The following is a 72,089-nucleotide window of genomic DNA, read 5'->3' on the forward strand; positions in this document are numbered from 1 at the left end:
ACCCAAACTCACACTAAGATACACCCATTCACTTGCACCCAAACATACACTCAGGCATACACATACACATGCATGACACACTCAGACGTATACGTTCACTGCATGCATGCACTCAGACATACACATACACTCTCATGCACGCACTCAGACACCCCCTTTCCCCCTCAGTATACATGCCGTTCTACACACACACAGACACCCCCTTGCCCCCCTCGGCATACATGCTCTTATACACACACACACAGACTACCCCCTTCCCCCCCTCGGCATACAGGCAATTACACACACAAACAGACCCCCCCTCTCCCCCCCACATTCATACACACATGCAGACACTACTCACATTCACACAACGCGCCCCCCCCCTCGAACGATCAACTTACCTGCTTCATTGAGGTGGTCGATAGGGAGGGGATGAGTCCCGGCACTTTCCACCACTGGCACCGCACTGCCATGCAGGAAACCGCCATGCTGTATTACGGATCGTAATACGGCAGGTGGAGTTCTGTTGGCAGAGTGGTGCTGGTGGTGGAAACCGCCTCTATCACGACGTCGGCCAGGCAAATCGGACAGAAATTGGCACAATTTCGTAATACGGCGGTCTTTTGACCGCCAGCACTAGCGGTCTTTTGTCGCCCCTAGGCTTCTGCGGTCTTCTGGTAATGAGGGCCATTGCGTTCTTTTTAATTATTGGCACATAGTGCTTTCTTTGATGATTCTCATTTTCTTCTATTGCAGGCTCCCAGGTTTAGGCAATTTTTTCATGTTTCTGCTTACAATGCCGGTATGGATTTCAATGAAAATGTTCTTCTGTCCAGATGTGAAGAATACAATGTGGATTTCACAGAGAGAGGGTCTGTCGGGCATTGTGAGACTGTCAGCAAGGACAAAACATCTCCAGCATAAAAAATTTAAAAGAACCCTCACTGGCTTTGCTATAAAATAAAATATAATAAAATGGGAAAATGGAATGTAGATATTGTCTCGCGATCTTTAGAAGCTGGAAAATTGAATTGCGGAAATACACAAACACGTCATAATGTCGTTCTGTGCCTCAACAGAGTTTAGCAGAAATCCTGAATACAAGAAACAAATCAATTCACCTTGCATGCCTCTGTGAAGCAACATCGTGATGGAGAAAGGATGTGTGGGGCTGGAGCCTTCAAAGCAATGGCAAGATGGGCAGGTGGGTACTTGTTGGACTCTAGAGGTGGTATTAGGGTGATCTGGTGATCTGTAAAACAGTCATGGGGTGACCTATGTGGGTGTCATTTGTATGCCCCTTGGGGTTGGCAGTGTGCTACGATGCACTTGAAAGACAGCTGTGCTCTGATATTGGCATTTGTATACTTCTATTTGGGTATTATAACTTGTTGTGGTGTTCTATTCGGAGTGGCAGAGTGAGGTGTGGACTTGGCAGAGCAGTTAGTTCTTCGATTGTAAGTTATGTAAGATAGATGTGTGTTGTCAGTGACGAAAGCTATAAAAGGCCCGGTGTACAAAGCACATTCACGAGCCAGAAAATTATTTCTGACAAGTAGAAGGTCTTTTGTAATCCTTTCTGAATCGCAAATTGGAGGGGGCGTAAAAGCCGCATCCCCCTCCTGTTTTGCGGTTTGAAAAGGGGTGTAGCAATGATTTGTGACTGCAACTATGAGTTACCAACCCCAAAGGTGGAGGTAGTAACTGAGTCGCACAGACAAAAATGTGAATTGTGCGGGAAGAAGGCAGTGTTCTAGAGGCCCGCTGCATTCTTCCACGATTGTGTTCCCAAACTGGAAACATTTTACTTTTAAAAGCAATACCCCTGCCTTGGACGGACAGGAGCTACTTCGAAGAAAGGATTTCCATTTCAGAATGCACATGTAGGGAAGAAGGTCTGTTGTCCCTTTCAGGCCTCCATCCCTGCATAGGCAGCCATTCACAGGAGGTTGCAAATTGCAACCTGACAAATTAATATTCATTAGGCAAGTTGCAAATGGGTATTAATCTTGGCAATGGATGAGGTGTTGGGAAGTCTGTAGGTTTAGCTGTAGGGTTGGCATGGATAGCAAAATGGTAATTTCACAATGCTGTAGGTTGTAGAACTGGACACTGAGTAGCCTTTATGATGGCTTGGGGACATATTTTCAAGCCCCTTATGCACCTTAGCACCGCTGTAGCATCATTGTTTTTTGCACTACGGCGGCGCTAAACAGGCCCTCACGCTTTGCCATATTTACAAAGTGGCACAGCGCTAGCATTGCACCAGTTTGTAAACTCTTGCTCCACTTTATAACTGTGGCAGCTATAATGTATGCAAGGGGGGTGTACCCGCACAGGGAGGCCCAAACAAATGACACAGTGAAATTTACAAGAATTCACTCTTCCATTCTAGCATAATGTTTTAACGCCCAGAGCAGGTGTTAAAGTGACACTAGGATATTTCCTATGGGTCTCCCTGTGCTTTGCTGCACTAGCTAGTCCAGCAAAGTGCCACAATAGTGTCGAGAGTTTTGACGCTATTGTGGCAATGTGCACCATGGTGTCCTGTATTATAAATACAGGGCTACCATTGTGTCATTACAGGGGCACAAGGTGATGCAAGGAAACTGGTGCATCAGAGCCCATGCTCCAGTTCCCTGTAAATATGCCCCTTAGTATGAGACTAATAATAATTAGTAGATTTAGCAGAGTGGGCATTATAAGGGATGCACTTTCAGGCTGGCAGTATGATGATACCAAAGTATGGCCGTGGCAGTTGTACTGAAAGTAGAGGTGTTCCTGCACGACCTCTAGTTAAACTCCACAGAGTTTGGTCAGAGAACCGGCAATAAAGAAGTCCACTTAAGGTATCTTGTAAAGGCAAGAATAGGTTGAATTTAATTAAGCCAGGGACCAACTGTTTTTACTACTGCTAATTCTTGTATCATTCTTATTGTTGTTTATATATATATATGTCAGCTTGCAAACTTCAGGGCTGATTTTGAGTTTAGGGGACAGTTAATCCTTAATCCATCAAAACTGATCATGGCAGGAATCCTCCACGCCTTATTACAAGTGTCATAGGATATAAGACACAGGAAATAACCCATGTGCTAAATTTTGTATTAGACCCTAAGGCCCTGATTACGAGTTACTCCTTAAATTCTGACCAATGCATAAACCCCTGCATGGGACAGAATTATCAGTTTGGTTTTATTTAACGTATCTGATAATTATTGGACGCATTGATTAATTCAACATTCTTTAAATTTCGGCAGGTCCAACCTGTCGAAAAGCGGTATTTACCAAATCACTGCAGATTTTGGTGGGTTAAACAGCAAAACCTGCATGTTTTTGTCAAGGAACTCGTACTAGGTGCTGTTTATCGCACCCAATGGGTAACAGACTCTGTGGTATTGTCGCGTGGGCTCTCATTATTCTAAATGAGACTACTGGATTTCTAGGTAGCAGGATCTATAACGGTGTGGGGGACTGAGTCTGACCCACGTGTAAAGAACTCTGTCACCCTAAATCCGGTTTTTGCTCCGGCTAACTAGCAGTGCCTCATTTCTCCCATGTGGAAGGAATGATTCGGCAGCCGAGCGCATGACATCTTTGGAACTTCTCAGGGAAGTCGTGGTTACTCAGATCCAAACCAACTCTCTTATTTCCAATATGATCTCATATACAAATGACAAAGACAGTATAAGTTTTATATAATGTTTTTTAATTAAACAACTGTATTTTAGATATTAAGGCGTGAGCCGCAATAACCAGAACGATACAACACAGTAGGATTGTAATAGTTACTAGGAGAGTAAAGCATAAGAACAAAGCTATCATATTGTCAAACAGTTTCTACTCTCCCTCTGCTTGTTCTATCTAGAGCACAGCATGTTAAGCTTCTAGCTTGCCTATTAGAATCACTGTGGAGACATCAGCCCTCATACCTGAGCAAAGACCTGTGATCTTGGTTCAGCATCTGCAACAAGGCAGTCAGCGTCTAGTTGTGGTGCCCTGGTCGGAATCTCCCTCTTGCGTGTATTGGGACAAGGAAGTGACTTTATAACTAACATGTCATCGTGATCACAAAATGTCCCTACGCAGGAATGCCAAGTCTAAACTCCTACCACGTCTATCGGCAATGTACCAGACTGTATCCTTGACTGAAGCACAGAGTAAATATGTTATGGAGAACTCCAGTGCTGAAGTAGGCAAAACAGTGTGATATGAATAAAAACAACACCGTAGAACTGGCTATTTGAAAAATAACAGTACGAAGCCTAATAAAAAGCATGTAGAGCAAAGTGCACAGAGGCTCTAAGCTGTCAGCAAATGAATAAAATATATTCAGGGCAAAGTGCACAAAGGCCTAAAGCCTGAAGCTAAAGCGCAATGAATACGTAAAACTAACCACACTACACCCTCCCCTTGTCGGTAGCAAGTGGTTCCAATAATATAAAATGATGCCTCAAATATAAACAATACCGAAAACAATTATTTCGACAAAGTGAGAAGACAACAAAGTCATAAATTTAGGTAACATGTGACCAGAAAGCCAAATTCAATATAGTGTAAATTTCGTAAAAATCCAAAAGTCAGATAGAAGCAATAGAACGCAGGAGTTCCTCCACTTCGATATACGTCAATATCGGAAGATCCACGCCACAAAGCACCATGGAGCAGGTGTGATCCAAAGCCCCAAAACCATTCAGGGCGGCACCCCGTGCAGGGCCTATGAAAGAGACAATACCATCTTCCTCCAGGAAGGGAATCTCATAAACTGCCTCACGAAGCAAGCGCATCCGTAGTGCACAAGTCTGGGAATGAGCCCTAATCGGGAACATCAACAGATCAGTATCGACCATTGGAGGGCGCTGCAATGAGAGACAGAGAGCCAGTGCATGTTCAAACGAGCACCAAAGGCATCGAAACACGGGTTGCACACAATCCAAAACCGGTCTGAATGACAGAGACCAGTCGCACTCCAAATGTCCCAGGAGTGTCGCTCCAAAATGCTGCATCATGCGTTCACGACACAGCTGCGCTGACGGGAGCAGCAATACAGGATCTCGTCGTGACGGGACAGCCATTGCGAAAAAATAGCAACAACAGCAAGACTCCAGCCAATAAAGCCAAAGTAATTGGGAAACCCCCAAAAATGCTTCCGAAAATTGAATGTATAGCCGAAGGTATCAAACCGAATATGGAAGAGAAGGTATGAGCAAAACCAACACCAACGACTTTGAAAAAATGTGCAATACCAGCAGTGCTGGATGCATTAAATATACGTCCCACTAGTTCACCGAAGTGATTCGGAAAGTTAGTATTCAAAAGGGACTGTATCTCTGCCGATGACCTTGCCACCTGAAGTGCGTAGGTCTCGCTAGCAGATGTAAGGGCCACATGCTTTTGAAACAATAAAGCTTTTAGCCGACTCAACTTGTCGAAATCAACCTTGGAGGTAGCAATATGAGGCCAGATGTCCGCTACCTCCCTAATTTGAGTGGGGGGAAACATCACATTCCCGCAGCACGTAACGGCCTTGTTGACAACGACGATGTAAACTATTCCGGCACGCATGCCACAGCAGCGTTCGCTGTTAAGAACAATGTAACTGCCGTTAGAAAGCACCTTGAAAGTGTTTTTAATAACCGGGACTGGAACTCCCTTCAGATAACAAGCTAAGTTAGCAATCGAAGCGTTACACGCCCCGTGCAAGGACAGCTGTTTACAAACCATTGAATGGCTGACAGAAGCTTCGCATTCGCTGCCGCTAAGAAAAACCTCCTTCAAACCATTAACACATCTGTACTGAAAGTGAAGGTCCCACACCTCGTGTATGTAACTGTCTCCCAATAGTTCATATCTACCCACCGGAATGTGCTTCAAACACGAAGTAAATTGCAAAGTAGAGATAGGCAAATTAATAACCCCATGAATCAACCATTCAGCTGACGGAATCTCAGCCACTGTGAAAGGCAGTTTCTCTAATTTCTCAATATTTAACATAACATATGTTGCTTCCTTTTTAGCCATCAGTTGTTGTTGACGAGTCAAATTAAAAGAGATAAAGATCTCTCTGGCACGAACGTGCTGCCATGGAACGCGACCCGCCTTCAAGGTCTGAAGAGTCCAACCCAGCTGCATGATGGACCGCGTCTGACTCTGCCCATGATATAAAGAAGACATATCCGATTTAATAATGTCAATGGCAAAGGAAACAATGCTGTCAATTGTGTAAACACGGTCAGAAAGGGTATGCATGCCATTATCAACAACAGACAAAGTCTGCATCAGATTTTCTTGATCAATCTGCCTCAACCGGGCTGCAGCCTCTTGTTGAGAAAGCTTCCAAATCTCATTATAAACCTCGTATAAGAACCTTTTCTTCCGTGGTACTTTGGGACCTGACAAAAAATCTTGTAAATCAGTATCATTAGACAGTAACGTGAGATGTGACTTAACTGCATCCAGCGTGGATGACTTCAACCATTGCTGACAAAGCTTCCCCACACTGTATGTAGTTATAATATCAGCATGTTCTGGTGATACGTAACGAGGGTCTGCCCTACTAGTCCTGAACCCCCCTGAAGAGGTGACAAAACGTTGATGACACACATTAGTGTCTACAGGCCATAATAACCACCCGCCTGGATGTAACGATGAAGTGTTAAGCATACCATTCTGGACCCAATGTGTAAAGTCACTAAAAGTAGCATTCACATAATGCTGCCAATTTTTTAATTTAGAAGGGACAGGTATACTAGGCAAAGTCAACTCCCTAATTGTCGCTAAGCCCAAACAGCTAGTCTGTTGTACTGTGTCATTGAGGAAAATCATTTGGACCGGGATAATACATGCTCTAAATAACGTGTCCCTGCCTCGCATATGCCAATTTTTCGAACCCCAAACACTTTTCAAGTCAACAGTTTTAAACCAGTATTCATATCCCTTGACCGAAAGTTTAGATACAAACAAATTGGAATACAGTAATTTAGTATCGGTCAATAACATTTGCTTATTAGAATACGGTGCAACTTTAAAATAGTAGGACTTAGCATTACGTTGATCATGCCCAGAAAAATATGCAAATTTATCATAATACGTTTTCGAACTTCCTTGTGGAGGAGTCGAGCAATGTTCCCATTGCACATAATTAAACATGGGCTTAGGGCTACTAGCTTTATGAATAAAGTGGTGTCCATAATAGTTGCAACAAAACATGTCACCATGATTATCTCTAAACTGGTAAGCATCTTCATCGTCATAGACAGTATAATATTGCAAATCCGTTAGCATAGAATCTACTGTCTTCACATCCCAATCATCAGAAACAATGCCAGGTATAACAATATCATTCATTGATAATTTGAGGACATACGGTATTTGAATCAATTCAGTGGAACCATATATATCAAACATTACTTTATCCCACACAATTCCATCCGGAACTGGTATAGCAGAAATGTTTACTGTGGACAAGTCTCTTCGAACCATATGAAACGAAAAATGCGGTTTCAACACAGTCTCTACGTGCTCAATGTCAGAGCGATCAGGAAGAAAATGACCATGTATTATCAGAAAAAAAGTAACCACAAATCCCAACCATAATAAAACAGTCATCACGGCCAAAAACAGCCAAAAATAGTTCCAAGGAAAAACAAAATATGTTTGTTTAAGCCAACCCAGCAGCCGTCGTGGACCGTGGACAGAAGACATCGAGGACGAGGAGCCGGACCCATCATTATCAGCGTCGTTGAAGCAGCCAGAAGCAGTTCTAGCAAAAGGTGCAACCGTGAACGAAGAAGCAGATGGAGGCTCTCGCCGTGGCACGCTATAAACCACATGTTCAGAAACGTCAGTAGAACGTACAGCAATTTGATCACAAGATTCCATATTAATCGCCGTTGGTGGAACAATCGCAAGATCACAGCAAAGAATGAAGGTGCTTTTCTGATCACATATTAAGATTTGTAATTTTATGCTTTAGTGACATCCATGCTGGAGTCAATTAAAAAAATGGGGAGACTCCTTCAGTGGCTTATTGTACCCAAAAGATGAAAAACATTTCCAAGTTTACTTTCTAGAATTGGATATATTTTAAAACCTAATATACATGTATGCATTATTTTAGCATTTCCATCTTGAAAATGAAACTTTTTTCAGTGCAAATCCAGGTTTGATGTTTTATTTATTTACTTTAGACATTTGATGTAGTTCAAGCCAAGTTTCAAGGAACAATGCAGTGCTTTACAGAAAACTATTGAAACTGGAACTTCTCAAACACGAGCTGTGCACATACACCAAGGTTGTGTGTGCAGGGGCTCTGGCTGAGATAAGGTTACAGGAACTAAGGTGTGATGCAAAGGTGGTGGGGTATATTCATGTTGGATACACTAGATGACGTTTTCTTATGTTATAAAGACAAATTAAGTAACTTTTTTACACAGAACCACACAGTTTGTGGTCACGTTTTGAACCTTGGATTAGAACTCAGAATTTAAGGTTGGAAACTAAGCAAGAAAGTCAATACACCAAAAGGCCTCACTTACTACATGCTATAATATGTTGTTTTAGCAGAAATTTGTGATTTAGGTCTCTTCCTGAACCACCATACAATAGATTTTCAAATTCTAGTAAGTTCTAGTAATGAGTCTGCTTTTTATCCTGTGAAGAAAACTAACTGACTGGAAGACAAACTATCTTTGTTTACATGCCACACACGTCACAAATAAGGGCATATTTAAGAGCCCCTTGTGCTGCCTTAGTGCCACCTGAGCGTTATTTTTTCGACACGAAGGTGGCCTTTTCCCCGTACCATATTTATAAAGTGGCGCAATGCATGCATTGCACCACTTTGCCACCCCTGTGCAACTTTATGCCTGCGCCAGGCACAATGTGTCCAAGGGGGGATGTTCTTGCACTTGGAGGCCCGCATAAATATTGCAGTGAAATGCAATAGATTTTTACTGCACCATTTTTGGCGTCATTTTTAACTCCTGCTCAGAGCAGCCGTTAACATGATGCACCCGCAGAAACATATGGGCCTACTTGCACTTTCCTACACTAGTGTCAACATTTTTGATGATAGTCTAGCAAAGTGCCACAATAGCATACAAAATTTGACACTGTTGTGCTAACGACCGCCATGGTGCACTGTATTATAAATATGGCCCAACCATGGTGTTGTTAGGTGACAGTAGCATGGTGCAGAAAAAATGTGGCGCATCATCTCTTATGCACCACATTTTCATAAATGTGGGCCATAGTCTCTTGCATTGTTTCGCTGCCTGCGGTTCATTTAAAGATAAGTAATGTAATACTTCTAATCTCAGCACACGTTTAGGAAATGTGATTATAAGCATTACTTAAATAAGTGCCGCTACTTATTTAGTGTTTAACAAAAGTTTGAGAGGCCTTTTAAAAAAAAATATTGTTCATTAAGAAGCACTCTCACAATACTACTTGAGTACACATTGCAATTTGTAATATAGATAAATAAAAAAGTACAAGTGGAAAAGTGGTGGCTCATAAAATATTACATACACAATGTTCATTCATGTATCGTAACTCACTTTATTTTGATTATGCAGATTAACTGAGCAAGATCTGAGATCTCTGCGGGTGAGCGAGGAGCTTTGTCCTACAGCAGGTAGCTTGCCCTTGATATTTAGAATTACCATGGCATTCACAGGTACCAACTGTGACAAGACAGCATCTTGTCATAATTGTTTGCTTTTTAAGGGCTCTCTTCCAATATGACTCTTCTGGGCAAGTGTTCATCCAAATGTGCACTGCATAGATCACCATATCCTCTCTCTCAACTACCAAGAGGAACAATCAAGGAAGTTATTCCAGGGTCAATCTGCCAACAATAATGCATGTTATAGAACCAATTACAAATCAAAAAGTCAATTTCTCTTTTTGTGAACTCCTAATGAAAAATTATTTCAGTAGCAAAACTATGAAATGGAACAAAACATAGTTCAGATACCTCATGGGATCACCAAAAAAAGAGAATATTTACATACCTTCTTAGACTTCCCATCATCTTTGTTCGCCCTAGAACAAACACAAGGTGTACACTGTACTAGGTGTAGGGAAAATCTAACGTGGCACAGGTACTGTGATGTAGTCTCTCACCTAAGCAGAAAGATATGACTGTCCATAATCACTAGGGTGTACAGCGATGTGCTGCCCCAAAATAAATCTCTCAAGTGGGAAGCCCTAGATTTGTGGTAATGTCTGGAAGTGCAAAAGAGTTTGAAGAAAAAGAAGTATCTGATCAACCCTAAAAATGATGATATCATACAGGCCATAACCAAAGTCTTACCAATATACTCTGACCCATAGCACTGGGAAGATGGAATATAAGTAAGTATAAGGATGGACATACTATGAGATTATTGTGAAGGCCAGTTTTATCAGTTTGTTGGAAGAAAATCCATATGCTGTCTTTGTCCAACAAGATTTTATCTGTCAATACTACATGATTCTTGTTACAAAAAATGTAAAAAAAAAAAGTCTGAGAGTTTGCATCGTTTTTTTTAAAGTGGGAGAACATTCTAGTCACCAGTGTTTATTTTCTAAAGTACTCATGTGATCCTGCATCTGGAACGTAATCTGTGTGTACTCGTGCCAATGTAGACAATGTACATTGCAGACCCTAATGTCAATCCAAGATTTCAGATCCAAATGTTAGCGCTCTTTATTATTTGCATGATTTTTTCAGCCTTTCTTATTTACACTTACTTAATAAATTAGTGATCCTGTTCATGCCACAAATCTTACAAACCGTCAGTCGCATCACAGTCATCTTTAAACAAATAAATCATATTTTAGAATATCGCTCTATTAACAACATTATATTGATGTAAATTTTGCTTATATTCCCAACTCACCTTCTTATTATTGCTAGTAGCATAGGGAAAAAATTGTTGCTCATACCCTTGGAAAAGGGACTCTTAGTTTGCAAAGCTTATGGGAAACGTGTCATTGATCTTGTTCACAGAAGTAAAATGAATAGATTTTGCTATAAAAATGATGACACCGGTTACCTAATTTGGATATCTTCAAATTTATGCCTTCAAATTTGCTATGTGATATGTTTATTCAGTCTGTAGTCTGAACTAGATAATTGCCCGCAATTGATCTAAGCTTAGCCCATAACCACACAGTATTTATTTCTAAAGCCCCAGTACACATACTAAAGGGTCTTGAATTGATCTATGGGTGAAAATTTAAAACATTAGTCTATACAGAAACTATATAGAGACTCTCACACAAGAACTAACTGCTGATCAGATAATTCACCTGAGGTACTAAAACAACCCACTACTGTTATCTACAATGAGTGATGGTTGAATCTGATTATGAAAGGATGCTAGACACCCCCCCCGAATTGGATCGGACTATAGATAACATTGCTACACAAATCTCTTTTCTCAAATACTCACAATATATTGTTAGTAGGACTAACTAGATATTGTGTCCAATTAAATTCGATAGAGTGTTCATCCCCATGGTAAAGGTATCTATTAAACTGAAACACAGAATTGTGGCTTAATACATAGCTTGCTCTATGTAATAAAACCTAACAATTATATAATTGTAAAATGTATTGTTAGTGGGGATAATTTGATAATTTCTCATATTGACTTCTATTTGATCTTCATCCCCATGATAAGGGTATCTGGAATTATGAATATATTAAAACAGAGCTTGCTCCCTTTAATTATAATTGGCACAATAGGATGCTATATCTTCTGAAAAAAAACAACAAGCCAAGCAAGAAGCCCTATCTTACTGATATTGATTGAGCGCGGTCACAATCTCAGCACTCAAAATATATTCAGCAAATGCGCGGCCAGGAAAAATCCCTCTAAATGGAAAATCATGCACTCCAACCTGGACCATGATCATTTCCTGTATATTAAAAAAGTATTCCCAGAATATTTGTTACATAAACTGGATGATTGATTCATTAGGGGCGGGTAAATAGGAATGGCAGCTAAAGTCATACAAATAATGGAAGCAAAACGATTTTAATCTTAAATCTTGGATTTAACTTAAGGCTAGGAAAGTAGAAAGTGATAGACTTGGCTTTTTTATTAATGAATACAGACATTGAGATACAGATAATTGATAGGACTTGGAATTAATTGAGCGTGGAATAAAATGGCTCAGTGGGAGGAATTGTGATAAAATGGGAATAAAATTATTCAACTGGAGGAACTTTGATGAAATGGGAAGCTGATTTAGTAACCTTAAATGTGGAGGCTGGGGAGGTAATGAAGGATGAAAGCACAAACCTCACAAATATTTACATAATGTGTACAATATGATATTATGGATTTAGTGAACAAACATGTTTGTAAAGACATGGATTCTTAGATGTTACAGAGGAAAGTTTAATATTTTTCTATCACTTTTAAGGAAAGTAGTTATTGTTTTATGCAGCTTTTATGCTCAATGGCCCTGAAGAAGTGACTGTTGCTGCAAAACCCATGTTGGTTGTTTGTTTGTCACAAGAACACATTGTTTTATGAAGTTATGAAAATCAAGATCAAGATTTTTGGATATTTGTGAATAAAAAGGACTTTTTATATAAAAAGATTCCAAGAATGACAATTATGTTGTTTTCACCTCTCGGAGAAGGATTGATGTACTGACTTAATTAAAGTCCTTTATTGTTTTGGCAATTCAGAACTAGGACTAACAGGCCCCTGGGGCTGTCATTTATGTGAAGATGCGATAATTGACCATTGTACAAATAATTGGCTATAACGTCCATAAATCGAACAATAGCAAGACAGGAAAAGATAGAACTAATGATGATTCTAAAACAAAGAACAAATCAAAACAACATTCTCTTGACATTCAGCAGGGGTGAAATACTTAACCCCGATAGCAAAAGTCAAGTCCCTGGGAGGTCTTCAGGTCAGGGCAGTGATTGGAATGATTGGCTTGGATGTCCAGTCCGGTTTTTATGCACTGTATCTCATAAGGAGTATTCTCTCATTTCTCCAAAGAGACCAGCATGCTGATGTTGTACCTTCATGTGTACTCTCGAAGCTAGCTTATTTTAACAGCCTGTACTGCGGCTTACTAGGTCAGGACCTAGCAGAATCTGGTTTACTCTGGATTTACAGTCAGAACCTTTACAGACCGTGTTTCAAGTTCACTTCACCTATGGGGTTGCATTGACTGGATATTGAGCAGAGAGCTTTGTTCAAGAGCCCTTGCATGTTTCACATGTGTTTTTATGGGACAAAAAACTCTTGCCTATATGAGAATTTTGCATAGTATACATCTAGATCCCCCCATTTTGAAATCGCTAGGATATTGCTGTGGGCAAATATTTAGGGCCTGATTACGACGTTGGCAGATGGAATAATCTGTCACAAACGTGTCGGATACACCACCAGCCGTATTAGAAGTTCCATTATATCCCATGGAACTTGTAAAACTGCGGGCGGGATATCTGTCACTTTTGTGATGGATTATCCCATCTGCCCAGGTCGTAATCAGGCCCTTAGATTCCATGAACTAAAGTTTAAAAATGAGCATCCTGCGCACCTACAAAGCTTTGAAAGGCATCTTTTTCCGTAGTTAGTCTTTAAAAATATACTTATGTTACATATGGTTTGGCCCTATCCTTTTTCTCCATCCTAATTCACCACTAGTATCTGTGGCAGCACATGAGAGTGGTCCCTAACACCAAGAATGATTTTTGTTAAAAGTATATTTATTAAATAAATAAATTAGTGCGCCTAGGTATGAAGAACATAATGTTCTTAACTCCGGATTTGGGTATTAATCTGGTGTATGGCTTCAACAGGCCAAGAATCCTCATAGCCTGCATTGGTAGATGTCTGGCTAATTTGCAAAATGTTGCTCTCTTTCGTGTAGGCAAAGTTTCCAGATCCCTTAGATAAAGTTACATTTTCCTACCCATAATCTTTTCCAAGATGACAGTGTTGACTTTTGGCTTGGCACTAATAGGTCATGTTGCTGAATTGGGTATCATAAAAGAAGCCCAGCACGTGGTTATGAGGGATTTCAGTTTTTATTGGCGCTAGGTGAAGGCGGTTTTATGGACTAATTGCAAATCTGAGCTGCCAGTGCTGAATGCTAGCCCCTGGTTGGCATCTGGGCACTGTTCCTTCCCCGTCTGCTGAAAGACCAGCCTTCTCAAAGGTTTCCTTGCTGTTACTCAGGGAGTAAGGAGCCTTAGAGGGCAATCTTCTTTCACCGGCCAGACTAATGCACTACAGCTAGATGATCCATCATTAAGCGTAGACCTCAGGCTACAGAGCATTGAAATCTGCATTAGTGGAAGGTAGGGCAAGGTAAGAAACTGCTGCCTGCGGGAAGGGTGAAGCTTCCTGACTTTTCAGTGCAAAGTTTAAACTTGATACACTTTTAGAGGCAGGTGTGAGTTGTGCTTAACTTTTCATTCATTATGGGATTAAATCTTAAATACATTGCATTTTTTCCTCGTAAAGAGTGTCAAACATGAAATATGGATATGAATTGTTTGATTACACTACTGAAAGGAATATTGTTCAGCCTTAGACCACAGATTAAGCAATATAGCTTCCATTGAGTTCGACTAGTCACACCTTTCATCATCAACCATATGTGTGAAAGCAAGGTTTAGTGCTACATAATATATAGTTACATAAAGAATTTCCGGTTTGCTGCAACATTAGATATAATAGGTCAATATTAGCTACATTTAACAGTCTTTTTCATTAGTATGTTATCGAGTTATTGAGTTAATAATAGCGATTATTTATTACATAGCACAACATTCATGAAAGATCATGGCTTGATATGTTAACATATCAATCATATTGTCCACCCATTTCCGAGCCATTGAGAATCCTTTTTGTCACTTTAATTTTTGTGGGATGCATAATTCCTACCCCAGCGCAAACCCTTTCTGGTGCTGGGTTCGGAAGAGTTCCTAATTACTGATTGCAATAAACTCTATACCCCTGAATTTTTCCGATGTACGTTCTAGCAGGGAAGACATGTCTTAACGCACTATAAGGTCAGTAAATAAAGAGACATGCACATTGTGGTGCAGGTAGCACTAAAGTCTATGTGCCCCATTTGGAAGGGCAAGAATCATAGTTAGGCCTAGATTTACTAACATTTTGTGTAGTGGATGCCACACTTTTTGGTGTGCCATGACGCAAAGTGTTGATTGTGATTTACAGAGCCACACAAATCAGATTTGTATGGCTTTGCATTTGATTTTTCCCAAACAGTAGCTCAAGGCAATGGGTTGCGCTGCCTTGTGGCTTAGCATCTGGCAGGTGTTCCATGGGTGGAGCACGGGCATTCCCATGCATCCACCCATGGATTTTGGCATATTCAAAGTTTTACTTGGGTCAGTCAACCTGGGATTGTGCCAAAGTACTACAACTCTCTGAACCAGGAGTAAGGAGGAGAAATATGTTTATTTTCCTTGTTATTTCCTCTTTCTATACTTGATGAATTCTGCAGCACACATAGAAAGAGGAAAATGCCTCTAAGGATTATCTTTGTGCAGGAAGGTGTCCCTTCCTGCACAAAAACAATCCTGACTGTAACGCATGCACTCTTGCACCATGGCCCAGGGGCGCCTGCATTGGTGCTAGGCAGCACACACTGTGACAGCACCAGTAGGAAGCAGAAATCTACTATACCCTAGCAGATATGTCACATTTCTGCTGTGTTATTTTCATGCAGCACACAACTTCACCTGCTGCACTGTATTGCCTGAAAAATTAGTACATAGCCCCCTCAATTCTGAGGGGTATCAGAATTCACCTGTTGCAATAATTATCCCATGGCACTCCACACATCTTATTTATGTTGTGACAGTTTCTCTTGTCATGTTGTCAGTACAGTAATACAGTCAAATTTATCTTCGAAAGTCCCAGAAACTGTTCTATGAAATCCCTCTTTTGCAAACACTCTCTTAATATCACTGACAATAAACAACAATAATTGTAAGAGAGGAAATACCATACTTTAAGAGTATAATTCACCCTGCACTTCGAGAACACCCAGATGTAGGAACTACAGGACTTCAGTCTCATGTGAAGCAAGTAGACTCATCCAGCACCTCACCGGGAGGACACCACACTGAACAATCCAGAAAAGGGCACCATTCTGGTTTACACTAGCCAGGAAGACTACCAGAGACTAACAATCAATAAAGATGTCTGGAAGAACCTCATACACCTAATATGTCTTATCTACAAGAAAAACACTCATGACAGGGCATTAGCAAACAGACTGCTGTTGGTTCAATGCTACTGTAACATAGGGTGCCAATGGTGTCTCACAAGAGACACAACCACATCTCACGAGCATCTTCGCAAGGCTGGACACCGTCACTAAAACTTTAAGGCACAGATTCTGGAAGGTGTCATGACTTTTTTTGTGTTTTCCCTCTCTTGCTCGAGGTACACGGCTGATGCAGAAAAACAACTGCAGTTCCCAAAAATGAGTGCCTCTGCTGTGGGCCTCACCAGCTCAAATCAAGCACTGTCCCAGACTCCCATTATCTGCTCGGAAAATTCCGCATAAGTAGGTAATGTAACAAATAAAACCATATTTTATTAAAACAAGAGCTTCTTCAATGTAGTTCTCGTGACAATGGCAACTTGTGCATGGTCTGTGGCTCTGCACAGTCAGTACTGAAAGCTGTATCACCCAAGTTTCATATGTACTAGAAACAGAATATTCCAGGCAATATAAATTGGATCCAAGTCTGCCAAAATAGAGTTGCATAGTGGTGCTGCTCAATGGCATTCCTCAATGGCCGTGACTAGTCCATCACCTCCATTTTTGGAATACAGCAAGGCAGACAGTGTGCATGCCTCTATTTACCAAGCAATGTGTGCCTTTCCTCACTAGATCAAAACTGTACACAGCAGACCACAGGAGAGTCAAGTTAGAAAAGAGAAGCCCAACATAGGGTGAGAAGGACAGGATGACTGCTACATTTCCAGGATAAATATAGGCTGTAAATGAGGTCCATCTAGATCCATTAAACGTACAGTAATCTAGTTAGCTTAACGTAAAACAATTGGTATGAATCTAGCCATCCTACGCCCATGTTGGACACCTCTGATATAGAACATTATGTAGAGGATGGCTGGCACCACTGGGTTTGAGATATATATGAAGATGGAATAAACTAATATACAATGTTTAGTACAGTGGGGAGACTGTCTAGTAATATCTGCATTATGGCTTGTATGTTGGAACCATGCATGCATCTACCACGCATGCCTTAACAATTCGGTTTGAACCACAAATGTGTCTTTACAATGAATTCCTTTATCATGCAAGTCGCTACAATCCCTTGCCTGAGGGAAAGCGCTGGACTTTGGAATAGTATAATTTACTATTCCAACTCCAGTTTGGTAACAGTAGGGAAAGTGCTGGACTTAAAGTCCAACCTCAGTCCAACAACGCTTTCCTTAAGGCAAATTGCTGTAACGACTTGTGTGGTAAAGGAATGCGTTGTAAAGATGCATTAGTGAATGGGACAGCATTGCTAAGGTACTGCGTGGTTCGTGTTGTTAAGGATGTTTCCTGCATCATGTGTGGATAAGGATCTTTATAGCACTGGGGAGTCGAATGCAGGTCCAGAAGGGCTGCATCCATTAATACAGGGGGGGCACTGCAAGTCCACAAGGCCTGCATTTATGAGAAATGTTCAGGATGTTCACATAAACAAAAGTTAATCTTGCATATAGGCAGTGAATATTTTGAAAATCTCACACAGACCCGGCTCTTCTGGTCTTATAATGAAAATTTGCAATAGGAAGAGATTTCAGTCTAGACACCGTAATAAGCTAACATAGTATTTTTCTCCAAAATGTGGAAAAGAAGGGGACAGATGGCTTAATGCCTGTCTGCAAATTTTAATCTTGAAGACATCACTGGATGAGAGTATTTTAATTTGAAGCTGAGGACCAGAATTGCAGTTTAATTTTATTGAAAACATGCAGGTGGGTAATGCTTCACCCCGGATTTTGCAGAGAGGTTGGGCATTCTCCAGTGTGAAACAGGCGCCCTTAACCCCATCGCTGCCAGGCCTTTTCCCCCTCCTGTGCCAGGCCTTTTTTTGCCTATTTGGAATAGTTCTCGCTTAGACCCTCATAACTTTTTGTTCACAAAAGCTACCCACGCCAAATTTGCGTCCTTTTTTTCCAACATCGTAGGGATTCTAGAGGTACCCAGACTTTGCGGGTTCCCCTGAAGGAGGCCAAGAAATTCGCCACAATACAGTGAAAATTTCGTTTTTTTCAAACAAATGGGAAAAAGGGGCTGCAGAAGAAGGCTTGTGGTTTTTCCCTGAAAAGGCATCAACAAAGAGTTTGTGGTGCTAAAATCACCAGCTTCCCAGCTTTCAGGAACAGGCAGACTTGAATCAGAAAACCACATTTTTCAACACAATTTTGGCATTTTACTGGGACATACCCCATGTTTACGATTGTTTGTGTTTTCAGCCTCCTTCCAGTCAGTGACAGAAATGGGTGTGAAACCATGGCTTAGTCCCAGAAACCTAAATATTTCTGAAAAGTAGACAAAAATTCTGAATTCAGCCAGGGGTAATTTGTGTAGATCCTACAAGGGTTTCCTACAGAAAATAACAACTGAAAAAAAAGAATATTGAAATTGAGGTAAAAAAACAGCAATATTTCTCTACGTTTTACTCTGTAACTTTTTCCTGCAATGTTAGATTTTTTAAAGCAATATACTGTTACGTCTGCTGGACTCTTCTGGTTGCGGAGATATATAGGGCTTGTAGGTTCATCAAGAACCCTAGGTACCCAGAGCCAATAAATGAGCTGCCCCCTGCATTGGGTTTTCATTCTATACCGGGTATACAGCTATTTAAATAGCTATCAAGAAAACCTTTGTATTTCCAAAATGGGCACAAGATAAGGTGTTGAGGAGCAGTGGGTATTTGCACATCTCTGAATTCCGGGTGCCCATACTAGCATGTGAATTACAGGGCATTTCTCAAATAGATGTCTTTTTTACACACCCTCTTATATTTGGAAGGAAAAAATGTAGAGAAAGATAAGGGGCAATAACACTTGTTTTGCTATTCTATGTTGCCCCAAGTCTCCCGATAAAAATGATACCTCACTTGTGTGGTTAGGCATAGCGCCCGCGACAGGAAATGCCCCAAAACACAACGTGGACAAATCCCATTTTTTGACAGAAAACACACGTGTTTTTTGCAAAGTGCCTACCTGTAGATTTTGGCCTCTAGCTCAGCCGGCACCTAGGGAAACCTACCAAACCTGTGCATTTTTGAAAACCAGAGACCTAGGGGAATCCAAGATGGGTGACCTGGGGGGCTCTGACCAGGTTCTGTTACCCAGAATCCTTTGCAAACCTCAAAATTTGGCTAGAAAAACATGTTTTCCTCACATTTCGGTGACAGAAAGTTCTGGAATCTGAGAGGAGCCACAAATTTTCTTCCACCCAGCGTTTCTTCAAGTCTCCCGATAAAAATGATACCTCACTTGTGTGTGCAGGCCTAGCGCCCGCAACAGGAAATGCCCCAAAACACAACGTGGACACATCCCATTTTTTGACAGAAAACAGAGGTGTTTTTTGCAAAGTGCCTACCTGTAGATTTTGGCCTCTAGCTCAGCCGGCACCTAGGGAAACCTATCAAACCTGTGCATTTGTTAAAACTAGAGATCTAGGGTAATCCAAGATGGGGTGACTTGTGGGGCTCTGACCAGGTTCTGTTACCCAGAATCCTTTGCAAACCTCAAAATGTGGCTAAAAAAACACGTTTTCCTCATATTTCGGTGACAGAAAGTTCTGGAATCTGAGAGGAGGCACAAATTTCCTTCCACCCAGCGTTCCCCCAAGTCTCCCGATAAAAATGATACCTCACTTGTGTGGGTGGGCCAGGTGCCTGCAACAGAAAAAGGCCACAAACTTGTAGAGATTATGGGGATAGCACAGCGAGTTGATAAGCACATATTCTTCTTTTATACATCTTTAGGCTGACTCTGCTTTGGGGACCCACACAAGTGAGGTGTAATTTTACTTGGGAGACTGAGGGGAACGCTGGGGAGTAGGAATTTTGTGCTGGAGCGGTGATCGTACAAACGAAAGTCCGGAAAATATGCTTTTTTAAGCAAATTTTGAGGTTTGCAGAGGAATCTGGGTAAGAAAATTTTTGGGGATCCACGCAAGCCACACCTCCCTGGACTCCTTGGGGTGTCTAGTTTAAAAAAATGTCTGGGTTTGGTAAGTTTCCCTAGATGAAGGCCGCACCCAGGACCAAAAACATAGGTGCCCCCTCCCCCCCAAACACAGGTAATTTTGGAATATATCAATTTGATGTGTCCATATACGTCTGATGTGCCAAATACTAAAATTGTGAAAAGAAACACACTTAGGTTATGTGAAAAAGACCCCTCACCCACCAACCAAGTTGGTGGTATGCTTCATCATCGGGGTCCCATCTGAGACACCTAGCGTGTCACAAGTGTGCTGCGACGCCTGATTACAGTGGAGCAGGTTTTTTCATTTGTACCACACATACTGGTTGGATTTGGCATGAGGGTGAGTGATGGTTCAGTAGATCAAATTTTATTAACAAGAGATTTCACAAAAGTGAAATGCACTGGTAATAACTGAAAGGCCAAAAAACTGAACCAATGACTCACAGCTCGTGAGCTGTAAAGCCACGGCAAGGTACCAACCGCTTTACAGTCCATTCACACACCTTTCATACATGACATGCACAAGACCATTCACGCCGCCAGCCACGGGCCCAGCACATTACAACACTCACATCGACAGACAGCGCCAGTCAAGGGCACATCACTTTCATACGCCCACTTGCCTGATACAGCAATCACACCAGCTAATGAGTGTGTGGACAGGCGTTTGGCTGGCACCGCCAGCCAAGCGCCACCCCACCCATACCCCCAGCCAAGCGCCACCCCAAGCACACCGCCAGCCAAGCGCCACCCCACCCATACTGCCAGCCAAGCACCACCCCAAGCACACCACCGGCCAAGCGCCACCCCACCCATTCTGCCAGCCAAGCACCACCCCAAGCACACCGCCAGCCAAGCGCCATACGGCCAGCCAAGCGCCATAACAAACACACCGCCAGCCAAGCGCCACCCCACCCATACCACCAGCCAAGCGCCACCCCAAGCACACGCCAGCCAAGCGCCACCCCACCAATACCGCCAGCCAAGCGCCACCCCACGCACACCGCCATCACTTTTTTAAAATGTTTATAAACAACAAAGAAACCACTAACTAATTATAAAATAAGTACAAAACTACAAACACAAAAGCTCTAACTAAATACATGACAGTAATGCCAACCGTGAAACTGAACATATGAAAATATAAAACAGGCAGTTTACACTCACGGTATTTCCCCCAAAAATGTCCTTGTGTGGTAACTTCTAAAACAGCTGGGCATACACAGCCCAGGTTTTGAAGGGCATTCGGGGCAGTACATCCGGCTCTCCCTCCGGATTGATCTCCGGGCACATACTCTACATTTCTTTGTGTGCAAGTCTTTTTTAGGAGTGGGAGGAATGTGATCTGGAAAGTGGTGATCTTTCATTCTAGCCACTTCCTCCACCACTTCTACTCTAGGAACTGTTGCCCATTCCACCACAATAAGGCTCTCTATCACGGACTCCTGAAATTTAACAAATGTCATCCTTGACTCAGGTGAACAATCCTTGAACACAATAAAAGCATTAAAAGTTGCCAAATGAAATAAATGTAGGGCCAACTTTTTATACCACACGTAAGACTTACGAAGAGCAGTGTAAGGTTCCATCCTCTGATCTACTCTATCAACTCCACCCATGTGCCTATTGTAGTCCAAAATGCACGCAGGTTTGCGCACTTCCTTAACCTGACCCCAAACAGTCACAGGGGAAGTACTCTCATCATAGATTTCAGAGCTACCAGCTCATTATTCCGCAAGGCACTGCACTGTCCCCTCACAAGTCTTTTACAGACAAGCTCCCTTGGATAGCCTTTCCTGTTAGAACGGATTGTACCACAAGCAACAGTGTCCACTCTAAACAACTCCTTGAACAACTGCACTCCAGTGTAGAAATTATCTACGTACAAATGGTGACCTTTGTTAAACAGTCATCTACCAAGTTCCCACACACTTTTTTCGCTAATTCCAAAAGTAGCCGGACAACGAGGAGGGTCAATACTAGTGTAGACCCGGAAATTATACACATATCCTGTACTGCTTTCTGACAGCAAATACAATTTAATCCCATACCGTGCCCTCTTACTGGGAATGTACTGCTTAAAAACTAAACGCCCCTTGAAAAGGACCAAAGACTCGTCCACACTTATCTCTTTGCCTGGAACATAGACCTCTGAAAACTGATCTACAAAATGATCAAGGACAGGCCTAATCTTAAAAAGACCGTCACAATCAGGGTGATCTCGTGGCAAGGCTAAAGCATTGTGTACAAAATGCAGCATACGAAGAAGAAGCAAATAGCGATTACGTGTCATAGTTGCAAGAAAGATTGCCGTTGCCATCAAGGGACTAGTAGACCAATAAGAAGCCAGTGACGGCTTCCTGAGCAACCCCATCAAAAAAGTCAAACCTAAAAACTGTTTCATCTCTTCCAGATATGTGGGAACCCGCTGAGTAGCTCTAGACCGAGGCCTAAGTCTGGCAGCGTTGTCCCTCAAATATTGCTCTGCATACAAATTAGTCTGCTCCACAATCTCTTCCAAAAATACATCGTCCATAAACAAGTGAATGAAATGGACAGGCAAAAAGTTTTCCGAATTGACTCTACACCCTGGGAGACCAGTAAATGCAGGTAACTGTGGCTACTCCATGTTTGGGGCAATCCAGGTGTCAGGTCTTCTAATGGGAAACCCTTCAGCCCCAGGCTGCTGCACTCTTGGCACATCAATGTCCTCCTCTACAACAGGCCCTTCATCTGCACTGAGAGTAGCTTCCTCATCAGAAGAATACTCTCGGACAGAAAACTCACTGCCAGAGTCTCTCACTTCCTCCTCTGCCTCAGATGCAGAGTTAGTCTCATAATCATGGTCTGAAGACGGCTCAAAGAGCATGCCAACAACCTGCTGAGCGGTCACTCTGCGGCTAGCCGTGATCCTCACTAACAACAAATGGATTGCCAACAACAACTAGCACTAAAATAAGTAATAAACAAAGTGTAGCTTTATCACAAAGAGTTATGTACTAACAAACTATCCCACTCACTTTCCTGAAAAAGCTTCTTACCAGCAACTACTCTGCACAGACACAGCAATCACCAATAATTTCCCACTAAAAGGAAAAAAGAAAAAAGCAAATTAGACATATGACAACACAAATATCATTGTGCTTAAGTCTAAGGACAATTTCACACACAATACTGCATTTAGTACACCACCTACAAACATGTCATTCATGCTTGTCAACAATACTCCTTTGGAGTAAATTGCTTTCACTTACCTAAAACATGCAACTATGCAAACCGCAGGACAACTACTTCCAAGACCGCAAAGATCCACAGCAAAGGGAGCAAAAGCTTTGAACTAGAACAAAAAGAAGAAATAAACTGTTATCATCACAATACAAATACTTAGCCAGTTGACAAACACCCCGCCACCAAGAACTTAGAAATTGTCCCTGGTGCCTAAGTGGCTTCTGCCGCACTAGGAGGCAGATGGGCCCATCTGCCCCCAAGGGGGGCAGAGATGGTCAATACGAAATTTCCCCACTTTGGGGGGCAACCCTTGCCCAAACACCGATTGGGGCGAAATAGGATAAAAAAATAGCCCCCCATGGGAGCGACCCTTGCCCAAGGGGTCTCTCCCAAAATGCATATGTAAAACTAAATCCCTGGTGTCTAGTGGTTTTAGCCACCCCTGGGGGCAGATCGGCCGAAAAATCAGCCGATCTGCCCGGGGGGGGGGGGGGGGGGGGCAAAATAGGATACAAAAATAGCCCCCCGTGGGAGCGACCCTTGCCCAAGGGGTCGCTCCCAAAATGATAGTAAAAATCTAAATCCCTGGTGTCTAGTGCAGTGGTTCCCAACCTTTTGACTAATGTGGACCCCCTCCTTATCATTACTGGAGCCCGGGGACCCCCTCTGAATCTTTATTGGATTTCGGGGACCCCCCCACTGTGTCATTACCAATAGCTGGGGACCTAATCTGTCAATATGATGTAATTTTCTAAGCAGTCACGGACCCCCTGTGGAGGCTTCAATTCAGCCGATCTGTGGGGGGCGGAGGGGGTGAAATACGAAATAAAATAGTCCCCCAGGGGAGCGACCCTTGCCCAAGGGGTCGTTCCCAAAATCTAATAAGATAAAAAATCCCTTGTGGCTAGTGGGGATTCATGCTATACGATCACGGGCCTTGCCCGCGATCGTGGAGCAGGAATCCAGTGAAAACAGGCACAGGGGGAAAGGGGCAAACCCTTTCCTTTCCCCGTGTCTGTTTTCTCCCCACAAACCCCCAAAAAGGGAAGGACTTACCTCTAGGAAGTCCTCTTACCTCGACGCGCTGGAAGCAAATGGCTTCCAGCCCGTCCCGACAATACTTGATGACGTCGGCGCTTTGTGAGGGGGGGGTCGGGGGAGGAAGGGGGTGGAAGGGGAAGGGCTTCCCCTTCCATCCACGATTGGGGTGTGTGGGTGGGGGGCCCATGGGGGGAGCGCTAGCGCTCCCCCTGGTTCCCGGTGCAGGATGAGGTGATCTCGTCCAAGGCACCCGGGAACCAGTGCCTTGGACGCGATCACCTCGTCCAAGGCACAGAAGCGGTTAAACCATCCATCAGCCCTACGTGTCCCACAGCCCCTCACAAGGATGACAGGTTTAACTTCAGCAAGAAGGAAAGCACATATAGCAGACCACTGAAGAAAATGTGATCACGCAAATAGTATGCCACGCACACTAAGGCCCAGATTTGCAAGGGTTTTGAGTCGAGTTTGCGTTACTTTTTTACACAAACCTGACACAAATAGCCAGCTTTACCTTCATTTTGCACTGTTTGCATCACAAAAGTGGCAAAAATCAGTGCAAAAAGTTTTTGTTGTTGTTTACTTTCAATGGAAAGTTGCCTAAAAGTAATGCAAAGCAACTCAAAGGTCTAGTTTGTGTTACTTAGCGTCAATGGGGAGTTACATAGGTGGTAGATGAGTTTACCCATGCAACCGCTAATGCCTTTTGATGCAAAATCCTACTTACTCACATTAGTAGACAGAGTGCTTGATTTCAAGCCACAAACATGACGGATACCTGATTTAGAGTCCCATCTGCCGTATTACCATTTCAAGAGACTATAATGGAATCGTAGTACGGAGGACAGTTTATCAGTCCCTTTTGAAATGGAGTAATCCCCCCCCGGGTAGTTCTAAATCAGGCCCAGAGTTTTGCATCAAAAATCAACGCCACTTGAAAGCAGGCATTAAAAAAAAGGAGAAATATTTTTATTTCTCCTTTCTTTTCAGACTTTGTATGTGCGTTGCACTGTACAACACATATAAAAAGTTGAAACAGTTTTAAAGTTTTTCTAAGCATAATATTTTGTACTGGAAGGGTAAGTTTTCAGAACAAAAGCCTATTCTAGACTCACTCACACACCTTTGCGCCATGGTACAATAGTGTGTGTGTGTGTGGTGCTTGGTAGACTGATTCTGAACCAGAGCTAGGAAGAGGGGAGAAGATAGCCATATCTCTGTGTAAATGATTCTCTCCTGCTGCCTCCCGGTCACGCAAAGCAGTGCAGCATCTTTAGGTGCTGTTCTGCCTTGCCTGGCATCTTCGAAAACCTGGCCCCCACTGTGCTACTTAGAGAATGTACAAAGGCTAACCAACATGTAAGAAACCAATGCATATACCACCCAGCTATGGATGCACTCTATCATACAAAAATCACCAGGCAGCATTTCACCTACAATGCACAAATACACAGTAGCCTGAGGACACAAAGTGCTCCAGCATACAATGGAATGTGAATTCAGACCTACTTCTAGCCTGGCAGAATGTACTTACCTCTGCATCCATCATGTGCGGTATATAGCAACACTGACAGATTATAACCATCACTGCCACCTTTGTACACACAATGAGATAGGCGGTGGTAGGTCAGACTTTTGCAAACAATGTCAATACCCATGCTGAAGGACTTCGGAAAATGGTTCAATGGGCACAGACATGTGGCAGGGCAGTTGGCACAGCTGAACATCTGTGCAGTACACTCACCAAAGAGCATCTCGCTGTTGGTCAATAGAGCACATCAAGCTGAGACAAAGGAGGTTCTGAGGTCATTTGTCAAGGACAGTAGCAACATTTGGACTAAATCTCTATGTATATGCTCTCATGTTTATGAGGATGACGGGGATTCCCTAAAAGGCTGAAACCCAGAAAGTAGCATTCTGGGGTGAATGGGTTACTTATTCAGTCCTGAAAGTTTATTCCCTAATAGTAGGCGTTGCGTTAACCTATAACCTGGCCACCTGAAGTCAACACGTCTAGAGCATCAAAGCATCGCCATGTAAGGGCCATCATGACACTTGAGAGTGGGCTTGTGTAGAAGTGTCTTGGAAGATCACTAGATTATTGTATTGAATACCTTAACAGACCTGACAGTAAGAATGACTCTCCAACAGCTAAAGATCTGCTGTTTGGGTCGAGCAGGGGAGGTCCAGCAGGTGAAGGGGATTGACAGAAACACAGATGGCTTTCCTTTGGACAGGTTTGTAGGAGGGTGACTGGCCTGACATCCAGGGCTGCACTCCTGGCCTATTTCCTCAGGTTTTTGTTGCCAGTGTTGCCTCACAGGCTGTTGAGGGCCCACGAACACTGTACTAAGATCTTTGCAAGCTAAATAACGGCTGATTCTTGAAGATCATTCTGTTGATTCTAAGACTTCATGCAAAGAGAGATAAAGAAAAGATTGCTGCACCAGTTATTGCCTGGCCAATCCAATGTGAAAGTAGTTTAAGTGTTTGGCCTAGAAGTGGTTGCCCATGGGTGGCAAGTATTGGCAGGCTTCTACTGAGAGACATGTTGGCCACCAGGAAGAAACCTGGGAAGAGCTGAAGTTGCCCCCCCTGCCCTCAGGGATTTGCATTAGCTTCTGTGTAGGTGGATCTTTGACTGAGAAAATATCAGTGGTACATCATTCTGAGGCACAGGTCACGTTATAACCCCTTTGTTATTTGGCAGAGAGGTGCGGTAGTCTATATCCAGCCATGTCCTCATGGAGTGTCATCTGTCTCCTGGAGCTGTCAAACGTGTGAATGTCATCCAGAGGTGCATGTGTGGTGTACTCAATGCGCAAGTCAAAGTGTGCTGTATACATCTTTGCATTCTTGTGAAGATTCCAGTGAACTCTTCAAGTTAAGCGAGTGTGTTGGGGGCGGTGGGGATAGTACATTGTTCTGGGGGCATCATTAAGAATATTATGTGTGGCTGGCATAGCATTCCTTTGATTGGCATGATGGAGCGGGGATCCCTATATCTCAATCTCCTAGTGAGGACATCAAGCAGAATCCCACACTAGCCATATGGACCTTTGATTATCAACTTAAAGCGTGTAAAAGAAGCTAACATTAGCAGGACATTTAAATTAATCATGGAACTTTTGAGGCTGCACAAAAACGACAGAGAAGAAGATCTCCCAAACATGAAGGTTTATTAACAGATCAGTCAAATCAAAAGTCATGTTCGTTGACAAAAATTCAGGAAATATATAATCACTGCATTTAAATTGACATGATCAAGCAGTATAATTACTAATAATAGATTACCCACAACCACAAAGAGGAGGCTGAATACCCAAGTGTTCTATAAAAAGCTTCCCTATTCTAAATACAACAATGAAAGAAACTGAGGACTTTGTACGGATCAGAAAAGGAAGATGATATCAGCAATATAGGAACCATGTTAAGGCTCAAGAGAAATGAAAGAGTGTTTGAATGAAGCATTTCCACTCAGGGCAGCGAACTCAGCAGAGTAGAGAAAAGGTCATCCCTCCTCGAAGTCAGGACAAAATCTGCCTAAATTAACCTATGAAACACAGATTAAAACAAAGTTTCCAGAAACTATTCATTACTGCACCTCACTATCAGTCTAATACAAAACAAAGAACCTTTCTCTGTCTAAGAAGAATATTGATAGCGCACCCGCAAAGGACAAAAAAAACAGCTGGCAAGCATTTGGAAAAGTACAAGGTGTGCACTCTGTCCTAGTCACAAGCTGAGATAACATTGCATTGTAATAAATATTAAACAAATACAGTTACATTTCCAATAGAGTTAGCATAAGTGAATATCGAGTACATTAAAGGAAGTATACATTTTTAAAGGCGATAAACACACTGACCACAGTTCGATAATATGTGTGGCCCTTAACTAAAGGTAAATGCAGCCACCTAATGTTTTTAAGTTAATATAGGTTAATGCTGTTAACATCTGTTAAGTATATAACTTGTGCATGTTTTGATAAGTAAAGGATGCAACTGTAAGCTACGCTGATTATGGTGTTGGGTGTTTATATATTCAAATAGTTGCGGCTTTGTGTGTGTGCGGTTTGTGTGTGTGTGTGGTTCTGATATCTTTGGTTGTACTTTGTTGTTTTTAGGAACAACTATGCTGCAAGTGTTTTTACACTGTCAGCGATTTGTTATAAACTACGGCCTTCATTTACGAGGCCCGCGTTTCAGGGTGGTGCAGCAAGTCCCTTGCTGCACCACCCTGCGCCACTGGGAAAGGGTAGAAATGTACGGGATCTACAAAATATGACACATTTCTGTCCTCTCCCTGTGCTGGCACACAAATTGCTGCTTAATGCCAACGCAGGCACCCTATCACCGTGGTGCAAGGATGCCTGCGTTGCAGGGATGATTGATTTTATGCAGGAAGGGACACCTTCCTGCACAAAAACAATCACAAGAGGTGTTTTCCTCTTTCAGTGTGTTGCAGAATGCAGCACACATAGCAAGAGGAGAAATTGGGAGAAATAAGGATATTTCTTCCCTTTGAGACACTACTATGCCCTCCCCTGAGGTAGCATAGTAATCTGATGCGTACCCTGACTTGTAAATCTGGAAATGCACCAGATTCCTTCAGGTTATATGGGTGGTGCGTGGGAACATCCCAAGCGACACCCATAGAACATCCCTTTCATGCAGTGTTATGTGTGAAAGTGGTCCATATTTACTAGGCCATGAAAAGCCACGCAAGCCAAAAGGTCCAATCCAATACTACAAAGAAATGTATAGATATAGGGCCTCGTTTAGGGTGCCCTAATGGCACACTCCACCACTGGAGTGTAAAAAAAATTACGCTCTGGTGACACAATGGTCATGTACCACCCTTGGTATCTCCCTATCTTAAAGTCATGCAAAGTAGAGCATAGCACTGCTTTGCATTAATTTAGACAAGTTTTCAATGCAAATAATAATTTGTGTTGGGAGTGCATACAACCACAAACTTTTTAATGGCTTTTATGATGCAAACCCACTGCAAACTGTTAGTAAACTAGTCCTGGGCAGAACTCAAGGAGTTTCACTCTGCAGAGTTCCGCAGAGTTACATAAAAACTCCACAAGCTCTGTGAGGGAGCAGAATTTCAGCATGTGACACTGCCTGTACTGAATTTTAGTGCAGAGAGCTTGTTCTGTGCTGTAAAATCATCATGAACTGCAGCACGCAGCACACTAGCAAGCGTGCTCCTTTCTGCCACTCAAGAAGATTTTCTACTAGAGCAACAGGTTTCTCAAGGAGAACTGTCACGACCTGCCACGACCCCCTGTACTGAGAAATCTCCCCAGGAGGTGTTCTTTCACCCAATAATCACGCTAGACGTTGCAAATTCTTGCTTGCGCTCACCAAATTAATGTTGGTGAGCCACACTTGAGAAAATACTCTGCAATGAGGCGCTTGACAACGTTAGGCTGGAACAATGTGCTCCGCTTCTGCATGGGCAAAACTCTGCAAACTCAGCTGGTGGAGTGAACTTTTTTGTCTCCCTCTATAGTAAACCTAATCAAAGTGAATGTTGCTCCCAAAAGCAAGGTAACTCTGAGGGCCTGATTACAAATTGAAGTTAAATTGTGATTTCTGCTCAACCTCCTGATTGTTTAGGGATTGCGAGTTAAAGTGGTGTTATGCTTGAATATAAGATACAAATGCCCATTATTTACCATAACGTGGATTTTAGTGCAGTAAGCAACAAAATCTGCATATTATTGTGTAAAAACTAGGGCCCATATTTATACCTTTTTAGCGCCGCGTTTGCGCCACTTTTTGACGCAAAAATGGCGCAAACTTACAAAACACAACTGTATTTTGAAAGTTTGCGCCTCTTTTGCATCACAAAAAATGTATAAATACGGGCCTAGGATTTTGCAATAATTAGCACATGCTATAAAATTAGAAATGCCCTCAGTATGTGATTTTTATTCTCCCATCCGACAGGGACTACACGTGATCAAGCAATAGACCATTATTTGCTAACCTAAGAACAAACCAATATTTGACTCTACTCTGCACCCATTTGTCTTCCATTGACTTCCATTAACAAAGCCTGACAGATGTTCGGTAGCTTTTTCTGCTGTCTCAATATTTTGCCTCTAGAGTATTTCTGTCTTATGATCAAATTCCATCTTGTGAAAATATTGATTCTAATTGAGTTGTTTCTGCGTTGTTCTTCTCTGAAACAATGCGCCATATGTGGCTAATATTTAAACCTAGTGCCATACCACAAACCCTGCGGAGTATGAACAGATTTCGAATGCACTGACTGCATACAAACCCCCATTACAGGGCATGCTAAGTCTTGCTTGCAGATTTTGCAGGGGAAATATAATTATGCTTGCAAATTAAAACTGTGCTCCAGCTTATATAATAGACGTGCAACATGCCTGTCAATCAAGGAATGCAGATTGCACTCACTGAATCCCCAGCAATGAGTAAGCAATTAATTAAGCACATGCATGACTGATGCACTTGTACTAGAAGGCTCAACCACTGCTCCTACACTGGCAGTGCTGGGCCAAGTTTCTCTCTGCTTGTTGAGCAGGTCTGCCCAAGTGATGGAGAGAAACAGGGGCCAAAAAAGAAAGGTTCATTGAAATGAAGCTATGATTCTGTGCCTGAGAATATAGCCTCATAGCCTGCTGATGAGGGCTATAATGGTTGTTAACGGCCATGAGCCCGAGTTATAGGCCCGAGGCAGAAGGGCTATTAGGCCATTAGAATATTGTTCCCACTAAGGTAGAATGTTCTACATTAAAATGGGAGAAATAGAAAGATAATAATTGGAAAGCTGGAGCTCTGGGCTTATACCAGCCATTATAAGGCTGAAACTACTCCATTGTCTTCAATGGACCTCTCAACATTCCAATGCTCTAATTACCTATTTGTTGTTTTGGGTTCAATTAAGGCATTTTCATCTTTCCTAAGAGTACAGTTTATAAAAACAGACTGACGATTTTTGCAAGGGCTCTGCACCATGTAGACCTTATTTGACAGCCGGTTTTGAGCGCCATCAAAGGATTTTCTATGAGCATTTTGGGAAGCGTACAGACTCCACCATGTCAGTGGGTGAACATCTGGAGCATTTATGATCCATCCCCTATCAGGACATGTGAGGTTTCTTACTCCAAGAGTCTGCTTTTCCAGTAGGGGAGCCACTCTGTTGGGTAAATACTGTGGTGGAAATTCCACCTATGACCATCAATGCAAGTGCATTTTCTGACAGCGCATGTGAACGATTAGAACTCCCCACACTGCCAGTGGACCCACAGTAGTCTGTCTAACATCCCGGCAGTATATCTAAACAAGTCATGTAAACCATATTTACTTTCCCTTGAAAGTCACCCACTAATGCTATGGTGGTCTTTCCTGAAGCTAAGTCGACCAGACATCAGGGTGGACTTGTGCTTAGGCAAATGTTACCCTCACCGTGAGTGGTAGAGCCATCTCCGTACCATGGTGTAAGTGCTGGCAGTAAGGGTGGTAGCTCCTCTGTCAGCATGTATGGAGCTGTGGTACGGTGCAGCTCTTTTGCTGTTTAGCAGTGGATGGAGAGTCTGACATATTTTAGTCAATCTTCTGCTACTTTCTTTCTCAGAAAAAGGCTGAAAGTCTCTTTACATATCAGTCCCCTGCCTCCTCACATTAATCAGGTTTACTCCTACCCCACTAACTGCTATTTCTATTCTAAGATGGATGTCCTTGACACCTCTGAGGTTTGTTGTGTTTATTTTTAACCATTATCAGATTGCATGCACAAGTTTAGCTTCTGTTTAGTTATCGATAGCATTTCAGTGAATTGTACTTGTTTATCTGTGCCTCCCTCTGGATTCTGTATCTTTGCTCTTCTCTTTAGACAGGAGATTGAGAATTTCCTGTGATAAGCTCTGACTTCTCAGTCTGTGATTTGTGACTTTATCTACAGATATGTGATGCCAGGACCCAAAGGCACGGAGCAACAGCAACAAAGCAAAAACACACATATTTTCCCAATGTCCCATCCACGAGAAAGCTCTAGGGCATATGCTTGCAAAAACAGTTCTAGATAACCAGCAAAGGTGACTCTAGAAGCTGCAAATGTAGCCCAAGCGCTAGGGGAAGAGATCTACAAAGTTCCACACTGCGGGAGGCGACAAAAGCATTGCACTCACCCCAAGCAGCACTGCCCCATTTACAGAGCAGTTACTCTACTGTGAAGTGCAGATTGATTTTAAGAAGGTTTTTAGGAGCCTGGATAACAAGCCACAAACTGGTTTTCTGGTGGCATGACTAGGGGTGGGTGAAACCTGTGGAATTTCCCTCCACGGAGTTACAGAGTTTTGCGGGCATATCGAAGGTTCGCACAGATTTGTAGCACTGGTAACTTCTTCTGTGATATAAAATCAGGGTGAACAGCACCACATGGCATGCCAGGGGGCGCTGCTTCATTCTGCTGCTTGAGTAGATTTTCTACTCGAGCGGTAGCTTTCTCAATGCAAATGGCCGCGATCTGCCCTGACTGCCTGGATTGAGAAATCCTGCCGGGAGGCGTTCTAGCGCCTGAAAATCACACCAGGGGATGCAAATTCTCACTCGTGCTTGCCAACTTAATGTTGGTCAGTTGCGTGTGAATAAAAAACACATTTCAAGGTAGCTCTGGTACATGGCACCCCTAGTGGTGGCTAACGTTACCTGCCACATTGCTTATCATTGCACAGATGCAGGGTAGCCTTGCTTCTCTGCTTTTGTGATACATAATTGCATGTATAGTATCAGAACAGGTATCTGAAAAGTGAGGAGGCTGTTGCAGTTAGCTCATGCTGCTTCCCATTGTGCAAACTTTTACTGTACTGTGTGAGAAAACGAAAATCACCAGAATGTGAGCAGCTGTTGCTAGTGCCACTTGTATTTTTCATGCTCTTTTCTTAGCAGAAACAACTGATTAGAGGACCCATTTTGCTCTAAAATAGAGCGTGAAGTGACTGGTTTCCATTTCACATAATTACACATAATCTCACATACTTTTCGGAAACGTTTGCTCAGTTATATGTGGTGCAGCAGAGATAAGGCTCCTATCTTTTTGTCACAATATAGCCTAAACGTGACCATATATTCATTCGAGTGCACTAATGCCTAACAGTTTATGGGTAAAGTGATGCCCTGGAAAGCTATATTGATGTGAATGCACTGTAGGTTAGTGAATGAAAGTCTGTTGGTCTAGGTCTTAAACTATGAGCATAGACATTTGTTTTGATATTTTCTGTTTCCTTATCCTGTTAATTAACAGTTTGCATTAAAATGACATTTATATTTGATTGTTAACCCTTAAGTGCCACCTGCGCATTGTGGCGCATTACATTTCTAAGGCATGCGGACAGGTGTTATTTCAAAGTTATGTTTTCCTTTCTAAATGCAATGCAGCATGAATCCTGACCAAGAATAATTAATGGCAAGTAAATTAATTTTATGCATTGAACTCCATGTGCTTAGCTTAGCCATTGTAATTTGTAAAGCCTATGACTTAACAGAAATCGTTAGAAGTTGCCCCTTTCACTTGCAAATGTGATGTTTCTTTTAGGCTCCGTACACATGAAATGTTACTTTATGTTTCATAAATTCAATTTCTGTTGCACATTAGTTTAGCAATCAAGTGTCCTATTGTCTTATGCCCGTGAGCATGAGAAGTTGCCCGTGGCTATGCAACATGGAGGAACTGTGGACAAGTTATGTACTTTTGTTGCAACTGCGTACAGGAGAGGATGAGCCCTTTCCCTTGACGGTGATGAGAGAATTTGTAAATGTTGCAGGCGCCCAACATGTGGTGTTCCTTGATTGGGTGTTGGAGTCATTTGATTCTAAATTGTAAACTTTTCAATGAATCTGAGCATTTTGTGGACTTTAACTTACCGTTCAAAGATGAACTTGTGACATTCTTCCCCAGACTTTGCTGAGAGTCAGTCCCACCTCGACTCTGCGTGAGGACTCTTTTTTATAGGAATAAATGGTTTTGTTTCTTTTCCAACCATCCTCTATGTTGAAGGTTAGACTTAGGATTTTTTCTGATCCTTGAGAAGACTCTTGACATAGCTTATGAATGCTGACGCTTTCTGTTTTCACTTACTCTTTATTATACTTAGTCTCCAGTTGGCTCAGATGTCACTCTTACAAATCATTTTTGTCCTATTTTTACTTTTTAACTGTTTGGCCCCAAATTTGATTTTCCCATCCCTTGTTGGATAGTGACATTTCTGTAAGGAATACCAAAACGTTTAACTAATATGATGCATTTAATCTGTTTCCATGGTGAATGAAGTTGGTCTGCGTGTATTCAGTGATCACCAAGTTGTGTTATTAATATTTTGTGTTGCTTGCCTAGAGTGTCTAGTGCATCTGATATTGATTAAGGTTTATTTCTTCCAATGATTAGGTCACCTTTTGGTGGTCCCGTACCTCTAAAGTTTGAAGATTGTTTATATTAACTTATGTAATCGTTTGTAATAAACACGCCTGAACATTATTTCAGACTAGTTTTTCCTTGTGTGGCCACATTGGTCATACTTTAAATGAGAAATATTGGTAGTCTTGTGAATGTTAACTATCTCTTACCTCCAGATGGGTGAAAAGATTGTTGACGTCATTAGAGCATTTACCTGAGTATGAGAAGAGATGCTCTATGAAGTCAAAGCAAATTATGCAATTTTTGCACACCCATAGCTATAAGATAAGATAAAGAGTCACTTCACATTCTGAAGCAATAACCACACAAATATTCTTATGTTCATCAGTTTACTTCACATAAGAAAAGCAACATACATTCACAATAAAGGCACTAAATTGCAAGTTGTTTTTTTTTCTCTGCCTGTGAATTGTATTTTGAAACAAACTGCTAGTCCATGCCCTCCTCTGTCTGTCTATGTTGGTCTGAACAAGGTCCCAAGCTACCTCGAGAAGCTAGTCAGTGCTTTCAGCTCAGTAAAGTTCCACTTGTTCCTCCAACCAAAATTCATACAGAAAAATCACAAGAGTAAGTCCAAGACTTGAAACATTTCACAGCTAACCTTCTGACACTGAGAACAGAGCTTAACTACCTCATATTCTGGATAGGCCTCAAAGCAAATCTATATAGAAATGCCTTCCACTAATCTTGTGTAACACAACAAAGGCCAGCCTTCTGCAGATGGACTAAATATGGCCACCTCAATGATCACTGAACCTCAACACACATGCCCACGTATGCAGCCTTTCATGGCTTTACATCATTAGCTTGTGCTGGGTTCTCCAACTAAAAGAAATAGATTGGGGTCTAACCGAGTGAGCTCAACTTGTGCACAACCCCAATGCAGTAATTAAATGTCAGATCAATGTTTTCATAAAGTTACATTAGTCCAATGGGATCATATTACTGTAAATAAGCAGAAAAATAACCTGGATGAAGTGTATGAGGAGCACTCCAGCCAATGCTAAATTTACAAAATAATAATTTGCAGTGAAAAATGACTTTGGGTTTTTTTAACTGCCAGGACATGTAATACTTAAGTACAAATGTAGTGCTTTTTAAAAATCATGTACACTGCCCGCTGAGGTTTAGGGGTGGCTTATAAGTATTTTAAAAGAAAAGATTATGCTTATTAAAGGGGTTATTTATCTAACCTAACAAGGCAGTTTAAAACTGCACTGCATGTAGCAATGGAAGGCTTGAGACATGTTTTATAGAGCTACTTTAGTGGGGAGCAAACACCTTGAACAACTAGGTCCTAAACAACTACTTGCCTAAACCACTACTGCAAAACAATTAAAAAGTTGCTACAACGAAGTATTGAAGAACTACTGTCTAAACAACGATTTTGCCTGAACAACGATTGCCTGAACATCCAACTAATTGTAAGGTATTTTTTTTTTTTAATGGTTTATTAGTTGTTTAGAATTGATGTTGGAAAATGGGTTATTGGTAGGGCAGGTAGGTACCTACACCTAGCAACAAGCCACAAACCTCCACAAAAGTACAGTTAGGTCTCAGTAAATTAATCCCAGCTCTACCCTTGGTAGCTTGGCATAGAGCGTCAAGGCTTAACTTAGGAGACAAAGTGTATTAAATAAAACACAGGAAACAGTTTAAAAATCCAAAACCAATTTATAAAAATAGCTTATATTTTTATCTTTAAAATGACACAAAAACGATTAAAATCGGTTCAGGGGAACCGGAGATATGAATTTTTAAAGTATTATTATTTTCTAGCGCTTAGAAACAAAAAGCGCCAATCGGGTCATCTGGTTGCACCAGGACCGGGGCTAAGTCAAACTTTCAGGCCGACCGCGATGGAGCCCTGCTCGGCTACAGGTCGCGGGAGGCCTCGGTTAAAAAGTTACCTTCTGACTTAGTCTTTATTTTGAAGTTTTTCTTCACCGGGACGAACCTGCCAGTTGGATCCGACCTCCTGGAGCCCTTGTCCGGATACGCGAAGTCGGTTTCCTCGGTGGTGATTTTTACCTTCGGACTTAGTCGTTTTTTCGAGATGAAAATCCTTCGACCGGGGTAAACCTGGATCTTGATCCGACGTCCATGGAGCCCTTCTCGGATACGATGGCTGAGAGGTCCCGGTCAACTTTTTACGTTCGGACTTAGTCTTTTTTTCGGATGTTTTTCTTGACCGGGACGAACCACGAAGTCAGGCCGGGTCGCGGTTGAGGCAAGCCGGCTAGAATTTCCGCGTCGAGTCGGTCACTTTATGGAGCTTTTTTCTAAAATTTCTCCAATCTTTTCCAAACTTCTGGGGCTTCACCCAGATGTTCTTTTAAGGTTCTTTTGGGGTCCACAGCTCACCCCAAGGGTCCAGAAGTTCTGTGATGGTCCTTGGGAAGTGCGGACTTCAACTCCCAGAGTGCACCTGGCGCAAACTCCTTTTTGGCCACTGGGCAGTGGTCAGCTGGTCACTTTTTCAGGAGTTGGTGCAGGGGACTCTGGTTAGCAATTTTTCACCTGTAGCAAACAGGGAGTCCCTCCTTGAACCAGTGGAAGCCAGGCAAAGTCCTTCTTGTGGTGAAGCCCAAGTGTGCAGCTGGTGCAGTCTTTCTGAGTGCAGGGTCCAGGTGCAGGCCAGGGGTCCAGCAGGGCAGTCCTTCTTCTCCTTGTAGTTCTTTCTTCTTGAAATTTGGTGGGGATCTGAGGCGTGGGTGCAGGTCTGCCAGTTTTATCCTTGCTCCTGGGTGAAAAGCAGGGGGGCCCTGGTCCTCCAATCAGGGACAGGGTCGTCCCCCTGTGATGACCACTTCCTGGGAAGTGTGGCAAAAATCCATCCCAGAAGGCAATAGTCTCTAAAAATCCAAAATGGATGAATCTGATTTTTGGAGGAGAGATCTGGCTGAGCCCACCCACTGGTGTGGCTAAAAATCATAAACACACCCCTCTCCTGCCCTCTCCTAATCTAATCAAGGGGGCACCTAGCTGTCTGGGGTTGCAGGATGTGGGGGTGTTGCTGGGTGCTCCAGATGTCCTTCTCTGCCTTTGAAGACCAGTTTGGCAGCCCTCCCCCTTCCTGCTTCCCCATCTGCTGAGGGGAGATTCTCTCCCCCAAGCACATTCCTTTGTGTGAAGTCAGGCCACTTCACACCTCATTAAAGTAGCCTGGCAGAAGCTGCTGCAGGCTGGCCAATCAGAGCACAGCAGCAAAAACAATGCAGAGCTGAAATTGGCAACTTTTTAGGTTAAGTCTAAACTTTTTACCTGCACTAGTTATATTAAATCCAACAACTGGAAGTTGTGGGATTTATTATAACAATCAATTTGATACCAAATTCTTGGTATGTAACATTTAAGGAGACTTTAAAATTTTAAATAAAGTCTGCCCATTCTAGCCTATGAAGGCCATTTACTTCAATGAGGGAAAAACGAATTTGGCTGTTTTTACCTCACCAGGGCTTATAAATCTATTTTTATAAAGTCCCTGCTTATAGTTACATGGCACCCAGCCCTAGGGGCACATAGGGCACACCTTAGGGGTGACTTATATGTAAAAATAAGGTAGTTTAAGACTTTGGAAGTACCTTTAATTCCAAAGTCGAATTTGCATATAACTTTAATTTAAAAGCAGCCAGCAAGGCAGGCTTGCTTTTAAAATGACACTGGGCACCTCAGCAATGCACCTAGGTGTGCACCACCTATGCTGTGGTCCCTAAACCTACATGCCCTACCATATACTAGGGACTTATCGGTAGGTTAACTTAGCCAATTATAATTAGCCTAATTTGCATATCCATTTTACACAGAGCACAGGCCCTGGGACTGGTTAGCAGTACCCAGGGCACCATCAGAGTCAGGAAAACACCAGCATAAAGTGGAAAATGGGGGCAAAAAGTTAGGGGGCCTCTGCAATCAGCCCCGGTTTCTCACACAACCCCCCCCCAGCCCACACGCCCAGGAGACTCAGCCCAACCCTGGGAGAGTCTTCCTGGCTTGTTAGGCGAGGAAGACAGTGAAGAAAACTGGCTGTCCCTTTGCAGGGCCTACTCTGCCTTATATCCTCCTGTCAGGGTCACTCCCTCTGGGTAGTGAAGCCATCCCAACAGTAAAAGGACCCAACCCAAACTGAAACTTCCCTCTAGGGGGTCTTCCTCCTCTCTCTCTGCCAACTTGGGTAGTGAGGTGCCCACCTCCCCTACTCCTAACTTTGCTAGGGCAAGACCTAGCTTACCCAAAGAGGTCACCCAACACTTGAGCAACCCCACCATGACCAACAGGGTCAGGGGGCCTACTTTGCTATTGGCCTTGGGGTCTGCCTCCCAGGCCAAGTACAGTGCTGCCAGGAAGGCTAGCACCCAGCAGAGGCTACTGACAGCTGTCAGTACCCAGAACCACACCCTAAGCTCTCCACTGACATGTGGCTGAGCTGCTTTAGGGGCATCTTTGGGGTCCTGGCACCCCTCTTGCTGTCTAGAGTGGGGGGCTACCACCTCCTGTGGCAGACACCCTCCTTCCACTCTCCCTTCTGTCAGTGCAGGGGCAACACCTTGCATCTGGACAGCTGCCTGACTACTCAGGACTTCCTTGGGGTCAGGTGAGGCCTCACCAGTGCCACCTCTGGGCTCCCCCCTTACTGGGGCAGAAGGCCCTTGGCTCCCTGGAACTCTCTTTAAGAGTGGCCTACCCTTCCTTTTCTTCTTTCCTTTTCTTGGGGACCCCTGTCTCCTAACTGTAGGGACTGACTCCCCAGGACTTTGGGTTGGGGGGGCGCCCTGGGCGACCACCCTATCTGTGACCAGACTCACCTCTGGGAGGTCATTGCCCAGGATACAATCTAGGGGAAGGTCAGCACTGACTACCACCCTAATCCAGTCAAAGATACCCTCCCTCTCTAGGGGCACTATGGCTACAGGTTTGGAGGTGACCTCCCCTGTGGCTATCCTGACTTTCTTTGTCTTTCCTGGGACATACATGTCTGGGGTCACTAACCGGTCACTCACTACAGTGTGACTGGCACAGGTGTCTCTCAGGCCAGTGGTAGGGATCCCATTCACTTGAATGTGGTGGAAGTGCCTACTCCCACCCTCAGGGATCACCAGCTTACCATCTGGTCCTGTCTCCCAGCACAATGCTAGGAGGACTTCATCATCTGAGGAATCCTCCTCTATGGCTACACTGGACAGCCCAGTGCTAACCACCTTCTTTGGACAGGCTGCATCTCCTCTGAAGTGACCTGTCTGCTGACAGTCAAAGCAAGCCCTACTGTCCAAGAGCTTTTTTAACCCTGGGTCTCCCTGTCTCTGCATGTCAGAGTGGGAGTGGGATTTACTCTCCTCCTTCTTAGGGTTCTGGGGTACAGAGGGAGTCTCTGTGGTGGGCTTACCACCTCCCTCCTTAGGTTTTTGGGGACCTGTCCCCCCCTTCTTGGAGTCTCCCCCCTGGGACTTGACAACCACCCTGGTTCTCAACCACTCATCAGCTGCCTCCCCTAGCTCTCTAGGGTTGGTCAGCTTAGAGTCCACTAGATGCTGGCGTAACCTTTCTTGGATACAATTGGTCAAGATGTGCTCTCTCATGATCAGATTGTAAAACCCCTCATAAGTATTTACTTTGTTGCCAATAATCCAGCCCTCTAGTGCCTTTAGTGAGGTGTCCACAAAGTCAACCCAAGACTGGGTACTGACCTTCTGGGTGTCCCTGAACTTCATTCTATATTGCTCTGGGGTCAGACCAAACTTCTTGACTAAGCACCTCTTCATACTAGGGTATGAATCTGCCTCCTCCCCCCTTAAGGTCAGAAGCCTATCCCTCCCTGAGTTGGGGACCAACTCCCACAAAAGGGAACCCCAGTATTGAGGCTTAACCCTTCTCATTTGGAGTGCCCTCTCAAAGGCCCCTAGCCACTTATCTATGTCATCCCCCTCTACATAAGCAGGAACCACCCCCTTGGGTAATCTGGGGCAAACTCCCCCACCCATGGACACCTCAGCTTCTTTATCGCTGCTTCCATCTCTTTTTTCTTTGTATGCCCACTTTTTCTTCTCTAGGGCCAGCTTCTCTGCTTCCAAAGCTATGTAGGCTAGCTGGGCTTCCAGCTCTCTTTCCCTGATGGATGGGTTCTCTCCTCCTGAAAGGACCCTCTTCCTACCACTAGCTTTGGGTCTGCCCCTAGTGACTGTATCCAGTGAGGACCGTTCCTCCTCTTCCTCACTTGGGGTCTGATGCCTTTCCTCCCCTGAGTGGTTAGAGTTAGCATCATCCTCTTTTTCTTCCCCCTCTGGAGCTTCCTCTGTGCCTAGCACTTGGGCCTCAGCCCATGCTGTCAGGGATTTAATCAGGATTTGCTTCCTGAGATCAGTGGTTGCAGGCAACCCTCTCTCAATACACAACCCCCTAAGCTGGACTACTGTCAGTGTGGGTAGGCTAGCCAGATCAAGCTCCATGGTTCCCTAGTTTTGTGTCAACAAAAACATTTTGCAAAAATTGGTAACAAGAATTTAGAAAAATTACAAAAATTCAATAATTGAAATTAATCCAAATTAATTTAAAAAAAAATTAAAATTAAATATTAAAAACAATTTTTGCACTAGGACAATTTAAAGGATTTTTAATTTGTTTTATCTAAAACTGTAACGTGATATTGAACACAAGTACAGGATCCCGTCGCTGCTTCCAATTATGTTGGAAAATGGGTTATTGGTAGGGCAGGTAGGTACCTACACCTAGCAACAAGCCACAAACCTCCACAAAAGTACAGTTAGGTCTCAGTAAATTAATCCCAGCTCTACCCTTGGTAGCTTGGCATCGAGCGTCAAGGCTTAACTTAGGAGACAAAGTGTATTAAATAAAACACAGGAAACAGTTTAAAAATCCAAAACCAATTTATAAAAATAGCTTATATTTTTATCTTTAAAATGACACAAAAACGATTAAAATCGGTTCAGGGGAACCGGAGATATGAATTTTTAAAGTATTATTATTTTCTAGCGCTTAGAAACAAAAAGCGCCAATCGGGTCATCTGGTTGCACCAGGACCGGGGCTAAGTCAAACTTTCAGGCCGACCGCGATGGAGCCCTGCTCGGCTACAGGTCGCGGGAGGCCTCGGTTAAAAAGTTACCTTCTGACTTAGTCTTTATTTTGAAGTTTTTCTTCACCGGGACGAACCTGCCAGTTGGATCCGACCTCCTGGAGCCCTTGTCCGGATACGCGAAGTCGGTTTCCTCGGTGGTGATTTTTACCTTCGGACTTAGTCGTTTTTTCGAGATGAAAATCCTTCGACCGGGGTAAACCTGGATCTTGATCCGACGTCCATGGAGCCCTTCTCGGATACGATGGCTGGGAGGTCCCGGTCAACTTTTTACGTTCGGACTTAGTCTTTTTTTCGGATGTTTTTCTTGACCGGGACGAACCACGAAGTCAGGCCGGGTCGCGGTTGAGGCAAGCCGGCTAGAATTTCCGCGTCGAGTCGGTCACTTTATGGAGCTTTTTTCTAAAATTTCTCCAATCTTTTCCAAACTTCTGGGGCTTCACCCAGATGTTCTTTTAAGGTTCTTTTGGGGTCCACAGCTCACCCCAAGGGTCCAGAAGTTCTGTGATGGTCCTTGGGAAGTGCGGACTTCAACTCCCAGAGTGCACCTGGCGCAAACTCCTTTTTGGCCACTGGGCAGTGGTCAGCTGGTCACTTTTTCAGGAGTTGGTGCAGGGGACTCTGGTTAGCAATTTTTCACCTGTAGCAAACAGGGAGTCCCTCCTTGAACCAGTGGAAGCCAGGCAAAGTCCTTCTTGTGGTGAAGCCCAAGTGTGCAGCTGGTGCAGTCTTTCTGAGTGCAGGGTCCAGGTGCAGGCCAGGGGTCCAGCAGGGCAGTCCTTCTTCTCCTTGTAGTTCTTTCTTCTTGAAATTTGGTGGGGATCTGAGGCGTGGGTGCAGGTCTGCCAGTTTTATCCTTGCTCCTGGGTGAAAAGCAGGGGGGCCCTGGTCCTCCAATCAGGGACAGGGTCGTCCCCCTGTGATGACCACTTCCTGGGAAGTGTGGCAAAAATCCATCCCAGAAGGCAATAGTCTCTAAAAATCCAAAATGGATGAATCTGATTTTTGGAGGAGAGATCTGGCTGAGCCCACCCACTGGTGTGGCTAAAAATCATAAACACACCCCTCTCCTGCCCTCTCCTAATCTAATCAAGGGGGCACCTAGCTGTCTGGGGTTGCAGGATGTGGGGGTGTTGCTGGGTGCTCCAGATGTCCTTCTCTGCCTTTGAAGACCAGTTTGGCAGCCCTCCCCCTTCCTGCTTCCCCATCTGCTGAGGGGAGATTCTCTCCCCCAAGCACATTCCTTTGTGTGAAGTCAGGCCACTTCACACCTCATTAAAGTAGCCTGGCAGAAGCTGCTGCAGGCTGGCCAATCAGAGCACAGCAGCAAAAACAATGCAGAGCTGAAATTGGCAACTTTTTAGGTAAAGTCTAAACTTTTTACCTGCACTAGTTATATTAAATCCAACAACTGGAAGTTGTGGGATTTATTATAACAATCAATTTGATACCAAATTCTTGGTATGTAACATTTAAGGAGACTTTAAAATTTTAAATAAAGTCTGCCCATTCTAGCCTATGAAGGCCATTTACTTCAATGAGGGAAAAACGAATTTGGCTGTTTTTACCTCACCAGGGCTTATAAATCTATTTTTATAAAGTCCCTGCTTATAGTTACATGGCACCCAGCCCTAGGGGCACATAGGGCACACCTTAGGGGTGACTTATATGTAAAAATAAGGTAGTTTAAGACTTTGGAAGTACCTTTAATTCCAAAGTCGAATTTGCATATAACTTTAATTTAAAAGCAGCCAGCAAGGCAGGCTTGCTTTTAAAATGACACTGGGCACCTCAGCAATGCACCTAGGTGTGCACCACCTATGCTGTGGTCCCTAAACCTACATGCCCTACCATATACTAGGGACTTATCGGTAGGTTAACTTAGCCAATTATAATTAGCCTAATTTGCATATCCATTTTACACAGAGCACAGGCCCTGGGACTGGTTAGCAGTACCCAGGGCACCATCAGAGTCAGGAAAACACCAGCATAAAGTGGAAAATGGGGGCAAAAAGTTAGGGGGCCTCTGCAATCAGCCCCGGTTTCTCACAATTGATATATATATATAATATATATATATATGTATATATATGTATATATATATAAGTATTATTATATATATATATATATATATATATATATATATATATATATATATATATATATATAAATTCTAAAGGTTTATTAGTTGTTTAGAATTTATATATCAATTCTAACCAATATATAAATATATATATATACATATTCCAAACAACTAATAAACCATAAAAAAATGATCGTTATTCAGGCAAAATCGTTGTTTAGACAGTAGTTGTTCAGTACTTCGTTGTAGAGACTTTTTAGTTGTTTAGCAGTAGTGGTTTAGGCAAGTAGTTGTTGAGGACCTAGTTGTTACATCACATATTCCAAAAATATGGGATGAGTTTGCAGAAAGGGCAAATATCCAACCCGACTATCTCAATTTATGGCATATTCATGAAACACATCATTGATGAACAGAAGTGAAATGTGACTGGTGGTATTTGCCACCGGAAATAGTAAAATAATGCATATTCTGAGGCAGCACCATGATATGTTGTGGAGTTCAATTACTTCTAATTCTGGCAACGCAATTTATATTGTTAGGTTTTTGGCCACTCCGCGTTATGCTTTTAATGAGGTAATGCAGAGAAGTCAAGATTCCACGAACTACACCGGCTGAGCAGAGTTTATTGCCCACTATTACTTATCAACCATTTTTGAAACCGCTTATAAGGTTGAGATCTAGCAAAATTCTGCTAACCACGTGTGGCAAAGTTTTTCTTTGTGCACAGCTTGCAAATGGTAAGTTGGTGAGTGTGAACGAGAACTGTGGTCCCATAGCATCTCCCATAGCGCAAGTTGGGCAGCCAGTGAAATTGTCCCACCACGAATGGTCGCGAGCGGTCATGAACATTCAGGGTGAGAAAACTGCAGCTCAAGAAGAAAATGAAGAACAGGACATGTGAAGAGCTAAACAAAACACAAAGTCAGAATATTGCTAGACTAGAGGCCAACAAGTGCCAGAAACAGAAGACCAGACAGCATGCCTTATCCTCTTATGCTCTTATGCATTTCAGTCACAATCTGTCAAACTCAATGCCTCGGCTAACTTGAAAAACCCTACCCTACAAGAAACACCTACTCACAATGTGCCCTATACTCACCACATTTATCTGAAGGATGCCCTGAAACCTAGTCACTCGTTCCCTAACAACAGCCCTCTTTCATCCATTCCCAATGCCCACTCTGCAACTGTTAGCAATTCCTCCATCTCCACCCTGGTAGTCCTGCAATGCTTACCGATATCTCTTCCTTTATGTTAACACTACATTACCCTCTTCCTACACTTATTCCCCCTTCTGTACTCACATTGTATAACCCGGCCCCCTCCACAATGAACCCCTGCACTACTGTGCAGTGCTTGGTTGGTTTGGGATGTGGAATGTGCTACGGACTTCAGAGTCATCCAAGGGGTTTGTGGCTATGCACATTTACCCCCTTACATGTAAATATTTACATATCAATACTTAAACATTATTTGGGATTCTTCTGGGAAATTATTTACATGGGCATACTAAGCCTGGTTAATCAGATGCAAAATCTTACAAAAATGTTTTGAACCACAAACAAAACTAACAAAATGTCCCCTACTCAAGTCTATTGATGTTAAACGCGTGATGGAGGATTTATTGATTTAATATATGCTTATGGTGGGGTATTAAATTAGGGTATATTGGTAGCATGTATCTGGCATTACGCGGGAACTAACTGAAATAAAGCGTGACAAGCACAATACAATATACCATAAGTTTAAACCACTGTAAATGTAGTACATAAATCATCAACCAATGACCAAATAATATTAAGTGTGATATTGACCACTGATTTACAACAATCCTTCTAATAAATTGCAATCTAATAAACGATCCAACTGGTAAAAATGTCAAATAAGAATCATAAATTGGAAACATGTTTTGTAAAAATTCACAGAGTGATTAAATATATATAGACCGATGTCTGGTGCAAAGTATTCGATAAGTAAAACGTTTGTGGCACTATGTTATTTTGCATGATGAAAATATAAATAAATGGCAATGTAAAAAAAAGAATTACAAGGATATTATGAACAAAGCCATTTTTAATGATGACTTATTCTCATAAATTTAGGAATGATTCCACAAAATATGGGAAATTTAGCTATTGGTTATCAAAAGCACAATGGTTAATATGTATCAAAGGATTAAAGATATATATGTATAGGCAAGACTATGATGCACCAGGAAAATAGATCTGTAATACAGGGCTAAAATTTTAAAAAATCATAATATTTCTACTTAAGGTTATGTTGCCATTCTCTTTGATTCCTACATGATGTTCAATTGAGAATCACAACAAATTAAAAAAACTCATGTCATTAAAACAAAAGTCACGCCAAACATTATACTTCCTCAGTGGTAACAGTTCCATGTCCTGGCTACATATTTCAAGAGGTGTGGCATTGTGTATTGACTCACCAATCATCAGGACTATTCCTTCTTTCTGTGCCACTTTACAAACAGAGAAGCGATTGTTGTAAGTTTTAGGGAGTTGAGGTATGGGGTCCACATATACTCAACAGAGAAAAGTGCATACAAAAAGTGTGTTTTCATTTTCTTTTGCGTACTCTGTAATATGTATGAGCATTTTCATACTTTTTAGGACTGGCATTAGTCAAGACGTTTTGAATTTACTACAATTATATCCACAGTAACTTACTTACAAAGGCTTTTTAGCCACCCCTTTCATCAATTGCTCTGTTATTGTATCATTAACATTTTTCTTCCACGCACTACAGCATACAGCATGGGGCACTGGGTCATCCCATTTCAGACACTGGCTGCCTTCAGCCTGAGTGACAGGTTCAACCGTTTAACAAGGAGCACAGCCACACACAAAGTAGTACCCTTATTTGCTAGGAACTACTATGGCAATGTGTGCTTTTTTAGACCAAAAATTATTTTTGATTTTTTAGACTGATGTGTGCCCAGAAACGTTCCCGAAAATAATGTTTTGCAAAAATCATGGCAAAGCAAAACAACCATTGACAATCCCAAAATGCCTTTTGCCAACGCCAGACCTATTGACTTTGCCATTTCAAACTTTGATTTTGCTAACACAAAACAACATCAGGTAGTCACCAAGAAGCAACTCTGATGGTGGATTGGATTGCATTTTGATATATTTACTCTGCTATAAGAAAATCCTTAAATACTAAGGAACTAAAAGCATGTACGTTTTGAATATAGTACTAAATCTTAGGTAGGCAGGAGTATGAAGTACTTCCTCTTTTTAAAAAAAATATATATTTGGTGAATACAAACTGGAAAAATAAAATCAAGTTGCAAGGGAGATATTACAGATTCCGGCCTTGTGGAATATACTGACATGATGGCCCATTTATAAAATTTGAAGCAATCTGAAGCACTGTTGTAAATGGGTCATTCTTATTGGAGTGGTTGCTACATTTGCCCTCATTCAGAGGAAGTGAGGGCTACTCAAAGCTTATGTTTGCAGTAAGTAGGTTACTGTACGTCTTTACGTGTTTGCTACTTAGGGCCATATGTACAAACACATTTTCCCATAGACACAGGATGGGCAAAACTGCTTGCTACATCTGGCCCTTAGAGTGACTTGATGTTACTGCATTGTAAAAAAACAACATTTGCACTGCAGTGGTTCCACATTCCCACAAATTGTCAAAGAATCACATGCACACAACTGTGGTGCAGAAAAATTATAGACCTGCACTTCTGTCCTGCCGATGTTCAACAGATCATGGTATATATACAATGGCGGAATTTTATTGACAGACAGAGAATAGAGAAGGCACCATGGGGCAATGTGCCAATAATCCTGAAATTCTACTGCTGAATAAGTCGCCATACTTCTGAAGTGCATGCCTTTACTGAAAAAAACCAAATTGAGGGACAGTGCCACAAGGCATTTTTGGCCAGCCACAGGATCAAATCCGTACCTCCTCTTAGATTCCACATAATGAAACAATTTATTAGACTATTTAGTTGAATAGGATGACAAACACAATCTATAAATAGTACCCGTTCAGCCTAAATGCTCAGATCTGTGTGTGGATGCATTGTAAATTGGAAATGTCAAAATGTATTTTTCATACAGCGTAAATGTGCCTACTTCCCAATTTCTAAATCGTGCATTCATCACAAATTCACAATTAAGCACCTGACAAAATATGTTGTTGTAGGTGACGTTTTCCACAAAACCCATTTAGGTTGGCAGAATATCAGAAAACAAGGATGTTTGCATATATTTTTCTGGGTCAAAAAGTTATTTTTTGCAAGATTGATCAGTCCTGTTTTTCAAAGACTTTTCCAGCTTGTGAAGTTCCAGAAGTACCCTGACCTTTCAAAATGAAGTTTCATAAAGTAGTTTGGAGCAAATTTATCCAATTTTATACATACACACCAACTAATAATACCGGCCCACTGACATACCTCCTAAAAGACATGTTGTCCAGAGATTTTCATTTTTGAAATGTGTTTTTGGATCATTAGAGAAGTAATTTAGCTTGTGTAGACATTGCTGACTGGGGCCAAATTTTACTGGACGACATTTTAAAGATGGTGGATGTGTTGGAGTGCTGATGTGATATTTCAGGAACCATGAGACTTATATATTTCATTTTGTTGTCAAAACGTAGGTTTTGGGGCTCAGGTATTCTTATAGAGACAGAAAATAACTTGTCAGAGCAACCCTTCTGCCATTTTCCAATATGGCAGATATAATAGAGGAAGAAGAGATATACATAGAAATTAAACAAATAATGATGGTTTTCAATACTATTATGTATACACTAAACAATGTTTCTGATCTGAATATGAAACAATATAGGCCCATATTTAAGAGGGCCTAGCGCCTCCTTGCACCATATTAGCATCATTTTTTTTAACGCTAATATGGCTCAACGAGGCCAAATTCACCACAGTAGATTTACAAAGTGGCGCAATGCATGCATTGCACCACTTTGTATCCCCGTGTGCCACATTATGCCTGCGCCAGGCATAATGTGTGCAATGGGGACATTCCCCCATTAGGAGGACCGCAAAAATGGTGCAGTGTAATCTAAGAGATTCCACTGCGTCATTTTTGCCAGCTATTTTTAATGTCTGCACAAAGCAGGCATTAAAAGGGAACATCCCATTGTTTACAAAGGGCCCCTATGTACTGTGCAGGATTTGCACCAAAATATTGATGCTAATCCTACACAGTGCATCAATAGCATCACAAATTTTGACGCTATTGCCCCTACCCTGCACCATGGTGTGCCGTATGTTGAATACGGCACGCACATGGGGGCGCAAAGGAGCACAACTTTTCTTAAATCAAGGCCATAATGTTTATCACTTCTGTTTTGGACCCATTTTCATAGTTCACTTACTTATTTGTTTCGGCATTCGCTCGTGGTACATTTGCCTTGATAAGACCACTGTGCATCCCTGGGTCAAGTTTCTTGTACAGAATGTGAAGCAGGATTAAGGGCCTGATTATGATTGTGGCGGATGGGATACTTCATCACAAATGTGATGGGTATCCCGTCCGCCATATTACAAGTCCCATAGGACATAATGGAACTTGGAATACGGTGGGATATTCGTCATGTTTGTGATGGAATATTCCATCCACCAAGATTGTAATCAGACCCTTTGTGTCTTACTCAACTCTTCATATTGCATCCATAACTCTAAAAATCCATAACTTATGAAAATTAAAACAAATCTAAGTAGCACAATGATAACATCTGTGTCATTTGAGAGTATAATGAATCGACTGGAACTATTTTAAACAACTTTCTCAACATGTGGCACAACACAAAGGTCAGCTCCCTCTAATTAGCTGGTAAGTTCTTGAACAATATGGCTTGTCCCTTTTGAATAAATCTCTGCAGGAACCAACTCTTCATTGACAATCATTCCACTTGCAATAATTGGAAATTCAGTGTTCACTGAAGCATCAGCAATGTTTTGGTGATTTAACATTTCCAATTTCATCTTGTTTGATGTTGGTAACCAGAATTTATCAAGTTGTACAAATATAGGTGTTACATTTTTGTGCAGGCAAGGTCAATTGTCCCACTTGTAGACATTTGTCCGACTCTCTCACATTCTCTGACAGATAGCTCAAGATAACTGTCAAAGACAATGTGCAGTTCTTATAAAAATGACTTTGATATTTGTAGAACAGTCTGAACGACTTCTCTGAAATTTTGCATGGATGAAATCTTGACTGTTCGCTATTGTGTCATATAGTCCACAATAGCAGCTTTCAATGAGGACACCTTTACGAACTGAAATTATTCAGGTGAAAGTTGTTTTCAAGCTCCTGTACAAGTGTGTACTTCACTGGTTTGGTTGCAGCATCTCCATCAAATAATGCATTTGTTGGAAGAAGATCATGTGCAGAATGTCCTTGATAAATTCACCCTTTCTTTTGCTACATCCGTCTCTCTATGTGCTTGCTAAAGTTGTATTTTTTTCTAACCTGTTATGGCTGGCTGGACAAAACTGTTACTATGGCAATTAAAGTGTGGAAGTTGAGCTCTAGCGAATATGTCAAACAGCTTTTTATTTTTCAGTACACATCTCACCTTCTTCAGTTCAGCGTATAGTTCCGATCCATGTTCCAGGACATCTGGTAGATGTGTCTTTATATCGTTATCCACATATTGTTTGGTCACAAAGTTGTGTAGTTGCACAGGCTCAGTCAGTTCAAAGGGATTTCCTGCTGAATAAAATGATTTTCATTCAAATGTTCCCCTCTCTTTCCCACAAGTTAGTGGTGAGGAACAGTTTCACGTGGGACACATATGAATTTGTCATCTCTGTGAAAACATTGGAAATAGAAAGGACTTCAGGGTATTCTAGCTGCCTTTGAGCAACATACTCACTTTTACGTGTCTGACCAACAATTCCCTTGGAGCTTTTCTGTGATCTCTGAATCGTCTGTTCCAATTTCATATCTGGAGCCACAGCACTGAACCTTCCCTCTCTGTCTTTCCCCACAAGATGTCTTTGTATCCATTTTCTATAGAAGTATGGTTTTTCCACCTCTAGCTTCATCAATTTGTCCAAATACTGGGACCCATATCTCAGGTAGTTCATTCAATCAAATTCACGAAACACAGTAATCAGTGACTCCACAGTCTTCACATTCAGCTCCAAATCACCTTCCTGATCAGCATGTACCAAGTTTGTCACTAAAGTTATCATGTATAAAACATTTCCCCAGTACTTACAAACTTCTTTGCCAAACTCTGAAAACTTGGTTTCAGGTTTTCTGTTTTTGAATTGAATGTATTGAGCATTGCCTGGCTTTGCATTATTTCTTTTGAGTGAAGTGTACCCTGTGCCTTATTCACTTCTGAGATAAGATATGCAAAACCTAATTTGTCATTCTTGTCCCAGAAAACATTCCACTGCAATGTTTCTATAGCCTCAGATATGATGAACATACCTTGTAATGAACAAACATAATGAGTTCTGTAATGACTGACTGGACAGTTTTGCTTCCAAAGATTTCAGCCTTAATAAGTGTATTGTTTATACCACATCCACCGAGATAACTCACTGCATACTGGAACACAACTTTTATCATGTGGAAAATGCCCATCATTGGATAAAGATCATCAAATTCTACTGAGTTGCTCATAGCAGTATCAGCTACAGGACGGAAAACACCTTCATCACAGAAAATTGGCAGGATAGGCTGGTCTTCAAGCTGAGCACGGAAAATTTGGAAAATATACTGTTGCATAGTTTGCAACTGTAAATGGTATTACTGCTAGAAATCCAACCTTCTCAGTGGGATGGTATTCTGGGAGATCAGAGCATGAATTCCACCCCACAGAGGAATTGTTTTTTCTTCATCCTTCAGTCTGCTCTAAATAAGCAATATGATAAATTCAGTTAAATCAGCTTTGCGGACCGCAGCATCAGGTAGAAAAAGATCCATGTCCTCAGCCGCTTTTAAACTTTCTGGTAGACTGGGACATGCTGGCAGGTTGTAGTTATTTTTCACATGTTGGCAAGGCAGTTGGGTTATAAATTTGCAGATTTGTTTGTTTATGCCTACAGCTGTCACAGCTTGTTTTCTAACAGTTACTTCATTGGTACAGTCTTGAAAAAGCACCATGGCAGTATCATGTGTGCTTTATGTTCCAGACAAAGAAGAGCTGTATTCAAAACCAAAATTATCAAGAGCAGCAATTGTAAATCTTTGCCTGGTAAAGTGACTTGGAAGGATGTGCTGGGGGATTCACAATATTTTACAGCGTGAGCTGCTAGCAAGATACTGCTCAGTACTATGTCATTATAACTTGTTGATACACCAATCCTACTCATTGAAGTGACTAGCTCGCTACTTTTGTCATAGATTGCGTGGGCAGCCATCATGTTTAGGGAAGTTTTTTTTTTTACGTGATGTAATTCATAAAACATGATTTGGAAAAGACAATACATTTGCACAGCATAAGCCTGTTGGTTCATGGGATTGTCTTCCACTTCTTCGCTTATATCTTCAAAGACATCATCAATGTTGTTGGCTTCTGCTCCAAACGCAAGAACTTTAGTTTGTAACAGCTTTGCTTTGCTGATATTAAACAATGATGTAAAAAATGTTAAGACTACATCAGGCATTCTCGTTGACTCCCATGATTGGCGGAGCTCTGGGGCATCACAACATTTTTCATTAAGTCCAAAATCTAAATCTTTCAGGTTATTTCTTAAAATGGTTCCTGTTAATTTTACTGCACCCTATGATCTTATTTTGGCAGCAAGATCTTTAGGACTCAAATCATGTGAGAACACCATAAGTGGATCTTTTTTTTTGTTAGACAGACAAAAACAAATTCTGTCATTGTACAGTCTCAGCAAAAAAATCGTAATTTAATTATAATGGATCACTACAGTTTCATCAATGTTGTCCATTATTTCTCTGATCTCACTGACTGTGGATCCATCGCCAGCACTCAAAAGTGGCTTTAAAATTTGCTTTTTCAAAGAGTGCAAACTTACTGAAGTTTGGCAGTTATGTTGCTGCTGGGTGCTCATTGTACATTCATATTTTTGAATGCATTCAGGTATGCAGTTCGGGTGAGCATACAAACCCGCTGCAAAGACATTCACCTAGCTGTTAAGGTTAGCTACTAGGGTGAAAACGTCATCTTGTAAGAAACTAGCTGCAGATAAAAACATGCCTGCCCTTTGAGACTCACATAGTCTGGACTTTGTTCTTTCATCAATCCCTTTGGTCCTTGTTCTGGCTAAACCACAGATAACACATTGAAGATCCCCTGCTTTCTGATCAGTTATTGGAGGTGGATGAGGGGTAGTCATCGATCTTCTAAGTGGATGGGCATTGGGTATGTTTGTTGTCGCTTTCTCAGTAGACTCAGAATCTTGTTGTGATTCACTGGTTTCTGCTATTTTTTGACATTTTTAAGGTTTTTTTCCATTGTATATGACTTGTAGCACTTGTTGTTACAATGATAAAATAATTTGACCCTCTTCACCCATCAGGCTCAATCTTTTGTAAGCCTCATCTTGCCGTATTTCTACAGCATCTCAAAAAAACTCTCTTCTGTCCAGCCACAGTTGACGTTATCTTTTCTTTTGGATTAGTTTGACATATGACTTATTTTTCCTTGTAGAAGGAGTCCACAGATTTTGTAGCTAGCAACACTCTGTCAGGAGGATCCTCCGCTACCGCCTGCTTTGCTCATATTTGCGAATTTAAATCAATTGAAAACCTGAAACAAAAACAATATTAAAAGAAATTACAAATATGATGGTTAAAGCACATAATAATAGAGCCACCATTTTGGAAAATGGTGGAAGGATTTATTTTCTGACTCTGTAAGACTACTTGACCCTCAAAACCTATGTTTTGATACCAAAATGAAGTATATTGGTCTTATGGTTCCTGAAATATCACATCATCACTGCAAAACATCCGTCATTTTTAAAAATGTCTTCCAGAAAAAATCAGCCCAGATTAACAATGTCTACCCAAGCTAAACTACTTCTCTAATGATACTAAAACACAAATAAAAAATGAAAACTCTGGATAACAATTTTTTACGAAGGTATATCAAGGGGCCAGGACCAGGGTTTTGTTAACATGGGGGAGCAGGCTAAAAATATCAAAAGCTGCAAGTCCATCCAACACAGTTTTTCCTTGAGAACGTTTATGATGCTAAAGTTCTACCTAAGTATGCAAAAATAAATTAACAATGTAGCAAAATATGGCAGTGAGAAAGCTTTGGAACTGCGAATAAGAACCGTCCTTGACAGGCTAGTGTGATTGTCATTTGTTTGTCGTTGTTATTGGAACCATGTGCCATAAAACTAAAAAGAGAGAAAAATGGAAAACATGCTTTCATCTAAACATGTGGACCATATTACTGTAATGAACAAAAATAACTTAAAAGCGTTAACCATTGGAATTAATTTTAATTAGTGGTGATAAGAAAACGTACTATTGACTTTGAATTATTTTAACCTCACCATATAATTTAAAAACACAAGGATGAGTAAAGGAAAATGTAAAGTGTAATAAAAATTATAATTAAAAGTATAAGGAATGGAAAGAAAAAGATAATTGGCAAAGTAACTGTATGGCCCATCAGTCCTAGAGCTGAACTTCACTTCTGTGTAGCACATCAACACATGATGTGATCAAGAAAAAGAGCTTTTTGTCACTTACATTGCTGTCCCTTGCTCCTATGTACAATCTTTTCTTTCATTTTGTTTATTAATTTTCTTGTGGAGGACCAGAGACCAAATTGCTGCTGATTGGTCTACTTTACAAGTACTTTTTTATTTACAATTCAAGTGACATTCACCATCTTGGATCTTGACATTTAAAAAACAACCACATATGTCATTTTGCTGCTTTAAACACACAAGCACAGTGATATGAGTGATATGAGTTTTGCCTCTAATTCATTTTCCAAGTGTCCTCACAGGAACCACCAAAGCAGTAAAAATGTTCTCTTTTACTGCGTCACCAACAAAGAGACTGTCAATATGAATAGGGTGGTATGGCACATGTCAGAACCTATGTCGCTGCTTCTTCTACCAAAAGGTCGGTTAACCCACAATCTCTTCATTACGGCATGTAGTGGGCGCAAAGGAAACCCACGGGTTCACATGTATGTTGCCTATCTCAACATGGCATTCTGCAGCCTAAATTTGCTTTAGAGCTATGGTTCTTAACTTGTGGTCTGAGGACCCCTCGTGGAACTCGAGGCCTACTGAGGGGGTCTGCGACTATCTTACAAATTGAATAATATTACAATTAATACATTAAAATGAATAAAGTATATACATAGAAAGATGCTAAATCAAACATTTCAAAACTTTTTCCATATTTGACTGTGAAATAAACAACATATTTCAGTATTTGAGCATTTGTTTGGGGTATACATTTTCTGTACTTTTGTGTATTCTTTTCAGGTTCAGGTCAAAGAAATTGCTAATGCCAGGTGTTGCACTGGGTTCTGCTCCATCAGTACTTTCAGATTGTTTTGCTTTTCTGATTACCTGGTTTTTGGACTTTTTACTGGGTGAGCCTCACTACCGGTGTCTTACCCACGGTAATCACATGGTAAACGGACTGAGCGGGTTTACTGCCAGTGTCCACCTTTTAAGAAAAGGCCGCTGCGACGCAGCAAGGGTAAGGGGCACTTGGCTGGTTACACATGAATACATGTGCACATGTGTGTGCACATGTCTGCAGGCTGCATGTGGGAGATTACTGTCATACCCAGTCCTGTTGAAGCGCACAGGTAGCTTGGCACAGTGGGGACTCTGTATGGATAGGTTTTCCCCTGGGATAGACCTCATGAGGGTAGCGTACATTATTAGGGAAAGCCATTCTGCTTTACTTTTTTAATTATAGTGACACTCCGTTACACACATAAGGAGGGAACTGCCTTAGTTTGTAGTTTCCCTTCTCCTTGGCCTACAGAGACCATTGATATCTTGAATTAGAATGTAACCTGTGTGAGAGAACCAAATATGCAACTTACAAAATGATAACTGTACATCCTGTTGTTTTATTCAAAGTTTTCATATTTTCCTGGCTCAGCTAAGGATCAGAGCCCAGGCCTGTTGTTATCCTGCTGTGTCCTGAATTACATTTTCTCCAGCAACACAAACAAAGACCATCCCACACAAAAGAAGAAATTAGCACTACTTCTCTTTGCCCCTGAGGAGGAAAAGGGGTGGGTGGAATGCTCTGTATCAATCACTCAGCTGTCACTCTGCACCAGCGATGGGCACACCCAAGCCCTCTGAACAAAGGCGAGCACCCAGACAATTGAAGCCCAGCCACTGCAGGAAGGCCTTTGAAATTCTAGTGTGCAAGTCCCTGGCAGTGATGTCAGTGAGATGTGGAGCTGAGATCACAGGAGCTGATGTGACCAGTGGCATGTTGGGAAAATCCATTTAGGATTTTCCCAACATGCTGTGCAGGAGTGTTGGGGCAAGGGTGGAAAGGTCATGTGGCACTCCAAGATTGGTTAGGGGTGCCTGTCTTCCGGAACCTTCCTCTCCACTTTATAAACTCTTGCACAAGGGGAAGACTCTCTCTTGCCTGCAGATTTCCAAACTACTGCATTGCTGGATCCTGGGACTGTCATGGAGAACCTGAAGGAGGAACCCCCTGACCTGCATTCAGGACACAGGACTCTGCCCAGTTGACCCCAGGGCCAGTGGGTCTTCCCAAGGGCTGGTGGGGGTGCAAGGTGTGGGAAGTCCTGGACTTTTCTGCATCCACAAACAAAGCCAAGAGAACCATCTTCTGGAAGACTGCACCGCTCTGGAAGGTTTTTGCAACCATCACAGGTCGATAGAGTTTGCTGCTGGCAGTACAATGAGCCCAGGATCGTCCAAATATTCCAAACGAAGCCAGAGTTATCGTATTTTAAAGTTTGGCAACCCTTGACCTACTTTCCTGCCTCAGAGCACATGGGTCTCTGCTGCTGTTCTAATAATCTACCCTGTGGTGATCCAAAGCCCTGGGGATAGCACCAAGAATCTGGGGTTCATCAGGCTGGGGGTGTGGGCGTGTGTGGGGCCCACTCCGTGTTCTGCTACCTCACCAGGGAAGACCATCCCCCAGGTGAAATTCGATTCCGGGGCTGCAACCCTATCCATGGACTCCAGAGTGAAGCAGTGATGTGGGGAATTGCTATTGTGCTTCCCGAGAGTTTTGGTTATGGAGCGCTGTTGCTCTCCCCACTGAAGGCAGAAAGGGCCCAAGACCCCATCACCTGGACCCCGTTAAAGAGGAGAAGTATGGAGTAAGTGCTGACGCACCTCCCATGTGGCCCATGCTCCATGCTCCCCGTGTCCTTGTCTGCAGCGAGGAGGAGGCAGCTGTGATGTAACTCTCACCAAAATAACAAGACTGCTGAGTTTTGGGCAGCAGCACCACCAAGCCTGTGAGACTGAGTCTGATCCCAAACTGTTTGTCAGCTGTCGGCCTAACCCTTCCGGCCAGCAAGCAGCACCTCACAGATACCATAGGTAAAAGTGATTTGTGGCAACCCATCGCATGACACTCTTAGACTCCTCAGGGAAGTTGTGGTGGAAACAGATCACGCCCCATTCTCTCTGTTACACAAGTCTCATGCATGTAATGAGAAGCAGAAGCATATCTTGGTTCAATAGGATTTTTTTAAGCAAATGCATTCTACATAAAAAGGCATGAAGTGCGATTATAAGGATGAAGAAACCAGACCCTATTTCAATGGTGACAAAGAAAATAAAACATAGAAACAGTCCCACCATATTTGTCACAATACCATTACCAATATTCCTACACAAAACAGTAAGATTCCTATAAGAGAACAAGTAGCAGAGATAGCCCTAGTCCACCCATCTAGTCCCAGGAGTATAGTACAAGCCCCATACCGGTGTTGAAGGTAAATGAGAGGTCAGTTAGTCAGCTGGAAATCCTCCTCTGCAACAGAAGAGGAAGCGCCAAATTTCTGCTGAAACTGCAAAGATGACGGGAAGCATTAGATGGCGATCTGACTGTTTATAATAAACATGTGTTATTTTAGGAATTGCTCTGATGTGAAAACATGTCCCTTTCTGTGTAAGGAAGACACTGTACTCTCTAAACTGGCAGTAGCCAGGAACATATTATATGTAGCCTTGATGTGAGCACAGAATAAAATGTCGTGCAAAGCAATGAACAACAAAGTTCTGCATAGGACAATAGATACGAGTAATAAAACATCAGCACTAAAATGATGCCTTGCTAAAATAATAAAAGGAATAAAATGCCAAGTGACTTGGTGAAGGGTCACAGGCCTCAGATCTAAGCTAAAATAGGCAAAAATAAGTGTGAGTATGTGCTTAATGACTAACCTTATGACACAGCCACCAACGGATACGCGTCTGCCAGCTCGAGGGGGAAGACCAAAATGCAGGTTGCTGGCTCCTGTAGCAGCACGCATTTGTGTTGTGGTATGGGAAACCAATGAGGGCAACTGAGGTGGGCTCCTCGAGCTGCCCTCCAACAAAGGCAACAACTGGGGTGCCTGAGTGGGACCTGGAACCCACACGCACAATGGAAAACACAGCACAATGCCGCAGTTAAAGGTAAAACAAGATGAAAACATCACCGCAGCCCTTCCCTCGGCACAGCATGAGAGCTACTACTATACTATTCACTACACTTGGTAAACCTGCCCCATAACGCATTGCAGGGCCTTTCAGTTGATTTGTATTTTTGCCCATAACTCAGCCTGTGGTGGCCCTAGGACAATCGAACTATGACCAAAATGTTCAGCACGGCATGCTCTTTCTGTCCAGGTAAACTTCTAGGTCCCCACCCTATGTCGGGGGGACCCCAAAATCATTATCTTTCAAGTCATTTTTAAGCTCTCCCATGGCTGGAGCTTTTGTTCTGCAACTGGGAGTAGATTGCTTTCTAGGGGACTTAAGTATGGTAGCATTTTAGAAAGCTTAGAAAACCTGAAGATATGTAATGCATTACACTCTCTAGGGGCTGATTGTATGGTTATATTGTAATGCTTTTCATCCCACTGATTCCAAGTGGTTGCACCTTCTATGGGCTAATTGTATGGTTATAGTGCAATGCTTTTTCATTATACTGTTTTATTGTGATGCCCTCTATGGGTTATTCTGATCACCACAATTCAATGTCAAATATTTAAAAGAATGCACAAACACAAAGTTAATTCCTGATAAATGTTTTTCGGCTTTTGTAATGATTGCATACGTTTTATTGATTTACCCTCTGCAGTTATGACAATGATTCATGCCAAAGTAAGAGTTATCACAACGCCTGTTGAAGCTCACTTCATATTTTTGGGTGACCACTTTAGGTGGTCACCAGTGATTACACAATGTCATCTCTGGTATGTTCCATTTGCCAATGTATATTTGTGAATTATTGCATAGTATTTCATAGTGCGTGAGTAATATATGTACTTCGCCTTTTCTAAAGAAAAGGTTTTGGCTGGATAATCATTTATTGAGTGTTATTACTACATGCCAGCGACTGGAGATTCCACCTCCCCTGTGTCGGAGAAAAAACACATTTGTCATATATATATATATATATATATATATATATATATATATATATATATATATATATACACATATATCATTAGTATTATTACTATATATATATAAATATCTATATATACATTATTTATACATATATATATATAAACATCTCTCTCGCTATATATATATATATATATATATTTATTTATACTGCATATCTACAGCATTCTACCCTCTGCAGATTATGCAACAGTTGGTAGCTTCATATGGCATATGTAGTATATCTCTTCTAACGCAAAGGGATCAATGTGGCAACGTGTTGCTTGCAGGGGAATGGCCTGCAGGTAATCTTTCAGTTTAATATTTCTGCATTTGGTTGCTAAACTGGTACTAACAAAGTGAAATATTTGCCCAATCAGAATTGCCATGCTTGCAAATCATAAAATGAAGTGATACTATCAAAAACATGTGCTGCATTATGGTTAATAATTTGCCTTTTCTTGCTACATAATTTATTTAACCCTCTCACATAATTTGGTGCTCTCCTGCTGCAAAATTCCAGTGCACCTGGTGATAGCACAGTGAGTTTTTACAAGGAGCCTACCTTTGCCAAAACTTTGCAGGAGGTATTATGTGAATGTGTGCTCCTGAGGTCAAAGGTAGATCTGTAGCTTTACGAAATTACTTTTATAATGGCAACAGCACAACAGCTCCCCCAACAATAAAGCTTTGCATAACCCCTGGCAAAAGTGTGCTGTGGTACTGAGTATGTGGCAAGGTGAAGTAATACCATGTCTTTTTTTGTTTTCTTCTTTAGTGCCTTTGGAGAACCTGCAGCTTCACCAAATAAGATAAGACTTTTTTGTTTATTTACTGTTGTATACATCTCACAGATGTACACACACAGCAATACGTCTGCCTTCTCCGCAGGACAGAGTTTTAGAGTGAAGGTTTTAGCTAGACAGATGAGATGGCATCTTGATAGATGACTGCTACCCAGGCCCTAGCTTGGTTTATGGTGGACAGCTCTGAGGCAGGATCAGAGACTCAGACAGCAGATAATGAGATAAAATCTGTGGGAGAGGAAAATGGAGCAGAATGTCAAAGAGATTTTCCATTTGGTGGAATTCCATCCAATGACTCGCCTTCCAACAATTCTGAGGGACATGATGATGGTAGTCATGCTGTCCCTCAAACACAGTCAGTTCAGCAGAGCAACTGTAGCACTGTAGACCAGCTCAGAGAACAGGCATGTGCAGTGGCAAGCAAAGATGAAGCACTCTCTTGGCAGCCCCCCGCTTTAGTTCAGCCTCAAATTCCAGCATTCATTGACAACATCGCATGTAAAGTCGATACAGTGTTTTTTATGTAAAGTCGATACCGTGTTTTTTTGCCGAATGACTACATCCATCTTTTTTTGAATGATGACTTCCTGAAGCAAATTGTGCAGCAAAAAAGTCTGCCTGACGAACAATTTTTGATGGAGTATGTAGGCTTCTCGGGCTAGCTTGGTGGCCATTTCTAAATTTGCCTGCAGGAGTAGTCTCAGCATGACAGACGTTAACTCCTCTGCCAGAGTGACAGAGCCTTCTCTGTTAGCCAAAATTTAAGTCTGGCCCTTAGTAAGAACTCCTCTTTTTCTTACAATCTGAACAACCAGAGATGTCCTGCGTGGTGTAACTTGCATGATCCATACTGCCCTACGAAACTTGAAAGTGCGACCATGGCTAAGATTACTCATTCGTTTACAATGTATGTTGGAAATGTCTTTAATACGTTGAAAGCCACAAATATACTACTTCACAGCATTCCCTCTAATCTCCTGATGAAAATTCTGCCACACTTGTGTGGATAGGCCTAGTGCCTGCGGCAGGAAAGGACCCAACACGCAAGATAGACACATTACATTTTTCAACTGAAAAAACACCTTTTTTTGCCATGTGGATTGCTGCGGATATTTGACCGTAGCTAAGCCGGCATCTAGGCAAACCTAGTAGTCCTGCACATTTTTTTTAAACAAAGACAATCAGGGGAGTCCAGGGGTGAATGACTTGTGTGGCTCTCACCAGGTGATTTTAATGAAAAGCACTTGCAAACGTCAAATTTTGTTGATAAGAAACACAAATTTTCCTCACATTTCTGTGACGGAAAGTCCTGGAATCTGCCTAGTGCCATAAATTTCCTACCACCTTGTGTTACCACATGTCTCCGGATAAGAACCGTACCCTACATTTTTGGGTGAGCCAAGAGACCAGAAGGCCCTAAAGTGCTACGTTGAGAAATAAACAAAAGAGATAGCTGCAGTATTTTGGTCCGTATTGTGGCGCCACCCATGCAAACCTATGATCTACAAACATTTTTGAGAATTAGACAACAAGAGGAGTCCTTGTGTGTATTTCATGAATGTTTCACAATGTCCTGCAAATCTCAAACGTTGCATGAAATCATGCATTTTCTTCCATTTCTGTGATGGAAACTTTCAGAATCCGCAGGAATCCACACAATTCCTCCTTCCAAGCATTACCTTACTTATGCTGATGAAAACGCGGTCCTGTTGCTAATTGAAGGAATGAATCAAACCTAGGTCAGTTTGTCTACATATAGCGTCCCAATGTTTGTAAATGAGAAAGACACATTTTATGTTTTAGAAAAAAAGTCAAAACGGAAATTACAATCCTAAACTAAAAGGTTTACTAGTCTCATTTGAAAATCACATACAAGGCTGTTTGATCTCAAATTGTGTTAAGTGTAGTAATTAATATGATTTTAGGGCATTCTACAGTTGGTGTGGGTACCCTCAGATGATTGCCATGTTAGAACAGTAAAATAAAAAGGATTGCAGAGCCAATATGTCACCACTCTCCTGTTAAAGAAGAGACCTGCTGGCTTTTCCCATGCTTGTTTAAAAGAGATTCTCACCTCTTCCAGTCATGCTCTTTGAAGTACAATCTTCCCTCAAGCACACATCATTCTGCCTGTGCTTTAGTTTCTCTCTTCCACGTGCCTTCTGTTCCTTCCACTTTCAGTTTCAGTTTTTTTCTCATTTTGCTCTCTCTTGCTCTCTTCCTAATTGTCCCAACTCATCTGATTATTGGGTTACCATCCTAGGTGTAGTGCTCACACAGACTGACAGTGGATTTATAGGTATGCATGCCCCCTGGACATCCCCCTACTATGGGCACATTTTCAGTCACTCGTGAAAATGCTTGGATGAGGCCCTGGTGCCAACTCATAACAATGGGAATGTGCAGGTCACTTTTTCCACCTCATTTTGAGGCTGTGGAATCATTGCGTTTCCGTCAGTAGACTCATCTTCCAGATTCACTCTATGTTACAGTTTTGATAGCCATATTTGATTAAAGGTGGAGCTACTTCTACTGATTTACCCCTCTGAGATCATTCACGCCAGAGATGATAAACATCGTGCAGAAGAAAATAAATAATGCCCCCCCAAGTTAGGAGAAGGTCAATGTCCATTGTTGTTTCATTTTTCTGAAACAAAATCCCACTTTGGGAGTTCTTTTCAGAAAATGAATGATTGTATAGCAGGCCAAACAAACATTGCTCCTGCATTCATCAGTTTCGTCAAGACATCAGCCACACCACTTGATGTAGATGAAGATAGGGAAATCCCTGCAAGGGAGATGGCATATCTAAATATTTTGAGTGGCCCTCTATCAACGGAGCAGAGGCAGTGTGTCAGATACCAATGAGCTGAGTTGACTGCCAAAGAATATGTGAGGTCCAGAGTTGATCACACTGGAACCTGCAGCCATGAGGGCTAAATCTGGATTCACCGTTTTCCCAAAACGTGCCCAAATCTGCCACTTCAATTGTACCAGTCTATTCAATTTTGAAAATGTTTAATATAATAATGTAAAATCCTATGGTGAAGTTATATTCCGACCACATGTTCCCAATGATCAATGGCAATCACTCTGGGTTTCATTCCAGTCCATCGTTTTTCACCCATTTTGCCACTCTAGACAAAGACCTGTTTTATGCAAATAAGTACTGACCTGCTCCTCATGTGAAGAGTCCATCCTGAACTGCCAGGCTACGCCTTCTACGGAAGGGACCTCTCTAAACAGCAGGGGTGTAGCTTGGTTAGTATGACTGGGGGGCTGTGAGCTTCCGATTTCCCCACAATCATGCTGGCACTTAATTTTAAAATACATTATAGGACAAAGCAGGGAGCATGAGAGAGGCTTCAGGGGCGGCAGAAAGGGAGAGGGATGCAGATTGGTAGGGGTAGTAAGTGAGAGAAAGCACATTATTTTGTGAAATAACCAACATTTTGGAAGTCTTTCCAAATAGAGAGAGGGACAGAGTGCGTGTGAGTGGCCGTGTGTGTAAGAGTTTGTGGTGAAATCTGACAGACACCTTACTATACCCCAGTATTTATCACAAAATACATTAATTAGGGGGGTGTAACGCTGCTCCCCCCCCCCCCCCCGAATCTACAGCCCTGCTAAACAGGCCCAATCCGGCCACAACCGGTCTTGGGGAGCTTGTTTTACAGTTCAGTGAGGTCCTGACTTTGTAATTTGAAAGGTTCCTGCTAGAGCAGGACCAAGACTGGTTTGCATATGGCTGTATATAATCCTGAGTGCCATTATGGTGAAAAAAAGGATGGATTGAAATGTACACGAGAGATTGCCAGTTGAGCATTCCTTGTCCCCTTTTGTGTGTTTGATGTCAGCCCTGATGACAAAGAGCTACTTCCATTTTCCTACAATTCAGAAAATAAACTGGTTCACAGAGCAGTCGTGTCTGATTAACCAGCCACAAATATTCTGCCAATCTTGATGGCATCCAGGAAGCCCCCCCCCCCCCCTCCTTCTCACTTCTCCTTTGTAGTCCATCTAGTTTAGAACTCTAATAATAATAACCCTTTGGAGAACTCAGTGAAAAGTAGTTTGGAAGATTTACCTTTCCTAGATAATAAAGGAACCTTTTAATAATGTTAAAGTCTACCCATGTTGTTGACACCCGCCTCCCAACTGCTACGCACCTCCCGGTTAGTTTTGCACTTTGCACAATGCTCGCGGCCAGGGGCTAGCGCTGCTACACCTATGCGTACAATTAAAACTGATCTGACAGAAAATGCTATTTCTCCCATCCCTCCCCTCTGATTGCAAACACAGAATATCCGGAGAGTATTGTACAAATCCTAGGCTTACAAGACAGCGCAAGGAGACACAAGCGGACGTCGAGCCTTGGCAGGCAGTCGCGCGCCCTCTTATCCACGCGGTGCCACGGCCAGGCCCCCGCCGCGCGCTGCATTCCGCATTGGTGCCGGCCTGGAGGGACCACCACGCGCTGCCCTGGCTTGGCCCCGCCGCGCGCTGGATTCCGCATTGATGCCGGCCTGGAGGGACGACCGTACAAACAAGAGCTGCACGGGGGGGCGCAATCACGCCGTACTTTCTCATTCGCTGGCCAGAAAGGAAGCCATTTGTGTTTAACACTTAACGACTTCTCTGCCCCGCAGCTGTTTGCTTTTTAATTGTTTATTCATGGCGGATGATTTCTTTGCGGGGCCAGCGGTGCCTCTTCCTTGCAATGTTGCTGAGTCCTCCTACATGATAGGACATTTATTAGTCAACCTGTCTCGTGCCAATTTGGACGCAGGAGTGGACATGGTCCGGGGGGTGGGGTTGGCAAACCCTCCTCCCCAGAAGTAATTTAAATGGAGATTCTTCTGCAAAACTTTGGAGATTAGGTTCCAAAACACGCTTTAATGAGGTAAGAGGGTGAGGTAACCACTTTCGCTTGAAGCAGCAGTGACATGGAAACTGAAATAGGCATGAGAAAAACCAATAGGCGTGGCTTGATTTTGAGTCCTTTCTATAGTATTAAAAAAGTCACCTGCAGTTGAAAAAAGCATTGTCAAAGCCAGTAGGTCTCGCTTTTGGGACATATTGGCTTTGTTAATAGTCTATAGCTATGCAGTACAATATCCGATGTTATACAGTCGAGGGGTAGGGCCCCTCTGTATAGGTTCATAGTAGGAGGTATTGTTCAAGGCCTCTCCCATATCCGCAGGTTTGATGGTAATTTCATTGTTGTTTGCCAAGGCATCAATAGCTTACTCTCCTGATGAGGACTATGTTGGTCCTATTTAAGTCATGAAGAATCGCCATTTGATCCTGTACGACTAGTTAGTGCATGAAACATGTCGACCATGTTACTGTAGGTCAGGTAATCCCTCATAAAGTTTAATACATCTACATCCTTGTAGTGTAGAGATTCCACATAGACACTCACACTTAGAGAATATCAGACCAATTCTTCTGCCAATTCCCACCCCTGGAACCTATAGTCAATTATAACTCACAGTCCTTCCAGTCCTTCACCATTCACAGACCAGGTAATACTTAGTATCCCGTCCCCTTTTCCTGTACCTTTCAGCAAAAGATCTCCAGCAAAAAGCCCTCTTGAGAGGCCGGTCGAGCATTGCAAAGCCAGTCCGACACCTTTTCCTGTGCCTTTATCAAAATATCTCCAGCAAAGAGCCCTCTTGCGGGTGCTGTCGAGCTCTGCAGAGCCAGTCGGACAAGGAGCAAGCCCGATGATGAAGCATGCCACCTAGTGGTGGGTGAGGGCACTTGCCCCTAACAAGTAATTGCTTTGGGTGCTACCTTCTCCTCTACCGAATTTCTATTGAGTACTTGTTACTTCGGAACAGTGTACCTAGTGTCTATTATGATTAGTACTATATTGAGAGAGTGGCCACTGGACTGTCCAAATCTCCCAGTCCCTCTCTTTTAATTTCTCATATCCTTAGTTCAACAGTCAGATGAGTCCTCTGAAGAAGGCCTTTTATTATAATGCATGAACTGTGAAGCACAGTTTAATTGCAATGGAAGGCCCATTAATCCTCTTTTTGCAAGTGACTTTTAGGATTATCATTTTTAGCAGGATGAATGTGCAACACACAAAAATAGGCATTGTGGTAGCTGGAAGAGACCTCGAAAGAATAGCTGAGGTTTGCTGAAACTGTCACCATTTCTCACCCTATTACCTGTGCCCCATTCTGCACTGTGCCATTCCCTTTTTTGGTTGCCTGAGTCCATCCTCCCTTTTCTTGGCTATATCTGTGCCTCATGCTCCCCACTTGTCATGGGCAGAGACCTCTCCAGTGCCTTAGCTCATCCAATGAGGAATTTACAGTACCACACAGCAGCATTGAGAGGCATCTGAAGAAAGTGTGGACACTGCAGTTTGTTGGTAGTACTGATGGTCTGTGTTAACACCTCAGTAATCTCTTGTGCCCATCTATTACCTTCTTTTTCACCACCCACCCTCCCCTTCCAGGTGTGTTTTAACCAGCTGAAGATTCTATTGCTGCCCTCAGCTTTCCCAGCATGACTCTGTGCACGCTCTCATACATGAACTCTCTCATTCATTCATTTGTGCACACTAAGTAGCTCACTGATTTAACCAACCACACTCTAATTCATCCAGTCATCCACACACTAACTTATTCTTGACTACCAGCCTATCTACACAACCTCACATAAGATTGACAAAACTAAAAAAAGCTGTGACCTATTTTGCTAGTGTTTGTTCTTCAAGGTAGGCAGCAGAGTGAGCATCTTCAAAGTGTGGACACACATTATCATGGAAGAGCAAGGATGAGGAGGTGATGAGGAGGTTATGCTAATAAGGCACATGGGACTTGATTACAAGTATAGGTGTTCCTACTAAATAACAATATCACAGGGTTCGTTATTTATTGTTTATGATAAATAGCACCTTTTATGAGTTTCTGAGGAATAACATATGGATTATGATGTTTAACAAACCAAAATCTGCATGGTGCTGTAAATACCGAATAATTCTCCCCCATTACATTTTACAGGTTTGATCTGCTGAAATTTAACGAATGTTGAGTTACTTAACACATCTGAGTATTATTGGATTCAGTAAAGGAAGCCAAACTTGAAATTCCTACCTGTGTGTAAACAGTGGTAACAACGCCACTTGTAATCAGGTCCATACTGCCAATTTACCTTCTTCTGTATGTACAGTGCAACATGTTTATTTTAATAGAGGAGTTCATACCCAAATTGTTAATACAGAGTATGATGAAATACCGCCTGGGTATACAATAGGCAGTAGTAAATTACCAGGAACAAATCCTACTGTTCAACCGCAGACGAATTTGTAACCACAAAAAAGCCTGCAATTATATTGTAATACTGATGTGTTAAATTGTTGTGTTACCCCAAATCAAAGGAGGTTACTTGTAATGCCCTGGTAATTCTGAAATTACCAATATCGGTGGTTCGTATAATGTAGTCCATAGTGCTGTAACTAGAGTACAGAGATCTCCAGGTTGGCTACGGCACTGCATCTTTGCTTTCACAATGCACTGGTGACTGTCAGGGTGCAGCGATGAGTGTCTCTTTTAACTAAATATTTTTGCATTTATTTGCCTGGGCAGGCTGGTGACTGTCTCTGCAGGCAGGACTTCAGCAGGGTAATTGTCTGCAGAGGTGAACAGACGGATGAGTGGCAGGGGAGCAACTGTACATTTCGAAATAATATAGGGCCAGATGTAGGTAAGTGACAAATTGCGACTTGCAATTTGCAAGTCAAAGCGACTCGCAAATTGCAACTCGCAATTCGCGATGCAGAAAGGTGTCTCAGACACCTTCTGCGACTCGCTATGGGGTCGCAAAGACCCACCTCATAAATATTTATGAGGTGGGTCGCAGTTTGCGACCCCATAGTGAGTCTAGGCACTCACGGGGATGGTGGCCTGCTGGAGACAGCAGACCACCATGTCCGTGACTGCTTTTCAATAAAGCAGTTTTATTTTTTTTCTATCTGCAGCCCGTTTTCCTTAAAGGAAAACGAGCTGCAAATAGAAAAAATACCGAAACCTTTTTGTTTAGTTTTTTTTCAGAGTAGGCAGTGGTCCATAGGACCACTGCCTGCTCTGAAAAAATAATTTTGTGAGCATTCACAAAGGGGAAGGGGTCCCATGGGGACCCCTTTCCGTTTGCGAATGAGTTACCATCCACTTTAAGTGGATGGTAACTGCGAGTTGATTTGCGACCGCTTTCGCGGTCACAAATCAACTCTACATCACGGTGCGACTCGCAAATAGGAAGGGAACACCCCTTCCTATTTGCGAGTCTGAAACACATTTTGCGAGTCGGTACCGACTCGCAAAATGTGTTTCTGCATCGCGTGAGGCCTTTTGCGCCTCGCAAACGGCGTTTTTCGCCGTTTGCGAGGCGCAAAAGGCTACGTACATCTGGCCCATAATGTTCTGCTTTTTGAGCAATGGCCTGAAAGAGCTAACACAGAGAAGACATGGTTAGCAACACACATCTGAAGGAGGGGATTATTCTATGAAGGCTGCAGAGCTACTGACTCCAGTGCTCGCTATATTTGTAAACACAATTAATTTTTCAAACAGGCGAGCTGTTTTTCTCATCTGCAGACCACACGCTGGGGTCTTTGCAGAAGCTATTTGTACTGTTATACATTTTTAATAGAATTTATGCTAAATTTTGTGGAGTAAACCAGCAGTTAACATGACGCTGATGTAATCAATTAGAATAAAGGCAGAGAAGGAAAAAAACACCATAAGAGAAGGTAATTGAGGACAATTTTTCCAGTTAAATGCCCAGGAAAGTTGAGCTCAGAGCTAGAAGAAAGGGTTCTTGGCACAGGAGTTATTGGATTTTCCTTTTAGGGTGCTCTGCGGGTCTTGGCTGCTTTCCCATAGGGAAGCCTGGTGCTGTAGCATTTGTACCTGATTGGATTACTTACCGGTAATCTTCATTACTCCATCATTGTCTTCCTCGTTATAGGCATACAAACCTCCCACAACCCCAACCTGGAGAGAAAAGAATGCATCTGACCATATGTTTAAAAAATGTTCATCTTGAAAAATACCTTCCAAATTAACATCAGAAAAGGGCTCTTAGTTTGATGTGATTTTGTAGGGTGAGGTAGGAGGTTGTATCAGAGTTGTCTATTTATCTTTTTGTTCAGTAGATGTGAAGTGTGTGTGTGCTGGTAGGCAGAGGAGGTATCCACTGTAGATGCCTGTTTTTATGGATAGTTGTATATTTGAGCAGTGGTAGGTGTGAATCGGATGTCTGTTTTTAAGTACTCTGTTGTAGAACAGGTATGTGTCATTTATTAGTGCATAGAATTATGTGGATGGTACTGCTTTATTGTGTGGCGTGTCCCCGCTGTGTTGGCTGGCAGGCTGCTGGCACATCAGCCCACCAGGTCCACTGTGGATGTGGCCACTGGTCCTCTGGCAGGAGACCGCCCACCATACTTACAGATCCCTGCTAGGAAGACGTGGGCCTCTGTGCCTTCAGAGAAACATCTGCAGTGGTAGCTCCACTGAATGCGCATAAACCTTTTTCTAGTGAACACCATGTTTGCTGTGCTAGCTCACCAAGGTTTTTAATATCAAACTCCAAAGTAGGATCAAAAGTTTTATGTTTGAGCAGTTCATTGGAAGGAGAGACTCGGGCTATGCATCTGACATTTTAGTCTGCTAGCCAGGTATAAATAATAAACAGATTTCGTAGATCATTTGTCCAGACACTTCTCATTGACTGGTATCAAAGAATCACACAGCAGCATGCAGGAGAATCTTTCTGAGATTTAGGAAAGATGTATTTGCTGTCAGTCCTCTTTACAGTTCCAGAGCAGACCTGAGGTCTTGCCACAAACAAATGGTATTTGGAAGGAAGGAGCTATAATTTAGAGAAAAATGCTTTTGTGAGTATCCTTACCACGAGGAGATGCCTAAAACAGTGACCCACAGCCCACCCTTTTGGCGGAATAAGGAACTGCGAATCGCTGAGACAGATGTCAGATACGGCGGAGCAGACTGCACAAAGCTGTGATGAGCGGACTGGTGCCCTGTGCCTCTAGAGGGTCAGTAAGCTGGTTTACATCTTGGCCAGCAGTCTACTTTGGGGTGAGTAGGCCTGAGAGAAGAAATATCGCTACAGTGTTGCAAATGTATGCAATGCAGAAAAGAACATACACCACTGCAGTAGAGTTGATGACGTCAACATCATCACGTCCTGATTGTCTTCAGTCCCACCACCGGAGATCTGCTGCCTACCTAGAAGGGACAGTCCTTAAAAACAAGGTACATAAATGCTAACGCAAACTGTGAACCTCTAAGCGGAAGAGAAGGGCAGTGTACTTTCTGGGTGGGCACCAGATCCTGTGGAGATTCCTGATAATGGACTACAAATCCCATAGTGCATCGGGACAGCTGAACCTTAAACAGGAAGTCACTGTGAGCATGTGACTTGGGATCACAGGGTCAGGGCATCCCCCATTCTTTTAGAGCTAATTTCCCTACCAATATCCACAGATCTGTCATTGTCTGGTGAACTGTTAAATATTTTAATCTGTGGGATTACATCAGTAGTATTTCGTTGTAAAGTGGAATGAAATACTTTCCTCTCTAAGAAAAAGCATTGGTTGGACATTGGTTTATGTTGTGTTATTTATATTGAACTGAGCTCTGAGACTCCACCTGCTTACCACCTTCCTGAGTAAGTCTTGCAGTCCCAGTTTTGCTACCCTTGGAGTCATGGGATAAACAGGTGTATTAGATGTTAAGGTTTCATTCGGGTAGCAGACCAAGACCCGATAACAGTAAAAGCAAACCATTTCAGTAGACACAATTGGAGCCCGATAGCATTTGCCTGCTCAGTGGCGAGCTAAAAAGGCATGACTGCCTGCTAAAAAAGCTACCTCCTCCTATCCCCACCCAGTGAATTTCCCATTCAAATGCATTAGACTGAGAATGAAAGTTTGAGTGATGTAGAAACGTGATGGTCATTATCTTAAAAATTAGAGTTCAAAATGTTGGTTGACATTCTAGATGAGGATCACATTAACAACTGTGTGTACGATGCATTTTAAATACATTCTACAATTGGCCTAATAACTGCATCCATCCCAGCATTTCCACCTCTTTTGAAGAATGTCACTGCCTGTTGTGTACCCCTCATCTTTTCAAACTAATAATTAAGGTTGTTTCCTATTGACCTTTCCATTGACATGTATTGGACTAAATAAATAAACTGAAGAGTCATGCAGGAAATGCGTTTTTTTGAAGAAAAATGTGTCAAATGTGTCAAAGGATGTTCAGACACCTTAGGGTGGTGTTGCCTGGATTTTTCCATTCTTTTGTAAAGTCACCCTAATTTCAATAGTTTAACTAGCAAGTTATTCTTAGATTTGATTTTAAAAAGTTACAGTTTTTCTGCTGTGAGCCTTCATATTCACTCATTAATTTAATACATTTCAACCAGCTCCCTCTCTGCCATTTTCTGCACATGCCAAATCATGGACCATAGATCATGGTGTTAAGTGTCACAGTAGGATGG

This window comes from Pleurodeles waltl, chromosome 10 (assembly GCF_031143425.1).
Source record: "Pleurodeles waltl isolate 20211129_DDA chromosome 10, aPleWal1.hap1.20221129, whole genome shotgun sequence".
Lineage (NCBI taxonomy): Eukaryota > Metazoa > Chordata > Amphibia > Caudata > Salamandridae > Pleurodeles > Pleurodeles waltl.